Raw genomic sequence first — 72,089 nt, forward strand, 5'->3', positions numbered from 1 at the left:
AAACTGCTTAGCACCTATGTGTTGCACCAGATTTGTATCCACCAGTACTTCTTAATACCTATATGTCTAGACCACCAACTTGGTATACATTGCCTCTTTCTAGCAATCCCATCTCAAGTTTGATGGTTTGTGCATTGATTAGGTTCATATCTAGGGTTGGCAAGGAGGGTGTCTATGTTACTCTAGTTAGTGTAAATCTTGATGTGCCTGCTACTGCAAACATTAGTATGGCTTCTTCCAAAAGTAAGGCACTTCCCATCATATATTTTCAATAAAGAACTTAGTGCAAAAGCAAAGATGAGGCTTTTGGGTGGAGTCTCCACATTAGAGAACAATTTGCTAACCAAAAGGGTTAACACATGGGTAAATATAATGGTCGGTGTTAGAATATTCCATTGGTGGACATGCTTTGTTTTCAAAATCAAGTGTAAAAGAGTTTATCACCTTGAAAGAAGAGGTCCACTATCAATGGTAGTGAAGATGTGGATGGTTACATTGTGAAAGGAAAGCGGCTTTGATGACATTTTTGCTTAATGAGTAGAAGGGCCATGCGGGTCCAAAAGATTCGGTGCATGAGACTAAAGTTAGAAGCATGGTGAGTTAGAAGCAAGTGAGCCACATCTGGCATACATATAAATCAAGAATACCCTTGATCTAGAGCCATCAAGGTGGCTTTAAGTCCATGCAAGTCACCTGTCTACTAGTGTTGATATCACCCAAAGGGGTTAGATGACCTTCACATCTCCAAAAACTTCATATAATTCAACGTGAAAGTAACAACAACCGGATGCTCATCCAGCAACCTCCCATTCTGAATTTCAACAAACTAAATACGTGTTGCATGAGCCTACTAGATGCAGATAAGAAATGGATGTTCAGGAATGAGGGTTATCTTGTATTTGAAATAGCAAACCTATGCAGAAGCAAAACCCCCCTCCCCCCCTCCCCCCCCCCCCCCCCCCAAAAAAAAAAAAGGCTTAAGCTCTATTTCAGCATTGGGCTTGTAAAAAGGAAAAAAATTAAAGATTCAAATGGAGCACTAGAAATGGAGTATTTGACAATTGATATATAAAGTTTATCAGCTTACAACAGTAATGAAAAATTGGAATGCTGCTGAAAAAAATTAGAGTGCCCAAGGCTCTCCCTGCAAAATAACCTGCCCTTATCATAAGCAACAAAAGAATCTTGTGTGTATCCGCATTGCTTTCAATTGGCTGTGCTCATAAACATAGGATAGGTTGTCTAGAAAAAAGAATCAGAATCCAACATGGATATAAAAATGTTTAAGGATTACAGCCCAATCAAACCAGATTGCTTCCAAAACCCCTCCTCTTTCAGAACTATTCTTGTGCCTCAAAAGACCTTGGCCTTGTTCTTACAACAACGAATTCCAACAGGCAGTTGTTCGTAGCAAACCGTCACATCTGGTATTCAGGTAAAAACTGTTTATTACCTTACCGACGTCTCTTCTTTACTTCACCATAAAGTATTACCCCAAATACAGTTAGTGTGTAGCCGAGCATGCCCGTAACAGAGACCGGATTGCGGAACAGAAGGATAGAGACTACAACAGCCACAGCTCCCTTTGCATTTCCCAGGACCTAGCCACAGCCAATCAGTGATACAATTTTTAAAGCCCATGCACAAACAACAGATTATTAAAAAATAGGAAAGCATCAGCCCTCAAGCATGAAAGGAGCACACTGCATAACAAATAAATAATGCGACTGTTGTGTAGCACCCTTAGTTTGGTCGATATAAAAATATTGCAGACAGTAAAAATGATGTTTCACATACATAGCAATACTCAAGGGTGCAAGAAGCTAGTGGACAACTCAAAATATGCAGGTCATGGTCAGGCCATGCACCTATTTGATGTTTTTCATACTGCCACTCCCATGCCTTAGGACCACTTCCAACTTAGCCTTTGGACAAGGTAGCTACATGACAGCATGCTCAATGCATGAGCAGACATAACCTCTAGGGACGTAAAAATGCAGTCAGACAAAGCTGGAAATGCAATTTATAACAGCTAAGGTGTTATGTACCTCGTCACTAATCTATTGTCAAATCCCCAAGGATCTCCTCGTAGAGCAATCCTGAAACACGACTCGAAACCTGCAAAACAAAGCCAAACAACGTGAAGGGGGTGCAGGCTTGACTCACCACCCAACCATTACAGCCATGGGCAAAACCCACAAGTCTTGGCTGTCCCCACCGAGCCAAGAGCTGAGCTAACTAACAAGACGCAGTGACCAATCTCCATCCCGTGACGTTCCATACCGCCACGGAGCTACCCTCGCGGGCCTCGAGACTACTGCCGGCCTCGGTTGCATGAAGCAGGTGCATGTCTGCACTAGATCCAGGCTCCTGACCACAGAGCTCTAGCAAAGACTCGCGAGACTCTGACCAACTGATTGACCTTGACCACCCTTTTATAGGCTCTTGGCCGGTCACCGAGCGTCCACACTTGGGTGCCCGCCCATCAGGGCGTCCCCACTTGGGCGCCCGCCCGTCAATCCATCCCTAGCCCAGCTCACTAATCAGCCTGCCTAGCTCCAAGCTACCCCAAGCCTTGAAGCTAGTCTCGTGTTTGTGCTGCACATGGTAGATACACTCTGTGCACATGACATCTATGGATTAGGGACCTGATCCAAGACATCTATGGATTAGGGACCTAATCCAATGGGGTTAGGGAGCCCCAAGATCTGGGGATTAGTAGGCAGATACTTGGCTAGGGTTCCTAGATTGATAAAACAAGCTTAATGGCCATTTATAGCAAGTTGGTATTTATGGTGTAGTTATCACTAAAGAAGTGAGAGCTTGGGTTATTATAAGACAGTTGTGCGGATGCAACACTAAAGGTTTATCTTGGACCAAGAGAGTAGACATGCTCGTGCCATGCACATGGCTAGTACTATTTGTTTTAGGGTTACAAGTTCACAAGCCTAAGGGGAATGGAAGATGTCCATGGCTGTGGTGAAGAGAGAGAGAGAGAGAGAGAGAGAGCGCTTAAGAGTGAGAAACAATATTGCAGAGTACAATGATTAGATATTGACTGACATGAAGTTCACAAGGTACAAGGCTTTTATAGACAAAATGCCTTATCTTTCTCAATACTTGATTCATTGGGGCGGTGACACTTGGCTGTACCTAGTGACATCATTGCTTACACACACACAAACACTTAAGTGGCTATAAGAGGTGCACCGTTCACACATACTAACTCACTTACATAAGTGAGTGTTCACACACAAACACAAGCAAGTACACAAACAAGGTGCAAGTACATGATGTGTAAACACACAGAGACTCTGAAATACCCAAACCCACCCCCTTCGGACAAGGTGCACGTACATGATGTGTAAACACACAGAGACTCTGAAATACCCAAACCCACCCCCTTCGGAGCGATGGTGGAGTGACTTGAGAAAACCTTCAATAGCCACAGTGACTTGGGCTCAACACTGTACTCTAATGCTCCATCTAAGACATGTTCCCTACTACAGACTCACTGGCTAGTAAGCGTGGTTCAAGGCTAGTGAGCTTGGCACAAAAGGCTCAAGGCTCAAGGCTCAATAAGCATGGCTCAGAGAATTAATGAGCATGGACACGCAAGGTCTAGGGAACAAGTGCCAAAAGAGCCTGACCACACTCATAAGCTTTACTTACATTAGTCTCTCAGAAAGTCAACCCCCCCCCCCTCTCCTCCCCCGAGCGACCCCGCATGGACCTAAACAGGGGATAAATTGAAGTACCGAAGCCTTATAACACAAGGCGGTACAAACACATATAAGACTAACATAGATGTCGAACACTTAACACAAAAAAACATAAATATACAAAAAATGATAAATCTCCCTAGTTGGGAGATGTTCCCCGCACAATTGTTGCACACTCCTGCTCTTTAATGATGTTGTCAGTGAAGCCCTTGGCAAGAATGCCCCGGAAAATAATGTCGATGTAGTGCATGGTAACATTCACTTAAGGTGTTTAGTCCATGACTCTCAAAATGTGTCGTATGAGCTCTACACCAATGGCAAGAATAGCAAGTTTCTTAGAGATACATTACTGTGGCTATATTGTGTCTAAGAATGGTAGCCGGATGTGTCACATGCATGTGTTAATGGCCTAACATGTGGACATGGACCTTACTTGCAACCGCCTGAGAGGCAAGATTAGGATCAAGATATGGTCCAATTTGGGTTCTTTCTCCAATCCAATAGACGCATAGAGATGCCCACGATGTGCACCAATGGATGGGACACAAATTGGGCACATTGTGAACATGTTTAATGAAATTTTGGATACTATTTATGGGCTTGAAAAATAATGGCCAACCTGCCATCAAGTCCCTATATAAAGGGAGGTCGAAGGTCGTTTAAAGGCATCCATTAGCAAAGTCGACAAAACCAAAGGCAAGGCAACAAAGGCACAATGTGGATCATCAAGAAGGTAAGATGTAGAGCACCAAGACAGTTCCCCTCCCCCCTTCAAGTGTGTTAGAGCATGCACAAGTGTGGACAACCAAGAACCTTTTGTATGCATAGTAGATAGGAATGTGTGATGCCATGTGCACACCTTAATCTCGTGCAATTGCTCAGGGCTTTGAGCAACATCGATGGCTGGTCTCCCATCTCCCAATTGTTGCTCCTCCCAAAAACCCGTCCGGAGGAGAGATCTATGAGAAGGTGCCACCACACCCTATATATGGCTTATCAACTTCCCATACTCTTGCCTATGGGATAATCCACCACAACTTCCAGTCATGCGACAACCCGAGAGTAGCCGCGCGAATTGCTACCTCCAATAGTTTTATCAGAGGTGTTATGTTTTGAACATGATCTTGATGAGTGCATTCTCTGATGTTACTCATGATGAGAGTGTTGAGATACTTGATAGTTATATGATTCTCGGATAGGGAGTCCGATGGACAAACAAAGAGGATGAATTAGGTTTTAGAGGATATTCTTTGTGCATCGGTCTTCAAGCAACCATTTAATTAAGAGAGGTACATCCCATTGGTTGAGTTTGCCTAAGATACTTGGTAACGATAGGACTTCGAGGTATTTAGATTTATGCAGTTAGAGATTTATTGATGGATATTGATGAAGGAGATGCTAGTCACTGCAGGATTGTATCAGCAATGCTCAGATAGAGCGTAGTTTTACGTTGGTAGAAAGTGTTCACCGAGGAAGGTTTCCAAGGGAATGCCTGTGTATTTGAGAGTACCCAAAACTTTTGAGGCGTTGAAGCCGGACGGATCCCCTAGGTACGAGGAAAAGCAATTACCCAATCTTGGTGTGGATAGGTAATATGATTAGCTATGATAATTGTCTCCATGGTTTCAAATTATCCAATTCCATGGGAGTTGAAAGTTGAGAGGTTGTTCAGTTTTTTAAGACCTTGATTTGGTTTCGATTTTGTCTTCTATTCCACGGAGATAGTCCTGTAGGATTGGTAGCTTATGACTAAGTTGGTTCCTATATAGGTAACTAACTATGTGGAAAGATTAAACGTGTGAACCTAATTTTGGAGTTAGTTGAATGATGTGGTAGGACATTCTTGGTTCATTTTTGAGAGTGGAATGTCTTAGGTGGGGAAGTATCTTACGTACATGGTGCTAACCACATGGTTAGTGGGACCTAATATGGGGTTAGGAGACCCTGAGGATTAATGCAGCAGGTTGTGATTACTTGGATTAAGATTGATTGTGTTATCCCATAAGTTATAGCTATTTATGAGTCCACGGCTATTTATAGGTTAACAAGGCTATATACGTGGGGTGAACCTATTGTGTGGACTACTGTTGGGTCATGGGGGAAGAGCTCTACAAGAGGCAAACACACAGAGACACACACACACAAGCACACAGAGAAAAACATGAGATGAGCTCGATAGTTGCTGGAAAAGATGTACTTTGATAATATTGATATGTTAAGTACAAAGTTCTAAACAGACCTAGGCTAAAAAGCCAACACACTTTTAAGTGTGTTCACATGGGGAAAAACCCACGTCCAACCATGGGAAAAAAGTGCCCATGTGTAAACCAATTCACACCTGAACTTCCCAAAGGACAATTGCTACAAATCCCCTTGACGTGAATGATGTGAACGGGATGTAGCAGACTACCCTTATAGAGGCTCTAAGTTTAAAGCTTTGCGAAAAGCTTCAAACTTCTCTTTAGAAAGAGTCTTTGTAAATCCATCTGCCACATTGGCTTGTGCAATGTGTAGGCACATAAGTCAAGTCAAACTCTCTAGCATGGAGCCTCTCCCTAACATAATGGTAATGTACCTCGATATGCTTTGTGTGGGCATGAAATATGGGATTTCGAGCAACGGCCAAAGCACTCTGACTGTGAGTGTACACAATGGTCATACTAAGATCGGCTAATAGACGGCATAGCCAAACACATTCCATGGTGGTTGTTAAGGCTACCCTGTACTCAGCTTCACAGCTCGAAGTGGCCACTGTAGACTGAGCCATGAAATGCATGAACCACCAAGAAGAAAATAGTTTCCACTGGTAGACACTCACGTGTCATAGCATCATAGAATCACCCTCAACCATATGCTCCATGTAAAGCTTCTTCCGTAGATAAGCTACACGAGCTTCATAGTGGATCTGATACAACGAGGCAAGTATATCCCATGCACCCTTAGCAAAAGTACATGAAGAGATATGAGGAATGACTTGCTGTCTAGATGAGAGAGCGATCAATGCATGAGCCTGTGCATCTTTAGCATCCTATCTAAGTTGTTCCTGTGTAGAAGGGACACGTGGAGGCGGTGCACTCCCACTAGAACCAGAATACAAAGAATTTATGGATATATGTATCCGGTGCTGAGTTAAGACCTGCTGGTCATACATCTGCAACAACTAACATGTATATCCCATGCACCCTTAGCAAAAGTACATGAACAGATATGAGGAATGACTTGTTGTCTAGATGAGAGAGCGATCAACGCATGAGCCTGTGCATCTTTAGCATCCCATCTAAGTTGTTCCTGTGTAGAAGGGACAAGTGGAGGTGGTGCACTCCCACTAGAACCAGAATCACTAGTCCCAACAATGGACCCCCCTGACATGCTAGTTGCAGGTGCACGATCAGCAGGTCTTAACTCAGTACCGGATACATATATCCACAAATTCTTTACAACCAATACATGCTTCATCATGTATGCCCACATGGGATAGTTGGTACCATCCAACTTATCCTCAACTGACAACTTGCCAAACAAGTCACTCGTGTTTCCAAACATTTTCCAATAATATGTATACACTGACTGAACACGAATCTGACTCAAACAAATACTGTAACTGAATCAAACTGTCTCAAATGTCTCTCAATATATAGACATATAACAAACTGTCTGAACCAAATAACTTGCAGCCAAATGAACCAAAGTACTGCAAAAATTGGGCAAAATGTTCCTAAAAGTAAAAAATGCACAAATGTCGGCCAAAAAATCTGAGAAATTCTGACAATTGTCCCCAAATTCATACATAAACCTGTAAACACCTGTAAATCCTGTAAAATGCCCAGACAAAATCTTTGAAATTTGTACCCAGTAAAACCTGTACGGGATCAATTTTGCATAAAATGTAAAATTCCCCTAATTTCGGAGTTTGCAGGAGGTAGCAGGAGTGCTAATAGCATCAATGTGCACTGTACAGCTGCAAATCTGTAAACCTAATGTGCACAATGTACACAGGAGACAAGCAGGAGCAGTCCGGGAGCACATGAAGGCGGTACGGCAGCAGCTGGTGAAGTACGGAAGCAAGTACACAACGTAGGCAAGCAGTGTACACACCACGCAGACTGTGTACAGCAGAGCTGTACGGCGCCATACAGCTGTAAGGAATGGTACTGACGGGCCTATACGGACTGTTGAGAAGCGTGCGTGCAGAGTTGGCGAGGAGCACAAGGCTCTGATAACCAATGTTGGGTCGCGGGGGAAGAGCTTTGCAAGAGGCAAACACACAGAGACACATGTCACACACACAAGCACAAACACAGAGAAACGTGAGGTGAGCTCGATAGTTCGATAGTTGCTGGAAAAGATATACTTTGATAATAATGAAATGTCAAGTACAAAGTAGGAAAAAGACCTAGGCCAAAAAGCCTAAAAGTGTGTTCACATAAAAAACCACGTGGAGCCATGGGAAAAAATGCACATGTGTAGACCAATTCACACCTAAACTTCCCGAAAGTCAATGGCTAACAACTACCGTATTGTTTTGTGTCCTACCGAACTTCCCGAAAGTCAATGGCTAACAACTAACCGTGTTCGGATGATGGGAGGCATTTGCCTAGACCTAGGATGCGGTCCATGGATCTTAGCCAAAGGGGCTGGGGTGGTCTCCAGACACGGACCTACGGTTGGGAGGTGAGCTAGGATGCAGCCCTTCTATTTGATACTAATCTTGTTGCTTGTGTTTAGCCCTTCTATTTGATACTAATCTTGTTGCTTTGTTTAGGGAGATCTTGGGGGATCTTACATAATTTTGGATCTATTTTTATTTATATTAGGCTTTATTGGTTAATATGTAGTTGTAGGTACATACATCATTAAAACTTGTGCGGACATCTTATAGAAAACCCAAAGAAAAGTATAATGATGGGCGCCCATTTCTAAATTCAAGAGAAGACACCATACCTCCTTTGGGCACCACGGCAGCCCTGCCACTTGGCTGGAGGCTGAATCACACCTGGCAGCACCTTCCCAAAGAGTGGTAGGCTGCCATGCATGGTCCATCAGCCACCCCCACGATTATGAAGCAATTGTCTTTGTTAGGAGTTCAACCCACACTTACCGTTTTGCTGTAGCACACTTCCATGATACTGCATTAAGGCTTTCCGACTACCATATGGCAATTTCCTTGTTGTACGGCCATCTTAGAAGCCGCCCCACCTGCTGTACTTTCTGGACCAGCTGCACCCCAAGGCTGAACAACCTGCAGAGGCTGTTCAATGGGCTAAGGCCTTGTACCAGCTGCTTCATGAGAGCTTAAAATTGATGTACCATTGGTTCATAAAGCTGCCCATGGACTGTATATGGTAAAGTACCTCTGTGTTTCTGCCCGAGAGGAGGAGGCTCTGTTTCAATACATTTGAAAGCTGGTCATTGAGGTGGAAGTTGCTCATATCCTTGACCCGTGAAGGCCTTGGAGGAGGGGGAGGGGATGAGGAATGTTCGGCCCATCTTCGCTCCCAGTGTAGTGTTGTTAGTGTTGGTATTGTGATCATTCTGCACGGTGCTTAATTGTGTATTGAATTAATAGTAAATTGCTCCAAGATCTGCGCCATTACACTGTTGAGTAGCCACAGACAGCCCCGGCCTAGTGCCCAAGGTTCGACCATGTGAAAATCCCCTCAGGGGGAGAAAAAAAGGGGGGGAGACGTTAGCTCACACTGGAAGATAAGCCACTTAACATCTTCTTTTTTGGTTTTTTTTTTTTTTGGGGGGGGGGGGGGGGGGGGGTGTATATCCCTATTAGCCCCTCATTTCCCATCATTCTCCTCTTCAGCCCACACCCCACAAGCAGCAGCACTTTGATCCCTCGTGAGAAGTGCATATTCAGCCCTAAACCTGCCGCAAAGTAGGACCTCCTCCTCCTGGAGTTGAAAAAAAGAGTCACCGGCTGCTCCATTCCCGGCCCAAATTGCACAGAGCATACTGAGATGACATTTTCGAATTCTAGTGCGGCTGTCCTATGTGAATAAGTTTGTGAATGTTTGAAGCTGATTGCTGTCTAAAACAGATCAGAGCAACAAATGAGTATCAAAAGATCTAAAACAGATCAGAGCAACAAATGAGTATCAAAAGATAATCACTTCTGCTAAGCTACATGACACTTTTTACTAGAAGGAGCCCTAAAGAGATTTGGTGAGTATATCATGTCAGCTAAATAAAGTAGATCACTCGATGCGAGCAGGTTAATAGCCCATTCCAAAAGGGTAGAAGGACCCACCTTGCAATGAACTATTATGTCAGGTTACCTGCCACCAACAAAAGAAATACATGTAGTGACCACTTGACTTATAAAACATGAACATTTTTATCCCTACAAGGATCCAATGCTCAGCTTCACAAGTTGCATGGCTGTTTATTCATGACGTGCCAAGAAATTTGCAGATGAACATGGGGAGCCTCAAGAATTCGAGGAGATTATATATACCTAGATGAATCCAGGAACATGCCCAAATTCACCTTATAAGAAAATGCAATTTATAACCTCATGGTAGTCATCCACAAGACAATAAACCATCAACTCCATCATCTCCATCATGCATAGTATGGACTAGATACTACGACATCCCCTATGCATGATGGACTACATCCCCACTAACGTCATCAGTGCCCAATAGCGGGTGTAGAAGTTGGTATCAATATATGCTCCCACACACACACACCCCCCACGCACACACACAACATACATTCATACAAAGGTCTGTGTACTGAGTTTCTGTCAAAGCTCCGGAGATACAGGGCAGACTCAGCCATAATGAAGCCTAGCACCAAGGATCATAACAAATAGAAAGAATTCAAGGAGATTATATGTACTCCTTGCTACTAAAAAACAGGCATGCTTTTCTCAAGAGAACACCAACACAGCTTGTTCATGGGCACTATGACCCATACAACATCACTCCAAGAGCATGTGCCTAACTATGTTTCTTGTTGTACTCATTTCTTAAAAGAGATACTGCAAGTGATCACACCTGTGGATGAGGATGGACATATCATATACTTGCCCAGGCAAATTATGGGTTTTAGAAATCAAGTGCTTTGACACAATAGAAAGGACCTGCCTCGTTATGCAAACTCTTAGTGCACGGTACAGCGGTACCCCAACTTGCTGTAGGGCTGACTTCTTCAGTACCTTGGGCTCCTTTACTCAGGTTTTAAGAACAGACCTTTATTTTCAAGTGGGGATGGTTTGTAATGAAGGGGAAGCAAAAAGGTGGCTTTAAATGGAAAAAAAAGGGCTAGGGTAAATTGTCAATGTCAAATCCGTTTGGATACTTTTTAATTAGAAGGCTTTCCACAAAAGAATCCACAACCATTGTATCTGCATCATATTTGACAATCCCAGAATATAATTCTCACATCTCGCTCTTATCGGCTGTGTACTCTCCCTCTATCACTCTCCACCTCTTTGTCTTTGTCCCTTCTCTATTTTTACATATTTGGCGCATGCCCATTACATGAGGCCATTATTGAGCACCATTGATGCCATGTGTCACATGCCCATAACATGACTTATATCATGTTTACTTCATGTGGCCAGTGCAGAGTAAAAAGTGGCTCGATTACTAAGGTAATTTTTTCTGCATTCACTACATGATGACAACTGCATCCATTAGCCCTAAAGATATAAAGCCAAGCATTTCTTCAATCATCCCTTACACAAAAGACAGCTGAGAAGCTTCCTAATTAACAATCATCAATAGAAGTAATTTGCTCCAGATTCACGGCTCAACAATACAAAGCCTGGTTGTAACTAACCTGCAGTGTCAAGGCACTCGTGTGCTTGGTTACCAAAAAGTTGGTCAAGTTCACAAAGTAAGCAGTAGCTGAGTTAATGAGAAGATACAGTACTATTCGTGAATCTTGCCTAGCCAAAGCAATTGTGATGCCCAAAACGTTGGGTTCCATGATGAGCGTTGCTGGAAGCAACACCATGACTGCAATCGGTGCCATGTAGAGAAGTAGATTCATAGAATTCAATTTTTCCCTGTTTTGGCACAGAACCAATGATTTAGATCTTGATGTGAGAACTGCATATTGCATGCACAATTTTCTGTTTCATGGCAGAGAAATAGACCAATCCACTTATAAAGCAAGGCATGAATGGTTACCCTTCAGAAGACAACAGTATTCCTTGCAAAACTGATTTCAGAGCTCGGGCAGCAGTGGCAGCAAGACACATGATAAAGCCATACAGATGAAAGCTGGGCTCTCCCTGTTCCAACAAGGAAATACACGATAAAATTTGTGAAGAGTGCAAAGAAAATGTGTGTGTGCGTGTGTGCGTGTGTGTGTGTGTGTGTGAATATATTTGTATATTCAGTAAATATTGCCTTTTAGGATATACCTTTGATGATTTAGAAAGAAGTGGCTATAGTCTAGATTCATAACATCCAAATCTGATTGGACAAAGTAAAAAATTGCACATCTATATAACAATCTAAACTTGTTTATAATTTTTGGATTCCAAATGCGTCCCCACCCCACCCCACCCCACCCAAAGAGCCAAAGTTTGGTTCTTCTTCTTCTTCTTCTTCTTTTTTTTTTTTTGGGGGGGGGGGGGGGGGGGGGGGGGGGCAGGGGGCAAGGGGGGGCAAGGGCTGTTTTTGAAGATAGAGAGAGAGAAAGAAAGAAAGTTATATTAAGGACTATAGAAGACCCCAAGGGCCTATGAGACCAAAACTAATACAATGGTACCATGGATATACTGAGCCATGGAAAACTGAAAGAAAAAGTAAAATGAAAACATCTGACAGTACATGTGATCAACAGATGATCCTATGTAGAGTGAGATATGCTGTGATTAACTAATGACGATACCTGCCTTGGCCAGAACCGATCTACTGGTGGAGTGAATGTCAGGCCTGTGATGGGAGCGTGTCATGTCGGCGGAGAACCTAACGAATCTGTCTTTGTGTGGTAGAGGGACCTGATGCTCTGGGTCCGGGACGCCTGGCTCGCAGAATGGATTGAGCTCTTTCGCTAAGAACTCCTTTGGGGCGTGGAGCTGGAGTGTGGGTACGGGTGGTGGGCTCTGATGTCGTAGTAGAGGAACTATTCTGGGCAGTAGATTCCAATGTGGATGTGTACCACAAAGAAATCTGTTATGGCTCTCTGTTAGGTGTCCTATCAGAACCGGGGCTCTCTCTCAACATGCTACCTCAACACTACATCTTGTGTCGTCTAAGCTCCATCAAGTACATGCTCAAGCACCTCTTATCCTCAAACTATATCACCCGTATGAGTGGTCCGAATCCCTCTCGGAACAGGCAATGGAATCTCCCTCGTATCTCATAGTAAGCCAAGCAACTGAACGTATAATGGGCCTCATCCTCTACTACTCCTGCGGTGCATACTATGCATGTCCTCTCCTCATGTGGGATATCCTCAACTCTGCCAGTCTCTACTCTGAGGCGGTGGGAGGATACCCTGAGCTGGCCGATCATGATACGCATAGCATGTGACATGTGTATCTGTATGTATCCCGGAATCTCAAAGAATCCATCCTCGGAGAGTCTCAAGAAGTGATCTCTGTAGAACTCATACTTCTTACCAATCTCTGATGGAGACACTCATGTCTGGTGTATGTGTAGCCTGAGTAGATCTAACCAGATGATCCAGTTGATCTCCTGTTGTGACAGATCAAGGGAGGGGGAATCTAGGCTATATTGAAACGGGGGAAGATGGTCCATCTGTATGCCATGTGCATGAAACCACTCAACTACCTCAAAGTACCATGCGTGTGTCAATGATGGTGGTGGCCGTGTCGCCGAGGAGGAGGGCAATCTAGCTCGTCTCAATCACTCCCTCTCCCTCTCGCAGTATAATTGCATAGAGGACTCTAGTGCTAGTCGTGGAAGACGATCTTTGTCAAACATGTATACATGCTGAACGTAAGTGACAGTCTGAAAAAGGGCATTTGTACCCAGTGGGGCCACCCCAAACTCTACATGTAGAATGTCATGTGGTAGAGATGGCTTACTCATGATCATGCGTGACAACATCACCACCTGTAACCTCTCTATGCTCCTCCAGTGATCCTTCCCTAGGCCTGGCCCCCAAAAGGTTGCACCACGCATAGCCGCTGGTCGTACTAGAGTATCAAAGAGCCAGCACTTAGTCTTGGAAATGTGCCTGGAAACACTCTCTCTCCATATGGGCTAGGGAGGCATGCCCCCTCGCATGTCGGTCAGTGGCAGCTGTGGTCATGCAGAACAAAGGGCTTGTAAAAATGACTCCTAGATACACATACTTCTGCACAATCTCCACTAGGGCATCCCTGTATATGAGAGAGAGAGAGAGAGAGAGAGAGAGAGAGATTAAGCGTCTACTAACGACCCAATGGGCCTATGAGACCAAAGTGATACAATAATGTCCATGGCATATCTCATCATGGAATGGAAAATAAAACAGAAAGAAAACATAAACATAGCTATCTCACTGGGGTGATACAAAACTGTCCATGGAAACTCATCATGGAATACTAAGAACATAGAAACATGAGAGAGAGAGAGAGAGAGAGAGAGAGAGAGAGAAAGAAAGAAAGATTTTATTAACTGGTGGACTTGTGGACCTGCTTGCCTGCGCACGTGTCAGGTACCTTCTCCGGAGTTTGCACGTTTGCTGCAGATCACTGGTGAGCTTCTGCAAGAATATGTGAAGGCAAATAGCGTGCAAATGGCTGCAGTAGATAATGGTGGTGTGGCTGATGTATGCATGGAGACTCCTTTGTTGCTACAACAGCTAGCAGATTTTCATGATCGTGCTGCTATCTTCTTCTTTACTGGGCATATTCCGTTGTTGCCTAATCTTAGAGCATGGTTGGGCCGCTTGGTGTCGCCTGAGGCACTTGAGGAGATTTACGATGGTCCAAGAGGCTTTTATGAAATACTTTTTCGCACTTCGGAAGCCCGTAGGGCAGTCTTGGAGCAGGTGCCACTCTTTTTGGATGGGCAGTTGGTTCATGTGGTTCCGTGGAAGCCTATGGCAAAGTACCAAGATATGTTGCGCCAGGCTTGCCCAGTTTGGGTTGAAGTGAAGCAATTCCCACAATGTTTTGGCGTGTTTTACCAGGTCTCATGCGAGGTATCGGTGATGTCTTGGTGGTGCCTCGAATGACATCTAGAAACCGATGTTGTGGGATACTGGGAGACCTAAGCCGACACATTTGCGTGTCAATATGGCTGGGCTGCAACCTTTAATGTATGAATTGAGGTGGGATACATTTGCTAGCCACTGTTTCAAATGTGGTGAGATAGGCCACTTTGTCTCCGAATGTCCTAAGAAAGAACAAGTTGTTGCTACCAAGGATATCGGTTATGGGCAGTTGCCCGTGGAAGATGAGCATGATGCTCCTTTACATGATGCCCAACACATGGATGTACATGTGGATGTTCAAAATGAGGTTGAGCAGCCATGGGTGGAAGTATGTGGTAAAAAGACACGATTTGTTGCCCCGCGGGGGGATTTCTCAGATGCTGTTTGGCAAGGGCTTTGTGTACTCATCAGGGGCCCTTACATACATATGCTCGTCGCCCTTTGGGTTCAGGTGCCTAGCAATAGACCAGGATTGAGAGGCCGGGAGGCCAACTTTCTCAGGGTACAGGGGCTCTTGGGGTGGATAGAGTAGAACGCTATCCTATTAGAAGTCGCCTAACAAAAGAAGCACAACAACAATTGCCTCTTGTGTTTGGTTCGAAGGGTGAGGTCATCTCGCCATGGGATGGTCATTACCCTTTGGCACGTGCTCGGGAACTCCAAGGGCAGTCTGAGATCACAAATACCATGTCTAAAAATGCAATGCTTCAAAAGGTTCATGATTTGGCAGATTGTCCTGGGCCTAGTACACGGCCTTGTTGATTCCTTTTCTGGGAAGGCTTATGAAAATTGTACAATGGAATGTAAAGGGTATTTCTTCGCACCAAAAGCAGTTCAGGCTTTGGCGTACAACTTTTTGTCATGGTTGGGATGTTTTGTGTGCAGTTGAACATAAGCAGCATAAGTTGGCTGGCAAAGCCTATGTATATAAGGGGTTTCATGTTTTCTACAACGGACCTCCTGCTTTGCAGTCAGGTGTTATGTTTGCTGTTCGTTCACAGTTTCAGCCTTCTCTTGTGATTCAAGATGTTCATGGAAGATTTCTAGTGATACAGATTGTTTGGGATGATACGCCTTTATGGTTGTTAGGGGTGTATGCTCCAAATAATGCTCGTGCACGCCGTTTGCTGTGGAATGACTTGTGTGCTCTTTCAATCTCTCATCCTGGCTTTGTGATGGGAGACTTTAATATGTGTGTCTCCAGGGAGCAAGCCACGTCGCCTCATTCTGTAATGGATGGCCCGGAGAGAATGGCGTGGGAAGCTTTTGCAGCAAGGTTGCTAAAACAAGACATGTGGTCTTGGTTGCATCCAGATGAAAGAGGTTACACTTATGCCTCACAACAGTTTCGGGGCACTTATGCTAGATTGGATAGGATGTATATTTTACATCAAGATCTCTTTTTGCTAGAGGTTCTTACTCTGATGGTTGATCAGCAACAGGTTTTCTCGAATCATTGGCCGCTTGTGTTTGAAATGGTCTATCATCCTGTGGATGCATATAAAGGCTTGTTGGGACGCTTGCCTTTGTGCTTAAATCACACTTTTTTGGAGCATGAAGTTTTTTATGTTTATATGCGTCAGTTGATACGACATTTCTCCACAAGAGTGTCCATGGCTGATTATCATGCTTGGCCAGTGTTCCTTACCAGCACTTGGAAATTAGCGCGGCATTATGGTCTTGCTAGTGCCTCTATACAAAAACAGCATGTGGCTCTTCTTGAGTCGCTTTTAAAGGGCTTGTAGGCGTTCATGTTTACTGACTCTATGGATGTTGAAGTTGTGGATGCCATAGAATGGCTGAAAAAGGAGCTATCTAGGGTGCAAGAAGCACAATATGTTCGCTTTGAACTACTTGCACGTCTTGATGCTTTGCGGGATGCTAACTGTCAATCTCATCGCTTCTATGATAAGCTGCATCAAAAACATATGCGTGAGAATATTGTTAGGTTGATGGATGCCCAAGGCAACCTTGTTACTCAACCTTCTTCTAAGGTTATTCAGCATTGCATCAGGTTTTATGAAGATTTGCTTGCCCCTCGAGAGGATGTCTCACTGGCTGTCCTGGCTGCAAGGGAGTCATTGTTTGCTGAAGTACGATGTCATGGCCCTGTGAAAATGGAACAGTACAAGTGTGGGCATGGTGGTTGCAGAGTCAGAATATTCTATGATTCACATGGGGGGTGCCCGGACAGAGTTTAAGATGTGTGGACATCCCTAGGTGTGAAGGGGGGAACTAGAAACATTAAGCTTTAATGTTTATTAAAGTTTGCCCCTAGGCCTTAGTGGCCCTAGGAACTTATTAAAGTTTGGGGCCCTAGGGATTAATTTGGGGGAGGAGTGTTTCTCTCTCCTCTCTCTCTCTCTTCTTTTTTTGGGGAGTCGTGTAGCAAAAGTGGAGGAGTTTCTCTAGCGCATGAAGAGAAGCGTGGAAAAGCACAGGAGAAGGAAGGCGGCTGCTGTTTTTCTGTGTACTGCTGCTGTTTTTCTTCTGCATGAACAGTTGCACTTCCCACGTGTGCAGTCCGTACAGTGCAAGTACAGGTGGCTGCTGATTTCTGCTGCAAACGTTGTGTTCCCTCTGCTGGATACTCTGCGCACAGGTCCAGTACAGGCTGTACCAGCAAGTACACAGCCCGTACCTTACTGTACGACTGCCGTACAGTGTACAGACATTCAGGTACAGCAAGTACAACTGCTGTAGGCGGCGTTAACAGGTGCTGGACAGGTCTGTGTACTCAGATTCAGGCAGGTACAAGAGTGGACAGCCGACTGTTTGTGCAAGTACAACTCCTGGCACGTATCCCGAGGTGGTACAGACGGGTACAGTGCTGATTTTCAGATCTGTATTTTCAAGGACAGAATAAGAGTGAACATCAGGAGGAGGATACAGGCAAGTACAAGCACACGTGTGAAGCAGGGTTGTGGATACAAGTGCCTGCAAGTACAGATTGGTGCTGTTGCTTCCTCCAGTGTTGTTTCACGAGCTGAACTTGGTAAGCTCTGTTTCTGTTCATCTATCTCTCTTTCTACTGCTTGATGTCTGTTGCAGATATGTGTTATCTGGCCCCTTGTGAGAGGAGGGGTATGGCAGATTGACAAGGGTTGAGACAGAGTTTGGACAGCACATGTATGTTTGAGCTGAGAAGATGTATCATGCACTTGAGTTATGCCAGATGTATGCCCATGGCTGGCCTGCTTAGTGAACTTGGCTGATCAGAGGGAGGCACAGTGTGTTGTTTGAAGACACAGATCTGTGTGCATGGATCCTCTGTGCTGAGAAGGATTTGTGGGCCGTCAGATTGGACTTACAGGTGTAAACTCTTGGCTGATCTTTGTGTTGTACTCAGCCATTCATTTTATTATAATTGAATAAAGAAATACCGCCAGGGGCGCCAAGCTTTGGGGCCAACAGGTGTCGCTGTGTATTCAGATTTGGGCACTCTAGCTCCAATCTGCTTTGTTTTATCATCTAGACTACAAGTGGACGGGTGATTGCTTCTACCGCACTCTGGTTTTCTATCAGAGACCGGTTTCAAGGTTCCGTCCCCGGGACCAATCATCAACTTTCTGAAGGGGGTGAGCTCGTGGTTGCTTTGAAGAAAGCCATCGCTGAAAATTCAACAATCATGTCTGATACAGAGGAAGAGTACTTCTATCATGAAGAAGAAGAGCAAGAGACTTCTCCTGAAAGAGATGTATCTGAGGATATTTTTGCAGGAGAACAGGCTGCAGATGTTGAGCCTTATGAGGATGTAACACAACCAGAAGATGTACATGGTAAAGAGGATGATGATGCTCGGTTCAAAGATCGCTTGGCTAGTGTTATGGATACTTTTATGCAGCTCACACAGAGCGAGAGATTTGCTGAATTTTTGAGATCTCGCACAGAGCCCCGCACAGAGCCCCAGAAAAAGAAGAAGAAGGTTCGTTTGAAGAATCTTCCTCAGGGTCATAGTGGTGCCATCCCACAGGAACCATCTTTTGGCCAGTTTCCGAATATGCAGCATGCTTATGGAGCAAACTCTCAGAGTTCCTTCTATGGACAGCCACCTATTCCTCAGCAGAACATGCATCCAGGTTATTTTGGTGGTGGCTCGGTGTTTCAAACCATGACTGGGGGTTATCCTCAGGGAGGCATGGGTATGTATGGGCCTTTTGGAGCCAATTTTCAGCCTGGCCTGCAAGGGAATATGTATGGTGGTATACAGTCCGGTATGGCTGGAAATATGTTTGCAGGCATGCAACCTGGGATGCAAGGCAATATGTTTGGTGGCATGCAGCCAGGTATGCATAATGGAATGTTTGGAAACATGGCTAGAATGTATGGTATGCCTGGCATGAGAATGGGAAATGTTGACCCAATGATGGGAATGAATGTTGGGGGCAGCAATCTTGCGAAACCACTTCCATATGATAATCTAACGCCTATGGGAAAGGCGAAGGATTACAAGGAAGGGGGAGCTGCAGTGAAGTTCGACACTTCAGTGGGGCCAAGGATAAACTTAAAGCACTTACCTTTTTACAGCAGTTTGATGCTGCTTTTTCTGGTGGGAATTACACAGAGTCCTCTAAGGTGAGGAAAGCTGCCACTTTTCTCAAGGGCAATGCTTTGCAGTGGTGGTCTACTCTTCTTTTGCAGGGCATAGCACCCACCACATGGGTCCAATTCAAACAGGTTTTCTCTTCCGTATGGCTCACATCTACATTTGAGGTGGATGTTATGACCGCATGGCACAAGCTGGATGCTTCAAAGTGTGATAGTTTGGAGGATTATAATAAGAAGTTTTGGGAAGCTCTTCTCCCAGTAACTTCTTATCGTGCCGTGCCATTATCTGAGCAGGTTGAGAAATATTGTTGTGGGCTGCCCAAGGAGGTACGAGATTATTGTATAAAGACAAGAGTAACGAACATGTCACAGATGATTGAAAATGCTATGACAGCTAATGCGTTACTCACAGGTGGTTCATCTGGATTTAAAGGCAGTAAGAAATTGAGCAAGAAAGCTGAAAAATTTGGGCATGCTTCTCGTGATTGTAAAGGGTCTTCAGAGACAAAGTATAAGAAGTTGCCAATGCCCAAAAGGACTTCTGAGGAAAGACAGGCTTTGAGAGATGCTCAAAAGTGTTTTTACTGTACTGAAGAGGGGCATATGTCATTCAATTGTCCCAAAAGAACGTCCAAAAAGGACCCTGACAATAAAGGAGAGCCCAAGCCAAAGAAACCAAAGCCTTCTGCAAGCTTAGTTCCTGATCTTGTGGGGGAGCAGCTAGGTGGTGAAGCTACAGAGTTGTGCAGGGCATGGGGCAAAGTGAGAGATCAGAATGCTTTGATCTTCTTTGACACAGGTGCTAGAGCCAACTTCATTTCACCAGATTTGGCTGGCCGATTGGGGATTCGCGCAGAGGAGATGGGGCCGTTACATGAGGCTAATATGGCTTGTCCAAGGTATGCAGAACCCGTTACTCCTATCATTGGGAAGCTTCAGCTTCATTTGCAGGGTTATGTGGACAGCGAAGAGTTCTTCATCATGCCTTTGGATGGCTGTGATGTTTTGTTGGGGATGCCATGGTGCCACAGGGTACATGCGGTGGTGGATACTTACAATAGGAAAATTACTCTGACTCATAGAGGGAAAGAGCATGTATTGGATGTAAAACTCAAAGAGGAATCTGTTCCTATTGTATCCGCTTCGGCGATTTCTTCAGTAATAAAAAAGCATCTTTCCGCGTACTTGATTTATGTAAAGGATGCACAAGATGATGAGTCTAAGTCTAATTTGTCAATGTTAGATAAAGACAGGGCTGATTTCTTAAGTGGGTTTCAAGACTGTTTTTCCGAGTCATTGCCAGGAGAATTACCTCCTGAGAGGCCAGAAGATCATGCCATAGATCTGATTCCTGGTAGTACTCCACCGAATAGACTGCCGTACCGTGTTAGTGCAGCCCAACAGGAAGAGATTATGAGTCAGGTGCAGGAGCTATTGAATAAAGGGTTGATTCAGCCTAGCTCATCACCCTTTTGCTCACCTGTGCTCTTAGTGCAGAAGAAGGATGGTTCTTGGCGCATGTGTATAGATTACAGGGCGCTGAATAAGAATACCATCAAGAATCGATTCCCCATACCGAGGATCGATGACATCTTGGACCGCTTACAGGGCTCCACAGTTTTTAGTCGTATTGACTTGAAAAGCGGGTATCATCAGATACGCATTAGACCCGAGGATGTGCATAAGACAGCATTCCGAACCACGTTTGGATTGTATGAGTTCTTGGTTATGCCCTTTGGTTTGACAAATGCGCCTGCCACATTTAACAGAATGATGGACAGGATTTTCAGGCCTCATAGAGAGTTTATGGGCACATTCTTTGATGATATGATTGTGCATTCACAAACTGAGGAAGAGCATAGAAGGCATTTGGCCATTGTGTTTGCAGAACTCAGAAACCATAGGTTGGTGGTTAATGGCAAGAAGAGTGAGTTTTTCTTGCAGGAGATACATTTCTTGGGGCATATTGTGTCTGGTCATGGAGTCCGTATGGATCCAGCCAAGGTGGAAGCAATACTTAATTGGCCAGCTTTGAGGACCGTGCATGATGTACGCAGCTTTCTAGGATTGTGTTCCTATTACAGGCGTTACATACGGCACTTTGCTGAAATTGCTTCGCCTCTTCATGCTTTGACGAAGAAAGCAACTCCGTTTCGATGGGCTGATCGGGAAATTACAGCATTCAAAAAGCTCAAAGAAAAGCTTACTTCGGACCCAGTATTGGTGTTACCGGACCTCCGAAAGGCTTTTGTTGTCCAGTGTGATGCATGTGGAAGTAGCATTGGTGCAGTTCTCATGCAAGAGGGACATATGATAGCCTATGAGAGTAGAGTTTTGCAAGATGCTGAGAAGCATTTACAGGTGTATGAGAAAGAGATGTTGGCTGTAATTCACGCTCTTTCTACTTGGAAACACTACTTGCTTGGGGCTGATTTCACTGTACAGACAGATCATCAGACCTTGCGATATTTCCTCACGCAGACTAAGCTTTCAGAGAAGCATATGCGTTGGGCAAACTTTTTGTCAATGTTTCACTTCCAGATTGTGCATGTGGAAGGCAAAAAGAATGTAGTGGCAGATGCTTTGTCACGCAAGCCACAGGTCTCTGCAGTTTCACTTGCTTATCATCATGAGCTTGATGAAATGAAAGAGCAGTATGCCCATGATGAGGACTTTGAAAGGTTGTATGATCAGATGTATGAGGGTCAGCGGCATGAGCATTACACTCTCAGAGATGGGTTTTTATTGATGCATGGCAGACTGTGTGTTACCAGGCCATTGCGACTCAAGGTTATGATTGAAAGTCATGCTCCACCGTATGCAGGTCATAGAGGTATTGACGCCACGGTCAAAGCAATGGAGACTTTCTTTTATTGGCCAACCTTGAGAAGAGATGTTGATGCCTTTGTGAGGCAATGCATCGTACGTCAGAAGGTAAAGTTTGACCGTCAGAAGACACCAGGGTTATTACAGCCTTTACCTATTCCAGATAGACCTTGGGAGAGCATTGCCATGGATTTTGTATTTGATCTTCCACGGACACAAACGGGAAATGATGGCATCTGGACTATCATATGCAGGTTCAGTAAGCAGGCTCATTTCATTCCCGTGAGGAAGACAATTAAAGTGGATCATATGGTGAAGTTGTTCATGGCGAACATCTTCAAGTATCATGGCTTGCCTACGTCTATCATTAGTGACCGTGATCCACGGATGACGAGTTTGTTTTGGAGAGGGTTGTTTGACAACATGGGTACAACTCTCAAGTTTTCATCGTCATTTCATTCACAGACAGATGGTCAGTCAGAAGAGGCTAACTCTACAGTGTTGGATCTTCTCAAGTGTTATGTGTCAGAGCACAAGCAACAATGGGAAAAGTATCTTCCTTTGGTGGAGTTTGCATATAACAACACTGTACATAGCTCGACAGGCAAGGCGCCTTTTGAGATTGTAGAAGGAGGGAAGAAGGTACCACCCATTTTGCATACAAAGGATAAGATCTTTGAGGCTGATCAGTATGTGGAGAGCTTGGATGAAGCTTATCGGAGAGTTAAGTTGGCCCTCCAGAAAACTCAGCAGAAGCAAAAGAAAGCCGCAGACCGTCACAGACGTGATTTACAGTTTGCATTGGGTGATTGGGTTCTTTTGCGCTTTGAAAAGGCAAGACTCAAGAAGATGAAGGGTAAAGAGCGCTTATTCCCTAAGTTGAGCATGCGATATTATGGGCCTTTTCAGGTTTTGGAAAAGATTGGTGAGGTAACCTATCGATTGAAGTTACCAGATCACTGGAGGATTCACAATGCTTTTCACGTGAGTCTTCTTAGACCTTTCCGTGGGGATATGCCTGAGGATGTATCAGATGAGGCTCAGCCGGAAGTTGAGGAACTTGATGAGGTTCTGATTCCAGAGCAGATACTGGCACATAAAGAAAGGAAGGTACGAGGTAAAGTTTCCCGTCGCTATCTTGTGAAGTTCAAGAACTATTCACCGATGGATGCGAAGTGGATGGAGGAAGGTGACTTAACAGATTCACCTCAGGTTTTGCAGCTTTATCTCGATGCCTTTGAGTTAGAGCCGACTCTTATTGTGGCTCATTCAGGTTCAGCAGAGCATGGGTCTGGAGCATTACCTGATGCTCAAGAGGGGGGTAGCACCTCCACTCCCTTGATACAGACAGGCTCAGATGACATCTAGAGGTCGCTTGGTGCAGATCTTATCTTACCCGAAGGTACTGAGGCTGACAGTACATCTGTTTATGGGACTTCTATGATATATGTGTACTAGTCACATGGAGATTTTTGTGGATATGTATGGTTCACAGTGGTATACAACTTGGACTATTACTATGCCATTGGTTTGCAGTGAATGATGATACATGTGTATGGCTTAGAGAGATTGGGACGCTGATCTTGCCATATTGTATATTTCACTCTGGATATTTTGATGCATCACCAGAATGCAATCGAGGACGCTTGCCATTTTTCAAGAGGGGGGTATGTCATGGCCCTGTGAAAATGGAACAGTACAAGTGTGGGCATGGTGGTTGCAGAGTCAGAATATTTTATGATTCACATGGGGGGTGCCCGGACAGAGTTTAAGATGTGTGGACATCCCTAGGTGTGAAGGGGGGAACTAGAAACATTAAGCTTTAATGTTTATTAAAGTTTGCCCCTAGGCCTTAGTGGCCCTAGGAACTTATTAAAGTTTGGGGCCCTAGGGATTAATTTGGGGGAGGAGTGTTTCTCTCTCCTCTCTCTCTCTCTTCTTTTTTTGGGGAGTCGTGTAGCAAAAGTGGAGGAGTTTCTCTAGCGCATGAAGAGAAGCGTGGAAAAGCACAGGAGAAGGAAGGCGGCTGCTGTTTTTCTGTGTACTGCTGCTGTTTTTCTTCTGCACGAACAGTTGCACTTCCCACGTGTGCAGTCCGTACAGTGCAAGTACAGGTGGCTGCTGATTTCTGCTGCAAACGTTGTGTTCCCTCTGCTGGATACTCTGCGCACAGGTCCAGTACAGGCTGTACCAGCAAGTACACAGCCCGTACCTTACTGTACAACTGCCGTACAGTGTACGGACATTTAGGTACAACAAGTACAACTGCTGTAGGCGGCGTTAACAGGTGCTGGACAGGTCTGTGTACTCAGATTCAGGCAGGTACAAGAGTGGACAGCCGACTGTTTGTGCAAGTACAACTCCTGGCACGTATCCCGAGGTGGTACAGACGGGTACAGTGCTGATTTTCAGATCTGTATTTTCAAGGACAGCATAAGAGTGAACATCAGGAGGAGGATACAGGCAAGTACAAGCACACGTGTGAAGCAGGGTTGTGGATACAAGTGCCTGCAAGTACAGATTGGTGCTGTTGCTTCCTCCAGTGTTGTTTCACGAGCTGAACTTGGTAAGCTCTATTTCTGTTCATCTATCTCTCTTTCTACTGCTTGATGTCTGTTGCAGATATGTGTTATCTGGCCCCTTGTGAGAGGAGGGGTATGGCAGATTGACAAGGGTTGAGACAGAGTTTGGACAGCACATGTATGTTTGAGCTGAGAAGATGTATCATGCACTTGAGTTATGCCAGATGCCCATGGCTGGCCTGCTTAGTGAACTTGGCTGATCAGAGGGAGGCACAGTGTGTTATTTGAAGACACAGATCTGTGTGCATGGATCCTCTGTGCTGAGAAGGATTTGTGGGCCGTCAGATTGGACTTACAGGTGTAAACTCTTGGCTGATCTTTGTGTTGTACTCAGCCATTCATTTTATTATAATTGAATAAAGAAATACCGCAAGGGGCGCCAAGCTTTGGGGCCAACAGGTGTCGCTGTGTATTCAGATTTGGGCACTCTAGCTCCAATCTGCTTTGTTTTATCATCTAGACTACAAGTGGACGGGTGATTGCTTCTACCGCACTCTGGTTTTCTATCAGAGGCCGGTTTCATACGATATCAAGTTGACCCTGATGTGGCGGTTCAACTTGATGCTCCTGTTACTCAAGGGGAAGTGGAAGTTGTTATCTCCAAACTTCCCATGGGAAAGAGCCCTGGTTGGGATGGTTTGACAAATGAGTTTTTTCGAAAATATGCTGATCAGCTTGCAGAGCCTTTGACGCTTATTTGTCAAAGGGTTTGGGATGAGGGATATATGCCTGCCGATTGGAAGTTGGGCATACTTCGTTTGTTGCCCAAAGTCCCTTCGCCTACTTCTTTGGCTCGATGGCGCCCGATCTCACTTATGGATATTATGTATAAAATCTTTACAAAGATTTTTGCCAATCGCTTGCAGAAGGTGCTTCCTACTCTTGTTCATCCATATCAATATGGATTTGTGCATGGCAGGAATATTTTGCATAATATTCTTAATGTTCAAATTGGAGTGGATTATGCCAAGGCAAAGAAGCAAGAGTTGTGATGGTGCAGCTGGATCTTGAAAAAGGTTTTGATCATGTCAGCTGGTCTTTCCTTTCTCAGTTAATGACAGCCATGGGCTTTGGTCCCAAAATGGCTAATTTGGTGCATTTACTTGGCTCTGGCTCTATCACGCGGATTATGCTCAATGGAGGACTTTCGGATGGTAGTTCTCTCACCTGTTCTCTCCGGCAGGGCTGTCCTCTTAGCCCTCTTTTCTTTGCCATTGCCACTCATCCTATGTTATCTCACCTAGATGCTATGGCATCGCATGGTGAAGTCGTTGGTTTGCATCTCCCTCATGGCAAGCAATTGGTTGCTCAAGCCCTTGCCGATGACACTTTTATGTTTCTCATGCCCATGGTGCTAGGCAAACCACAAATGGGGTACCAATGCATGAGAAAAAGACGGGCTACATTCTCAGCTATGGCCGTATGCTTGCATGGGATGAGCATGCAGAACTTATTGAAGCGATCCACAATGGTAAAACACTGAGTGTTACGAGATCCAATGGATGCTGGCAGAGGTCCTACAAAGTCCATAGAAATGTCGATGAAAGGTCTATCGGGGATAGGCAAAGGTTAAAGTAACCCAGCCTTTTTCGTATATGGAACCTTAACTTTTTGACAAATCTTATAGGCTCGAATATGTTAATAAACATCACGTCTTATTTTTGGCCAATAAAAGGACCGTTCCAATTTCTCGAGGGTGCTGTTGATACCTCTATGTCCTCCAACTAAGGAGTCATGAGCATCATGAAGAATCGCTTTTTTCGAATAACACAGAGACGGTTCTTGTAGAACAACCAACCGTTCTGCACTGAGTAATGGCCAAGCTCAGAGGTGAGGGCCAAACTGTATTGAGTAGCAATGTCAGGGGAATCGACATATTGACCTTTCATGCTATCTAAGTTCTTCCCAATGATTTCAAGAATGGTGGACTCCTGCATGGTCTGGATGCTGGCCTTTCAACTAAGAGCATCTGCAAAACTGAGTTATGCTTACCAGGGATGTACTCGATCATTCCTCCAAATTGTTAGAAGATCTGACTCCATCTGGCTTGCCGATCACTCCACTGGGCACTTGGCATGGTTTAAAGCCACTTAAGTGCTTTGTGGTATATTTTGATTGTGAAAACCTATCCATAAAGGAATGGCTTCCAATGTTTGAGTGATGTGATCACACCTAAAAGCTCTTTGTCATAAACCGAATAATTCTTTTTGGTGGCATCCAACTTTCTATTGTAGTAGGCCACATTACTAGCTACAGTAATGTGGCCTACTACAATAATTCTTTCTGTTTATTGTCCTGCTGAAGAACTGCACCTATGGCTACATTACTGGCATCAGTAATGACCTCGAAAGGTTCATCCCAAGATGCTAACTGCAGAACATGCGCTTCTGAGGCTGCTTTCTGGAGTGCACGGAATGCATCAAGCACCTTGCATGTGACTATGACTTTTTGTCTACGAGTTTTTATCCCCTTGAGCAAGTCGGTGAGAGGTGCTGCAAGGTTGGAAAACTGGTGAACATGAGTGCTGTAGGCTTGGCAAAGACCTACGAAAGAACGGATCTCTTGGGCGGTCTGAGGGATGTCCCAATCCAAGATCTCTTGAACCTTGGAGGGGTCCAATCGAATCCCAACAGCCCACGTATTGAGCCTCTGTTACACCGAAGATAGACTTTTTGGCATTTATGTAGAGCCCATTATCTCGCAAAAGTTGCAAGACTTTCTCCACATCTTTCTCATGCTACTCCGCAATGGCTAAGAATATAAGTACGTCATCAAGAAATATGAAAACACGCTTACCAATGAGGACTGTAAAAATCCTAGACATTATTTTATTGAAGGTTATGGGTGCATGGGTAAGCCCAAAGGACATGACTACAAACTCGTAGTGACCACGCTTTGTCCGGAAAGCTGTTTTTGGAATGTCAGCTTCAAAAATGTGGACCTAATGGTAACCACTCTTGAGGTCGATCTTAGTGAAAAACTTTGCACCGTCTAAACGCTCCAAAATGTACTCAATCCTTGGCATAGGAAACTTATTCTTAATAGTGAGTTTGTTTAATGTCCAGTAGTCTACACAAAGGCATGTAGACTTGTCCTTCTTTTGGACAAATAGAATGGATGTAGCAAATGGTGAGGAAGATGGCCGAACGAATCCAGCTCAGAGGAGCTCAAATAACTGCTTTTCTGGCTCGCCCTCTAAATTCTTGGAAAGACGATAGTGGAACTTGCTAGGAGGTTCTGATCCAAGAACCAAATCGATATGATGGTCCTCAGGACAGGATGGGGGGAGACTGGACGGGAGATCCTTCCTAAGCATAATGTCCTGATATCTAGACAAGAGGTCTGCTAACTGTGGGACTGGAGATAAAGATGAGATAGCAGCTACTGATGAGATAGAGGCTGTTTGAGCACGAACGTAAAGCAATGCTCTTTCTGCTCCCTTGCGGATAGCTCGTTGGGCCTAGAGATGAGAAATCAACGGGATGCCAAGAATGCTTCTATCCCCACGAATCATGACGGGCTCAAGAAAACCTTTACAGATAGTAAAAGTGTCCTGCTCCCAATCGGGAATAGACTCACACTGACGAAACCACTGGATTCCTAAGATCATGTCACACCCCAAAAGAGGCAAGACAATGAAATCTCATTGGAGTGAGGCCTTTTAAACTACAACGGCAAACTATTGTGCCTTTTGAGATATGTGGGTGCGGAGACCAAGTGTGAACTCGTCCACATCCAAATGATATGGCACTAATGTATAGCTCATTTTGGTAGCCAACTAGGGAGAGATGGCGTCCCATGTCAAATAGAACTACAAAGTCACAAACTAGCGGCTCTTGGCAGAGCCATAAGCTCGGATGAGGCTTTTCTGTGCAGCATCGCTCTCACCCTCCTACTTAGCATCAAATACCACGGATAGCATAGGATGCATAGAAGGTAAAAGCTAGCAAAAGAAGATGTGGCAACTATGGAAGAAGGTGTTTTGGAGGCTTGCTCCATTTGCCATTCCTGGCAATCCTTCTTACCATGCCCAATGGTATGACAGAAAAAACATATGTTCTCAGACTGTTGCTTCCTTTGCTCCTCTAGAGAAAGATAGCCTCTAGTGATGCCTGCTTTAGCCTTTTTCTCGGGGGTTTTCTTAGACTTGGATTCCTTATCCTTCTTACCTCCTGAACTAGAGCTAGAACTGTTGTCCTTCTTAGCATCTTTAGAAGATGCATTACCTTTTCCCAGTTGCGAAGCAGATTGCTGCTGCTGGGGTTTGGTACTAGACTGTGGTTGCTTAGGCTTGCCTCCATTCATCTTCATTTCTTCATTTTGAGCCAAAGTCAAAACCTAGTCATATGTGCTGGATTCAAAGTTACGAACTGTGAACTGGATGTTAGGATCTAATCCACGAATGAATTGATCCATCTTAGCCTGCTTAGATAACCCTAACTGTTGTGCTAAAGTTATAACCTTACCGGAAAACTGAAGCACGGGTGACCCGTTTTGTCTAAGTCCATAGAACTCATCTGCCAGGTTGGTCAAATACTGGGGAGGGAGAAATCTAGTCTTAAGGTCATGGACAAAGGTATCCCAGTGAAAAGCAATGACACCTATGGTTGGATCTGTATGAAGACTAGACCAATGCTGCCACCAACCAAGTGATTGCCTCATCCATAAGGTGAGGAGCCGCTACGTGGACTCTATCTTGAGAATCTGTGATCCTAGCTAAAGGAAAATGAGCATTAAATTGATGAATAAAATGATTAACAGCTAAATGATCACAGTTACCATCATACTTACTAAAGTTCGGTTGAGTTTAGATGATGGTAGTCGATGTCGCGGGATTCTAGTTGGTGGGCAGCATCCACTATCCTTGCACCTGTAGATGGCTTAGGGACTGCTATGAAAAAGGTCTCTAAGAGGCATACATGAAAGGGAGATAATTGATACGTCGCCTCAAGTCCGTAACCTTGCTTTTGGCTACCATCTGCATTTTCAATGAAAGAGGTGATGAATGTCAATGATTGATGAGTGGCCTCTCTAGACATTATCAAATTGTCTTGAAGCTGCTTCACCTCGAGAAGAAAGAGCCCATGCATTGCTTACCAAGTTAATAAATTGTGATAAGGCTCAAAACCTTCTCCAAATAAGCAATGACATCTACATGTGATCTCAACATAGGCAAGGCATTTTAGAAAGCAATGCTCCTCCATCTCAATCTCGCCCATCACACAAGTGTCACATGTTGCGAGCACTTCGTTACTATGAATCTCCAAAAGCCATGTCTCACATCTCAAACTGTGTTAGCAGACCCTAATCTGACCATCACAATCTTGTAGGATGTGACATGTGCCTTTTTAAATACCTTGGTCTTTGAATGAAACCATCAAGTCCTTGCAAAATTTGATCTTTACTGAAAAATGAGATGGCTCAATCAATGTGCAAAATACAAAAAGATGAAGGATGTTCCATGCGGATAATCCCGTACAGATCCTATTGCTGCAATCCCTTTTTTTTTGGAGGGGGGGGTGCATGGGTGCGGAGATCAAGGTTGTGGTGTAAAGATGGTAATTTATCTATTTGGATGTCTTTGGACATGAGCCCCATCTACTAGTTCTCTAATACCACCCTGCCCCACTCCTTGCCAACTGTATAAATGAAGCAAGTGCAATCCTACGTAGACGGTCACCTGGAAGGGACCAAGATAAGTGAGTCTAGAAAATTGCATCAACAGTTCAACTTCATAAGGTGAAGCGTCAAACTCTTGAAGGATGATATCATGTAGCACTAAACTTGCTTCATATGAGCCTAAAGAACATCATAATCTGCAGACTGCAAGCATTCAATCCTTGCACAATACTTTTGGGCAAAGGTCAGGTCCCAAAAAGGTGGCCCAACCATGGAGTCAAACATTAAGCACTTTGTTAGTGGATCATGAAAATAGGCTTGGAAACATTCTCTCTCTCTAATCGTGCAAGAGAACCATATGCCTTGCTAGGGCGAACTTTAGCCGTCTTTCTCATGACAAAACACAAAGCAAAAAAAAAAAAAACCAAGTATGTGTAGGAGTCCACCTCTATTTGTTCCCTCTTATATGTAAATTCATGTTTAGTCAATCTCACCCTAAGAGTAAAGGAAATCAACACCTTTGCATTGCTTAGGTTTACCTCCAAATCCTTTCACTAACAAAACAACACTAGTGCACCCAATTTCTTTTGAAGCCCTTCCACCAAATAGGAAATCTACACAAGCATGCAGCGCAATAACAACACAAGCCAATTCCAAAAGAGAACATTGTTGGGTATTTTGGAGTTAGTCTGGAGTCTAGTCAAGTGTCCTTTGTGGTGTGAACACACTCTTATTTAGGGTCAAAATATAAGGCCTTGGTGCCTATAAATGTTGGATTGTGTTCAGCTCCAGCATTTATCCCATTTATTGCACCATTTATGTAGCATATTTATCTGATGTATTTTACTTAGTCATGGGTATTTTTTCCCACATTTTTAGGCAATTTTCCATTTTGTTCACAAAAAAGAATTGGCCATCAATTCTCCACACCTCGCACGCCACATCAAAATGGTGTGGTTGAACGCAAAAACAAGACTGTTCAGGAGATGACCCATACCATGCTTTCTTCTTCTGATCTTCCTTCCTCTTTCTGGGAAGAAGCTGTGACCACTGCTGTCTACATCATTGACCATTCTCCCCCAATGGGGCTTTGCTAATATGAGACCGGAGGAGGCTTTTACACGACAGAAACCTTCAGTTTCACATCTCAAGGTTTTTGGCTATGATGCCTATGCTTGTATCCTTGATTCTGTCAAGTCCAAATTTGATCCCAAATCTAAGTGCAAATTCCTTGGTTATAGCCCTCAATCCAAAGCTTATGGATTATGGGGTCTAGAGACGAAGTCCTTAATGATTTCCTACGATGTTCACTTTGTTGAACCCTCGTCCAATGATTCCCGACTTCACCCTGAGCTTACCATAGAGATTCCTCATCCTCCTGCTTCTTCATCTTCTTCCCCGGCACCCCCACTCCCCTAGGCTTCTCCACCCCCAGTTTCTTCACCCCAAGTTTTTCCGCCCTCAACTTCTCCTACTCCTCCTACGTTTGTGCGACGGAGGATTGCCCCTAGGCCTCCCTGATGGCTAGAAGCCATTGTTCGTGACTCATCTCTCAGATATTGATCTTCATCAGCTTGTTGACTCCTCAGCAGCACCTTTTACACGGCCACAGAGATTACAGCAACTTCGTCATTCCTATAACCTCACCTTAATAAATAAAGTAGTGCAGTCATATGAGTCTACTATTGAGATGTCAAGCTCAACATGAGCTGACACTCACGAGGCGCCTCCATGACCATTCGACATTTATATCACTGGCGGGTTTGGTAGCTTGCACCGACATATCTTCGCCAGAGATTCTACAGCTAGACTATACCGACTAGTCCACTATACTGCACCCAAACTATCACAACCACTGACCTTACTTTGCATACATACACCCAATGGTAACTTTGAGACCTCTTTGCAACACACAAGAGTGTCTGCACAACCAATCGCCCTTCCTATAGTTCCAAAAACAGAGTTTTGCAGAGAATCAAAACTTACCCGCAGTGCTTGTGAACGATTGTGAACTGAAAAACAAAGGTCCAGACGCGCCCGAAACATGTTTTTGGCCGAAAAAACTTTGTCCAATAGGACGTCATAGTTGCCCTGTAGCTTTCCTCCCGCGAAGAAAGCTCCTCAATCGGAGTTCGTTTGTCGGTGCCTCCCAAAGAGCTCTCGACAAGGGTGTAGTAGCCAACACAAAGGGGGAAGAGTAGATAAAGCTCTTACCTCGTACCGCTTCCTGTGCTTCTTTTGCTTGCTGCTCAGCCCTTAGCATGAACCAGACTCTGATACCATGAAAAGATGCAGGGGAGAAGAGAGCTTGAGCTCTTGCAAGCACACACTCTCACACAAACCCTAGAAGAGAGCACACAAGGTGGGAGACTGAAAATTCTTCTTCTTCACACAACAAAAAAGATCTACAAGGACGATAACGTGACTAACACACATAATAGAGTATATACAAGCGGTCCATAATGTGAACATGCTAAGAGGAGTGGGTAGATGTACCGCTGCAGAGAATATAGCAGTTTGTGCAAGTCAAGCAAGAGTGCTGTTGCTGGTAAATTTGTGTTGCAAAAAAGATGTCAAATGATGGAATAAACCAGATTGTTGTAGAGAAGCTTAACAAGAACAACTTCCATGCTTGGAAGGTGAACATGAGGAGGCACCAGAGATTAAACCAACTGCTGCATATACAGGATGCCAAGTCACCTAAGGAGGCTTGAGACACCTTGGTGAAACTGTATGAAACAAACACCAAGGCATGAAAAATTCAATTGAAGAATGAGCTTCATACTGTGGAGAAGAAGAATATGTCCGTGAATGATTATGCTTTGAAGATCAAGGGCATTGTGGAATCCCTTGCATCAATTGGTATTTCTGTGGATGATGATGATAAGGTGGAAGTGTATCTGCGTGGTCTCGGGTCACAATACAAGGCGTTTAAGACGTCTATTCAAACTCGGGAGAACATTCCCAACTTCACAGATTTGGTGTCAATGTTGATCATTAAAGAGAAGAACTTGGATGAAGATCAACAGTCTTCACAAAACAAAAACAGTTCATAGCAGCAGGCCTTCTACACAAGTTCAGGTAGAGGACGAGGTAGAGGTCGTGGACGTGGCCAAGGTGATGGCCGAACAGGTAATCAGAATTATGGTCAGCAGCAACAACTGTCCCAAGATTCACAACAACAACATATAGGTGGAAGAGGCCAGTTTAGAGACAGGGGAGTCAACGAGGTCGTGGTAATTGGCAAAGACAGCATAATGATACACGAGACTGTTTTTACTGTGGTAATCCTAGGCATGTGCAGGCAGATTGCTATAAGAAGCAGAGTGACATGCAAAATGGAAAAGTGTAGCAAAACAACTATGCATCCTCTAGCAAAAATAATGAGGATAATGAGAGGTTGTTTGTTATGTAACATGTGGTTAATATTATGTCTCGAAATGTAGCAGCATGTAAGGATACCAGCCCAAGTGTGAAGGGGACAAAAGATTTTAAAGAAAGGGACAAAAGGATTTTTAAGTTTTATAAGGTTTTTGAAACCTTTGATAACTTAAAAATATTATTTTATTGGAAGCATGCATTCTTGGTATCTGCTTTTGCTTTTGCCGTTTTTGAAAAGCGAATCGCCTCTTTATAAAGGTGAAGGGTGGAGCATGGCGTATGGTATTCCTGGAGCGATCGCGCTGGCACGTGGAATATACAAGCGCATCACCTTGGATGCAGGTCACCGTGTGGAGTGGGTGCTCCTGCGCATATGTGTGGTACAGATGGGCTGCGTATGGTTGTGCAACCAAGCGGGCTGTTGCCAATCGAGCAGCGAGGCGGGCTTCAGGTGGAAGGCTGCACGTGTGAAAGACCAGGCGGCTGCGCCTATGGGCTGCAGCCAAGCTGAAGGAGGCGCCGAGGGACTAACAGCCAAGGGGTCTCTCTCTCTCTCTCTCTCTCTCTCTCTCTCTCTCTCTCTCTTCGCGAGCAGGTGGGGTTGCAGGAAATACACAACCGAGAGACCTTTTTCTCTCTCTCTTTCATCGTGGATTGCTGGCCTTGTTTACGAGATTGGGATACAGAGGATCAAGTTAAGAGATGCACAGGATGATATTCTTGGAAGAGATGTGATGTTGCTCTTCGTCTTGGACTTATGTGTATTTGCAGGATGGCTTGACACGTCCTCTAACTTTCTCTCTCTAGGTTTTGGCAACCGTGCTTTGATGGTATATCTGTCATGGAAACAAACATTGGTTTTCAAGAAGAAACAGGACTTTGGTATCGAGGAAACAATCCTATGGTTTATGGATACAGGTCTATGGTTTATCAGATACAGGTCTTTGGTTTCATGTGGAAAACATGTCTTTGGAATTCATGTGGACAGGTTCTAGTTTTCTCGAGGTTACATGCAAGCTATGACTATAGGAAGGACATGTGGTTTGGTGCAGCCCTATTGCTGTTTGGGAAAGGGTTTGTGGGATCCATGGTAGAAATGGAGAAGACCTTTTCAAGCTTTGAGGGATCCTATTGGTAGAGGATTCTACAAGTTGTACTTTGTACTCAAATTTTGATCAAGTAAAGAAATACCGCAAGGGGCACCACTGCGTTTTGGGGCCAATCGGTGTCCTTGTACTATTTGCCGGAGCACTCTAGCTCCCCCTGTTTGTTTCCTTTTCCAGGTGCCCATGGGTGATGAAGTGTTTTGTGTGCGAGTGTTTGTTTCACCGCCCGTCAGATTTCTAAAGGCCAGTTTCATGATTCCATCGCCGGGATATCGTCGACTTTCTCAAGGAGGCAAGGCCGTGGTTGTCACATCAAAAGCTTCAACATGTGGAAAGTGGAAAGGAAGTGCAGGAGGCAGTGCAGGATTGTGTATGTTACGACCCTGTGTTTTTCTCTGGACAAGATGCAGGTGTGCACGGGGACATGGTGGACAGTGTGAATGGCATCAGGTGGGAGTCAAAAAGGGAGCCCATATGTGGACAACCCCATGTGTGAAAGGGGGGCAAAGGAATTTTAGCTTAAAAGGTTTAAAAACCTTTGTAATCATTTATAAAGCTTTTCATTAAAGAAACGTGGCCCATATGCTAATTTGGGGGCCACGTGTGCTTTTTGGGAAAGAAGAGGGGCTGGCAAGCAAGGAGGCGCCTATCCCTACAGCAGGCGCATGTGCTTTTGGGGTGGCTGCGTAGAAGTTGGCTGCGTGGAAGAGAGGAGAAAACAGGCTGGTTGGCTGCGTGGAGGACAGCGGTACCGTGCAGTAGCTGTGAAAAGGCTTGTACAGATGGGTACGGGTGCTGCAGGTTCAGGCGCCTATTGTGCAGATGCAGATCTGTACGAACAGGTACATGCAGGCGGATAGGGACAATTCTGTCCAGCAGGTACAGGCGGGTCTGAGGCTTGAGCAGCTGAATCGCTTTGGCTTGTTGGAAAGGGCAACAGGCAGGCTGTGCTTCAGAAGTTGAAGGCGCAGCTGAATATCTCCACCGGCATGCTTTTGGGAGAGTAACGGGCTGGCTGCTGTGCTGTGTTATAGAACAGAGACACAGGCCTTCCTTCTCTCTCTCTCTCTAGCTCTTGGAAGATGCGTTTCTTTCCCTCCCTTGCCTGCTATGAAACGCCCAAAAGCACTAGTGCTTTTTGGAGGGGGCGTGTTTTTGCAGAAGACAAGGGCTGGTTTTTCTTGACACAAAGGTGGACAGAGGTTGGTTTTCCATGAACATAGACATCATGTCGATGGCGTTCAACTGATGGAACTTTCAGCTTCTCTTTGCTTTTGGTTCGGGACTGTTTTGGGACAGTCTATGGGCTGTTTTTGTTTGGCTGCAAATTCAGCAAGGTACTTGGGTTTTTGGCTGCAAGTACAGGTCTTTTGGTTATGTTTTTGGCATGGGAGTGATGCAAGCTCGCATGGCTGCGTGCTCATGGAGCAGATTGTTTTCTTCCTGCTAGAAAGGAACAGTGAGACCTACAGTTATGCACATCTCTATGTTGCCAGATGTTTCACGAGGGAACAGGCAACTAGATGTATGGAATCAGGACAGAAGTTTCAAAGGGAAACAAGCCTAAGGGTTTCATGTGGAAACAGGTCGTAGGTTTTCTCGAGGAAACATGTTATGTGGGTTTCTCCAGGAGATAGGTCACATGCAGGCAGAAGGTACAGGAATGGACACATGCTTGGTACAGCCTTGCTACTGATTAGACAGGGGACAGGGAATCCATGACAGAGATGGATAGTACCCTTGGAAGGTAGAGAGGGTTTGTACAGGTGTGTCAACTGTATTGTATGCTGTGCTGTGATGCGAGTTCTCTTTTGAGAGACAGTTTGGGAGTCTGTGTTGTGATGCAGAAGCACTGGATGTGTCAGGGTGTGATGCTGTTCATAGTGTGAGAGGCTATGGATGGTTGTGGCAGCCTTGATCATGGGAGAAAGCTTCTGTATGCAGACTCAATGTGAGAGAGTCTTTCGATGTGAACAATGGCTGGATTTATCTCTGGATGCCGTGTGGACAGGAAGCCAGATGCAGGTTCTTTGCAGGCTTCAGGAGTTCTATTGGGACGGCTGAATTACCAGCTTTATATTGTAATCAAAGCTCTTATAATCAATTAAAGAAATACCGCAAGGGGCGCCACTGCGATTTGGGGCCAATCGGTGTCCGTGTACTATTTGCAGGAGCACTCTAGCTCCCCCTGTTTGTTTTCCTTTTCTAGGTCCTCAATGGTGTTGAAGTGTTTTATGTGCGAATGATTGTTCCACCGCCCTTTTCTTTCTGAAGGCCGGTTTACAAGGTTCCGTTGCCGGGACACATCGTCGACTTTCTCAAGGAGGCGAGTCCGTGGTTGCTTTGGTTGGGACAATCGCCAACTTTCCTAAGGGGGCGAGCTCGTGGTTGTCTCATGAGAGTCACATCAAAAGCTTCAACATGAGGAAAGTGAAAAGGAAGTGCAGGACAGAGTGCAGGATTGTGTCTTTGCCTATATGAGGTGAAGAGCAAGAGCAGAAGATGAAGTTCAGGAGAAAAGACACCAAGGACAAGAAGTAGTCGGCCAGGAACAAGAAGCAGTTGAAGTGTTATGGTGCAGGAGATGCGTTGAAGGCTATGGCTTTCGACAGTTTGTCACCGGTGGTATCTTCATAGAGGCTTCATGGGTTCGGAAGACAGTTTCTTTCTATGTTTAGCAGTGGTGATCTACTATGCTTCATCGAGGACTTGTGCTTATCACTTGGGTGGAGTGCAAGCAGGTTTTGGGTGCCTGAGGATGTATCAGACGACGCTCAGATGGAAGTGGAGGAACTTGACGAGGTTCTTATTCCTGAGCATATACTGGCACACAAGGAAAGAAAGGTACAGGGTAAGGTTTCCCGTCGCTATCCTGTGAAGTTCAAGAGCTGTTCACTGATGGATACGAAGTGGATGGAGGAGGTTCACTGATGGATGCGAAGTGGATGGAGGAGGGTGACTTAGCAGATTCACCTCAGGAGTTGCAGCTTTATCTTGATGCCTATGAGTTGGAGTCGACTCTTGTTACGGCTCATTCAGGTTCAGCAGAGCATAGGTCTGGAGCATTGCCTGATGCTCAAGAGGGGGGTAGCACCTCCGCTCCCTTGTTGTTACAGACAGGCTCAGTTGTTATCTAGGAGTCGCTTGGTGACATCTTTGTATTCACCCGAAGGTACTGAGGCTGACAGTACATCTGCTTATGGGACTTCTATGATATTGTGTACTAGTCACAGGAGATGGTGGTTGAGTAAGGTTCACAGTCGCGCGCACCTGGAGCTCTAACTGCAACTATGGATAACTCTATGGAGGACATAAGTCTTGCGAGCAGTCCTAGAGTTGGTTTGGTTCATGGAAATATGGATCGAACTCTATTTGTGCATGTATGCATACACTTTTTGAGGTAGAGGTATTTTTGTATTCTGGTGCCATTGGATCCTGGTACCATTGAGAATGCATTGGGAAATACTCTGCATTGTGTCGTGTGCTGCATATATGTTGGTATGATACATCAAGTGCTTTATTATGTTCATGGATGCACCACTGGGTGTAACTCCTGCGGGATGGCCATGAAACATATGTGGGAAAGTACTTAGTGGATGTAGTGTTTGGATGCATTGAATGCTTTCATATGTTCATGTTGTACCTTCAGTCATGGGTCCTGCGGGATGTCCATGGGCGTAAGGCTTGCGAGCAGCCCTTAGACTGTTACTTTGGAGTAGGTAGAGCATTTTGAGGAGCATATTGTTTGCTAATGCATGTATGTGTCATGCATATGTGTGTCATATGTAGAATGATGCATGGTTTTGTTTTTGGCTAACACAGTTAACGTGTTTCCATTTGATTTTAGACTTTTGCTGTAGGTTCTGAAGGAACAAGCAAGAGGACAGTGTGGCTTATTGTGCAGGATGATTGTTCTATCATCCAGATGCATTGGAAGGCCATTGTTTTTGCCATATGGGGTGTCTTTGCTCATGAGATGCTTTACTGTGCCATTGAGTGCAATCGAGGACGCTTGCCATTTTTCAAGAGGGGGGTATGTTACGACCCTGTGTTTTTCTCTGGACAAGATGCAGGTGTGCACGGGGACATGGTGGACAGTGTGAATGGCATCAGGTGGGAGTCAAAAAGGGAGCCCATATGTGGACAACCCCATGTGTGAAAGGGGGGCAAAGGAATTTTAGCTTAAAAGGTTTAAAAACCTTTGTAATCATTTATAAAGCTTTTCATTAAAGAAACGTGGCCCATATGCTAATTTGGGGGCCACGTGTGCTTTTTGGGAAAGAAGAGGGGCTGGCAAGCAAGGAGGCGCCTATCCCTACAGCAGGCGCATGTGCTTTTGGGGTGGCTGCGTAGAAGTTGGCTGCGTGGAAGAGAGGAGAAAACAGGCTGGTTGGCTGCGTGGAGGACAGCGGTACCGTGCAGTAGCTGTGAAAAGGCTTGTACAGATGGGTACGGGTGCTGCAGGTTCAGGCGCCTATTGTGCAGATGCAGATCTGTACGAACAGGTACATGCAGGCGGATAGGGACAATTCTGTCCAGCAGGTACAGGCGGGTCTGAGGCTTGAGCAGCTGAATCGCTTTGGCTTGTTGGAAAGGGCAACAGGCAGGCTGTGCTTCAGAAGTTGAAGGCGCAGCTGAATATCTCCACCGGCATGCTTTTGGGAGAGTAACGGGCTGGCTGCTGTGCTGTGTTATAGAACAAAGACACAGGCCTTCCCTCTCTCTCTCTCTCTAGCTCTTGGAAGATGCGTTTCTTTCCCTCCCTTGCCTGCTATGAAACGCCCAAAAGCACTAGTGCTTTTTGGAGGGGGCGTGTTTTTGCAGAAGACAAGGGCTGGTTTTTCTTGACACAAAGGTGGACAGAGGTTGGTTTTCCATGAACATAGACATCATGTCGATGGCGTTCAACTGATGGAACTTTCAGCTTCTCTTTGCTTTTGGTTCGGGACTGTTTTGGGACAGTCTATGGGCTGTTTTTGTTTGGCTGCAAATTCAGCAAGGTACTTGGGTTTTTGGCTGCAAGTACAGGTCTTTTGGTTATGTTTTTGGCATGGGAGTGATGCAAGCTCGCATGGCTGCGTGCTCATGGAGCAGATTGTTTTCTTCCTGCTAGAAAGGAACAGTGAGACCTACAGTTATGCACATCTCTATGTTGCCAGATGTTTCATGAGGGAACAGGCAACTAGATGTATGGAATCAGGACAGAAGTTTCAAAGGGAAACAGGCCTAAGGGTTTCATGTGGAAACAGGTCGTAGGTTTTCTCGAGGAAACATGTTATGTGGGTTTCTCCAGGAGATAGGTCACATGCAGGCAGAAGGTACAGGAATGGACACATGCTTGGTACAGCCTTGCTACTGATTAGACAGGGGACAGGGAATCCATGACAGAGATGGATAGTACCCTTGGAAGGTAGAGAGGGTTTGTACAGGTGTGTCAACTGTATTGTATGCTGTGCTGTGATGCGAGTTCTCTTTTGAGAGACAGTTTGGGAGTCTGTGTTGTGATGCAGAAGCACTGGATGTGTCAGGGTGTGATGCTGTTCATAGTGTGAGAGGCTATGGATGGTTGTGGCAGCCTTGATCATGGGAGAAAGCTTCTGTATGCAGACTCAATGTGAGAGAGTCTTTCGATGTGAACAATGGCTGGATTTATCTCTGGATGCCGTGTGGACAGGAAGCCAGATGCAGGTTCTTTGCAGGCTTCAGGAGTTCTACTGGGACGGCTGAATTACCAGCTTTATATTGTAATCAAAGCTCTTATAATCAATTAAAGAAATACCGCAAGGGGCGCCACTGCGATTTGGGGCCAATCGGTGTCCGTGTACTATTTGCAGGAGCACTCTAGCTCCCCCTGTTTGTTTTCCTTTTCTAGGTCCTCAATGGTGTTGAAGTGTTTTATGTGCGAATGATTGTTCCACCGCCCTTTTCTTTCTGAAGGCCGGTTTACAGTGTATCTTTGCCCATATGAGGTGAAGAGGAAAAGCTAAAGATAAAGCTTAGGAGAAAAGACAAGAAGGACAGGAAGTAGTTGGCCAGGAACAAGAAGCAGTTGAAGTGTTATGGTGCAAAAGATGGGTTGAAGGCTATGGCTTTCGACAGTTTGACACCGGTGGTATCTTCACGGAAGCTTCATGGGTTCAGAAAGCAGCTTCTTTCTATGTTTAGCAATGGTGATCTACTATGCTTCATTGGGACTTGTGCTTACCACTTGGGTGGAGTGCAAGCAGGTTTTGGGTGCCTGTGGATGTATCAGATGAGACTCAGACGAAAGCGGAGGAACTTGATGAGGTTCTTGTTCCCGAGCAGATACTGGCACATAAGGAAAGAAAGGTACAAGGTAAAGTTTCCCGTCGCTATCTTGTGAAGTTTAAAGAACTATTCACCGATGGATGCGAAGTGGATGGAGGAGGGTGACTTAGTAGATTCACCTAAGGTATTGCAACTTTATCTTGATGCCTTTGAGTTGGAGCCGACTCTTGCGACGGCTCATTCAGGTTCCGCAGAGCTAGGGTCTGGAGCATTGCCTGATGCTCAAGAGGGGGGTAGCACCTCCACTCCCTTGTTATAGACAGGGTCAATTGTCATCTAGGAGTCGCTTGGTGACATCTTTGTATTCACCCGAAGGTACTAAGGCTGACAGTACATCTGCTTATGGGACTTCTATGATATTGTGTACTAGTCACATGAGATGATGCTATTTCTGGAGTTGGTTTCCTTTGGAATAGCATGGTTTGGTTTAGCTTAAAGTCTACAGCAACCTGAGCTAACACTTCGAGACTCTATGAAGGGCATAAGTCTTGCGAGCAGTCCTAGAGTTGGTTTGGTTCATATATGGATTGAACTCTATTTGTTCATGTATTTATACACTTTCCGAAGTATTATTTTATTCTGGTGCCATTGGATCCTGATACCCTTGGGAATACATGGGTAATACTTTGGATGTGTCAGGATGAGATGCATGTATATTGGTATGATACATCAAGTACTTTATTATGTGCACGGATGCATCACTGAGTGTGGCTCCTGCGGGATGGCCATGTGCGGAGTGGGTAAAGCATCAAGAGGGACATATGTGGGAAGTACTTAGTGGATGTATAGTTTAGATGCATTGAGTGCTTTCATATGCTCATGTTGTACCTCCAGTCGTGGATATCCATGGGTGTAAGGCTTAAGAGCAACCCTAAGACTGTTATTTTGGAGTGGGTAGAGCATCTTCAGGAGCATATTGTTTGCAAATGCATATATGTGTCATGCATATGTTTGTCATATGTATAATGATGCATGGTTTTGTTTTTGGCTAACACAAGTTACGTGTTTCCACTTGGTTTTAGACTTTTGCTGCAGGTTCTGAAGGAACAAGCAAGAGTTGTTTGTCACTTTGATGTGACAGTGTGGCTATATTGTCCATGATGATTGTTTCATCACCCAGATGCACTGGAGGGGCTTTGCTTTGGTCATATGGGGACTCTTTCTTTATTGGATGCTTACTGTGTTAGTGAGTGCAATCGAGGACGCTTGCTATTTTTCAAGAGGGGAGTATGTTACGACCTTGTGTTTTTCCCTCTGGACAACAAGCAGGTGAGCACGGGCACGGGCACGGGCACGGGATGGTCAGTGTGAACAGGCATCAGTTGGATGTGAAGGAAACTCATGTATGTGGCCAACCCAAGTGTCAAGGGGACAAAAGGTTTTAAAGAAAGGGACAAAAGGATTTTTAAGTTTTATAAGGTTTTTAAAACCTTTGATGACTTAAAAATATTATTTTATTGGAAGCATGTGTTCTTGGTATCTGCTTTTGCTTTTGGCGTTTTTAAAAGCGAATCGCCTCTTTATAAAGGTGAAGGGTGACACATGGCGTATGGTATTCCTGGAGCGATCGCGCTGGCACGTGGAATATACAGGCGCATCACCTTGGATGCAGGTCGCCGTGTGGAGTGGGTGCTTCTGCGCATGTGGGGTACAGATGGGCTGCGTATGGTTGTGGCAGCCAGGCGGCTGCGCAACAGGCAGCCAGCCGGGCTGTTGCCAGTCGAGCAGCCAAGCGGGCTTCAGGTGGGAGGCTGCACGTGTGGAAGACCAGGCGGCTGCGCCTATGGGCTGCAGCCAGCAACGAGAGCCAGGCGGGAGACTCTCTACTGGCAGCCAGGCGAGTGCCAGGCGGGCTGCATGTGTGGAAGCAGCCAATAGAGACATATCCAGGCCACTGTTGGGCTAAACAGCACGACTCTCTCTCTCTCTTGGAAGGAGGCGAGCTAAAGGAGGTGCGAGGGGCTAACAACCAAGGGGTTTCTCTCTCTCTCTCTCTCTCTCTCTCTCTCTTCGCGAGCAGGTGGGTTTGCAGGAAATACACAACCGAGAGACCTTTTTCTCTCTCTCTTTCATCGTGGATTGCTGGCCTTATTTACGAGATTGGGATACAAAGGATCAAGTTAAGATGCACAAGATGATGTTCTTGGAAGAGATGTGATGTTGCTCTTTGTCTTGGACTTATGTGTATTTGCGGGATGGCTCGACACGTCCTCTAACTTTCTCTCTCTAGGTTTTGGCAACTGTGCTTTAATGGTATATCTGTCATGGAAACAGGACATTGGTTTTCAAGAAGAAACAGGACTTTGGTATCGAGGAAACAGGCCTATGGTTTATGGATACAGGTTTATGGTTTATCAGATACAAGTCTTTGGTTTCATATGGAAAACATGTCTTTGGAATTCATGTGGACAGGTTCTAAATTTCTTGAGGTTACATGCAAGCTGTGACTATAGGAAGGACATATGGTTTGATACAGCCCTACTGCTGTTTGGGAAAGGGTTTGTGGGATCCATGGTAGAGATGGAGAAGACCTTTTCAAGCAGGGAGGTGTCGTACAGGTGTGCCTTCTCTATGGAGTGCTTTGCTGTAATAGCGAGAGTTCTTATTTGAAAGTCCTGGGTGAAAGCTTTGAGGGATCCTATTGGTAGAGGATTCTACGAGTTGTACTTTGTACTCAAATTTTGATCAAGTAAAGAAATCCCGCAAGGGGCGCCACCGCGTTTTGGGGCCAATCGGTGTCCTTGTACTATTTGCAGGAGCACTCTAGCTCCCCCTGTTTGTTTCCTTTTCCAGGTCCCCATGGGTGATGAAGTGTTTTGTGTGCGAGTGTTTGTTTCACTGCCCAGCCGTCAGATTTCTGAAGGCTGGTTTCAGGACGAGGAGAAGAAATAAGAGACTCAAAATAAGCATCAAACCTCTCTGGTAGCTTGGAGAGAAGCCAAATAGCCATATCCTCTATAGAGATATCCTTGCCACAAACAGTAAGCTCATCCCAGAGATCTTTCATCTTCGAGATGAAAGCAGATAAAGATGATGAAAAGGCAGAAACTGATAAGTTCATAAGCTGCTTTTCCAACGCCAAAATCCGACCCGGAGACTTAATCTCATAGAGATCTGCAAATGCCTTCCAAACTTCCTGTGCAACATCTGTTGCACGCACATGAGAGAGAACAGAATCTTGACAGTTCAACATCAAAGAGGAGAAAACACGATGATCATTCACCTGCTAAATATCAATCTGTGACTGAGTCACACCACCGGAAGCAAGAGTGAGAGGGGTAGCATTGGCATGTGTAACAAGCCAATCCTAGAGATCTACGCCACGCAAGGCTGATTTCACCTTCACCTTCAACAAAGTATAGTTGGAACCATCCAACTTTGCAGACTCAGAGAACATATGAAGTGTAGTCGGGACAGCCATCACAAAAGCTTGGGCTCAATCTCAAAAATATGCACAATCTGGGAAGGAGTGTCCACCACAGATACCAAGGTTGCCACCAAAGCCCGAACCACCACAATACCCCCTCTGCAAAAGGGAATGTCCACTGGAGAGGAAAACACAGCCAAAGAGGGGCTACTGTCCTGAAAAAACAGGCCGCCTAGTTCCAAACTCCAAGTAGAAGAAAACGCTGATGAGAAACTACCTCCAGGCTGTAAGCGATGAAGCCAAAGTGAAGGGAAAGCAATTAGCAGTAGCTGTCCAGAAAACGCAGCATCTAGAGGGGCTGCAAATGTGAGAAAAACGCAGAGGTGAAGGGGCTGCAGATAGGGCTGAATCTGGGGCAGCAAAGGGAATCGTTGAACCGGGAGTGATGATACCATGAAAGAGTGCACAGAGCGGAAGCAAATAAGCACTAGAGTGTGCTGAGGAGAGAGAGAGAGAGAGAGAGAGAGAGAGAGAGAGAGATATGGAGCAACTATGCTGAATATACTGAAGTGATACAATCCCAAGCAAAAGACAGAAAGAGTCTCATAAGTGAGGGAGCAAAGGAAAGACTAGGCAAGATGGAAAAGTGACAGGCCAGCCCACCTATTTATAGGTAAGAAGGGCTGGCCGACTGGACATGCTAGTACTGGCCGATTGGACATGATATAGCTGGCCGACTAGGAAAATACATCCAGGCTAGGAAAAATCCCATAAAAATATATAAAAAAGGGGTGGCCAACTGACAATCAAGGGCCATGAAAAAGGGACCAAAAGGACACCAAACATGGGCAGAAACTGGGGATGAATGTGCTAACACAATGGCCAGCACACACAACCTACTGGCAATGAAAGAAGTGCAGAGGCCAATATCTGCCATTGAACAACGAGCCTATGAGCAAACATGGCATACATTTTCTAGTGGCAATGAAAGCATACATACAACACTGACAACCAAAAATTTTAAGATTCTTTTAAAAAAAGGCATAATAGCAATGGTGATCACTCAAGTCAATGCAGCATAAACCGCAAACATGGCAGTAGATGCAAAGTTAAGGGCAAGCACGGCATACATACATACTCCCACGGGCAACAGGAAGAAATACTATACAGCAATAACTACCCGTCAAGAAAAAGCAGAATGAAAACATTACATACCCCACTGGCTATGACGACACCGGTGACCACGGGCACCAGGGTAGCATAAGTCAGCCAAGCTTCTCGCTTCAAGGTCATCAAATAAGCAAAAACTGCAGTGAAGAAGGGAGTTGTTGCCCCTACGGCCTGGGTGAAGGAGACAGGCAGAAACCTCAATGAAATGTTGCCGCTCACCACAGATGCACAGAAGATGACACTGAGGGCAGAAATCTTGCAAAACTGGACGCGGGAGCGGATGGCCTGCATCGGCACCAGCTTCATCCAGGCTATGGCGATGTAGCTCAGCAGGGCGCATGCCGTCATGTGGCACATTGTGAGGAAGATGGGGTACCTGAAGCCATAGTTGGAGAGAAGGTACTTGTTGAGCAGCAGAACCCCTATGTTGGAAAAGTACCATGCCCCTATTAAGCCCCCTGTGAATACTTTGCCTGAGTTCTTACTGCTGCTTCCGATCGGTTGTGGTAGAACGAGTGGCAGCAGGTGATTGCCACTGTTGTTGTTCCCGCTGATGATCCCCCCTACTCCTTTCTTCTCCTTCCCCTGTGACAGAGCTCCTGTCATTAGCATGGCTATGGCTATGGTGATGGAAATTTAGGGTTTGATGTGACTATGAAGATGGCGATTAAGGGTTTTCTGGTGCTAAGGTGATGAGAATTTGGGGTTCGCTGTAGCTAAAATGATAGCGATTTACGGTTTTCTGTCGCTATGACTATGACTGTGGAGAGCTAAGTTAGCATAACGCAGCAGGAACTACAGACTGAGCAATGGCGATGGCGATGGCGGTCTGCTGGCTTGCTCTAACGTACCACTGTCCGAGATTCCATGTCTTCACACGGTACTCCGGACGACTCGCACAAAGGGTCCATTGACATCCTCTTGAGTCTTTGGCAAGCTCATGCTCGGGGAAATGGTGACTCCCCATTCGTCTTGTAGTGCCTAACCCTTTTGACCAGTGACTAGGTGTGCTAGGTGTGCATGGGCTTTGGTGTCCGGACACAACACATCACAATGATGACTACCTTCACCTTAGACGTGGTTCAAACAAGGACGACGGAAACGTGTGTGCATTTGAGGTTGTGGCGTGCGATTCACTAAACGTCCACACTTATGGCCTCGAGGGGTCGACCAAGCGAAGGACATCTCCTCCATCTCACTATTGGACAACAAAAAGTTGCAATTAGTGGGGTTTTGAACCCAAGACCCACCACAAACTGATGGCCTTCCGTCTCACTAGCGGACAACTTGGTGATGCTCCAGGACCCACCACAAACTTTTAAGAACTCTAACCACTTGGGCTATGGCCATTTAATGATGGAAAAGGGTGTAAGTCTCCTATTGAGGCTTCCATTGATGTGTGTGAACTACCATGGAGTTCGTCCACTCTCAGCACCCACCTTTCACCATCCCCATCAAAATCCACCCTTAGAAGGAAACCCTTTGCCAAGGCTCTTCCACCCCTACAAGACAAGAAAGGGCGTTCAAGGACTACCTTGACCCTCGTAAAGGAAGCCCTCTGCCAAGGCTCTCTCACTCCTACGAACATAAATAGAACAAGAATGCATGGATAGACTTGCCAGAAGTGACCAAGGATGCATGGATATACTTGCCACCCAGTAGTGAGCAAAAGAACAAGCAAGAGGAAAGGCCAACAAAGGATTTTCCTCGAGGAAGAGCCATTCATCATCATTGTTGTGAGAGAGTAGAGAGCACCTCCAATCTATGAAGCTTGGGCACTCTTTGTTCATTCTACCCCCCTCCCCCCCCCCCTTCCTTCGACTAGCATTCACACTTCAACTTACAAGTGGTGAAGTGTAATCTATGTCGCATAGTCATTCTCTCCTTCCAACAACTTGTCCTCAGGCAAAAGAACAAGCAAGAGGAAAGGCTAGCCAAAGGCTTTTCCTCAAGGAAGAGCCAGTCATCATTGTTATGAGAGAGTGAGAGAGATAGAGAGAACCTCCAATCTATGAAGCCTGGGCACTCTTTGTAGCAAGCCTTCATTCTACCCCTACCCCCCCCCCCCTCGTGCGGTCCTTCGACTAATATTCACACTTCAACTTACAAGTGGTGAAGTGTAATCTATACCACTTAGTCATTCTCTCCTTCCAACAACTTGTCCTAGAGCATCTCGTTCATTAGGGTCATAAAATTATCTCACCCTTTTTAGAATTAGTCGTCCCCACAAATGCAAAGGTAGTGCCTATAACTTAAAAAATGATTCAATGAGCACTAACTCCACAATCTAGGGCTCTTGCTATAAAAAGGGAGTGCTTGACACTAGCAAAAGAGTTAGTCATAACATAAGGTAGCTCAGATTATTATGAGCCATGGGTGAGTATTATAAGTCATGGAGTCCTTAGTGATTTGAAGGAGCTAGTTAAGACTATTGGACCCTTGGAAGTCTATGTTGTCATAAGCACAGTGTGGTCACGTGCGGTATGGGAAGGTCACTCCAAAGTAATGGTTGGGATGTTGGTGAGCTATCTTATTAGAGAGTGAGCGTACGAATTTCACCCCTTTGTTGTCTGAATTCCTGCAATGCATGTTGGCAAAGAAGTTAGGTAGCATGAAAGGGTCAATCATGTTGTAACTTGGGTGATCGAAAAGAGGAGTGGTTGTTCATGATTAATATATTTTCATTTTTTGTTACACGCCCCTAGGCTTAGTAGATGAGGCTGACAAGTAGCCCATTATTTGGAACAACCTTATCAAAGATGATATTTGCTGACTCTTGGGTGCAACTGGATATACGCAGTTGGCCAGTGGTGGTGGCTAGGCACAACAACAGTAATACTTGCATAGAAGAACTTTAAAAGTCTTCCAAATGATTAGAGAGAGGCTACCTAGCATCTCAAAGGGAGTCACCGACATTTCGGCACAAATTGATGCAGTTATACCTAACCACTTGATCATTGTGGTACATTATTCGATGAGAAATCACCATTTGTGGTTGGGGATTTTCTATAGGATAGGTCCCTTCACGTGATTGGATTTCCCGAAACCAAAGATGGTGTACATGTGAACACACTTGGCTCTGTGATTCATCGATCATGCTTAATGGTGCCTATGGCCACATGGTGGATGCCCTATCAGAGATATCTACATTGTTGTGAGTGGGAATGAACTAATCTGACTAAACCCATGAGGAGCATACCTTTCTTTAGCTATTGTATGTGTAACACCATGTTGCTCATCATTCATGGACAAACCTAGAGAGTTCCCACTCTTAGACCTGACTAGGAGGTGTATGACATGACACCCCCATTCTAGAGGAGATTCTGACAGACTAGCACTCATACAGGAGGAGCTAGGTATCCTACTTCTTTTATGGTTGTTTCTACGTATTGGGTTAGTAGGTTGCCCCCACCAACAACGAAATCAATTTTTGTTGTGGAGACCTCTTATCTTCGATGCTCAGCTCCATCCACGATAGAGTGTCATTGCTTATGGGAGTGCAAAGGAGCACAGAGGATCTAAGTATATGCAGCCCACAACTCTTGGTAGGCCAGATTAAGGGGTGATACTATCTATATTACTTTGCAGTGATATTTTGGCCCACATAGGATCTAAGTATCTACAGCCCACAACTCTTGGTAGGTCAGATTAAGGGGTGATACTATCTATATTACTTTGCGGTGCTATTCCATCGTTCATACTATTTTGGCCACATGGGCCTACATATAGGGATCTTCTAGAGTTGTGAAGGCAAAATGCATCTTTTTAGGAAAGAGTAGAACCATGATAATTTCCTCTCCCCCTCTCCTACAGGGCTTTTATGGCAACTTAGTGCCCCCCGATTGGTTGAGATCTCCCTTTGTATGCTTTTATTTTACTTAATAAAAGTTTGGGAAAAAACATTTTTGAATCCTTGATAATTATGCAAACAACCTCATTTAGTGCCACTGTCTCATAACACACTAAAAGGCCATCTCTAAGCTTTCACACCTAGCCCTTGCTTCACATTGCTAGCTATTTCCACAACTATACAACTCACTTGGATACTAAGGACTAGTTAGAGACCAAGGCTCTTATAATCTAGTCAAAAGTGGGAATAGAATCAATCCTATAGCAGTAAGTTGGAGATCATATCCTATTTCCTCCTCGTAGGAGCGAGTGGGGCCAATCATAGTCACCTAGGCATCTAGTCAAAAGTGGGAATAGAATCAATCCTATAGCAGTAAGTTGGAGATCATATCCTATTTCCTCGTAGGAGCGAGTGGGGCCAATCATAGTCACCTAGGCTACTACCCCCAAACATGGTATCCTTAGGGTGATGGGGCCATACTATCATGAAGAGGCAAATAATTCTCATCCAAACTTGTTGTGCTTTGGGGTAGTCCCAAAAGGCAGTAGTGCACCACTACAACTATGTGGGATGGCTATAACACCACACTATGCTAGTCGTCCTCCGATGGGCCACCAACCAAGTGCTGATGGGCTAAGGAGTGTGATCTTCCTTGGCTGATAGCTATCCCACACTCATAAAATCTATGAGGAAGTGCAGAGAGATGTCTAGTGAGTTGTCATTGAGGAAGCTATTGCCGCATGCTTCAGTACCATTGATCTCATGAATCAATATCCTCTAATCCATCCTCATTGTGTAGTGAAAAAGGGGGTGGTCAGGCTCTCCAGACTCAAAGGGTCGTGCCACTCCCACCCACCTTGGTCCACATAGGACACATGGACACATAGGTCGGCTCTCCCAAAGTCACTAAGTTATATCATAGGCAACCCTAGCCAGAGGAGGTTCAATATGAAATTGGTGATCATGGAAACCAATAATCCTCACCCATTGTAGAGAAGACTTGCAGTTGAAGTGGGGGAGAGGGATCCAACCTAGAAGACCTATTTATAAAATGAATGTAGGCCCCCCCATCTAAAGCAAGGATTGCTAAGAGGATATTATGGTGAGTGAAGATGCCTAACCACTCCAAGGGGGAAGGATCATGTGAAGGATCAGTCGGGGGTGGGGTGGGGTTGGCTAAGTCGATGGTGAGGATGATCTACACTCGGCCCCGTATCTCAACGACGTGCATCTATTTTTGGCCATGTATCCTAGTGAGGATGATCTATTTTTGGCCCCATATCTCAACACAGGATGATCTGCTCTCGCAATCGTACCCTAGCGAGGCACGTCTATCCTATGTCTTTGGGGGGCATTGTGAAGCTGACCCATTGAACGGGTCATGTACTGAGGGACCCCCATGCAATGTGAGAGCAAGTGTCCACTAGGCATCTAAAGAGGAGGTTCCATATTAGTGGGTTGGTGGAGCCTCTCCTCATTAAAGGCTAGAGACAATTGGGTGAGGGTTCGTGGCTTGAGGTGTTTCGAGTCTTTGATCAAATTGGCAGCAAATCAACTCCTCAAAAGAGGAGCCGAAGCCACATGTATAGACCTTTGTGAAGATCCATCTTACACTGGTGAGGATCTAGGGTCCACTAAGAGACGAGGAGTGGGCCAAAATTCAAGCACTTAGGAAATCCTTCCATCACTCTTGGATAAAGGCCTCGAACAACCATAGCTTGCCTAGAAGAGGTCTACTATGAATAGCTTGATTAATGATGTGTAATCCTCCATTGCATCGAGGATGGATAATATCCCTTAACATTACCTTGGAACTTTTTAGGCGATCGTCATAGTCCCTGCCCACCAAAGGAAATTTCAGATCAGCCTCTAGCCTCTAGCCTCTGGGCCAAAATTCAAGCACTTAGGAAATCCTTCCATCACTCTTGGCTAAAGGCCTTGAACAACCATAGCTTGCCTAGAAGAGCTCTACTCTGAATAGCTTGATTAATGATGTGTAATCCTCCATTGCATCGAGGATGGATAATATCCCTTAACATTACCTTGGAACTTTTTAGGCGATTGTCATAGTCCCTGCCCACCAAAGGAAATTTCGGATCATCCTCTAGCCTCTATACTTGTCCTAGGGATGCCTGGGAAAACACCAAGCAAAAAGTAATGTCCCACATGGTGGCCATGAGCACCACCACCACGACCATGCAAAAGGGGAGAGTTGGCCGATACTCTAGTAAAGGGGAATGCTCATAAGAAAAGGGGCAAGCTTCCACTCATAAGAAGAGGGGCAAGCTACTGCTCTAGGGAGATATCGATCCCCACCTTACATCCTGAATGTCTGACCAAGGTGCTATTGGATATCCATGCCAAGTTGCGGTGGATGAGGATCCAACCCAAAAACCACACAACTTGTGCTAGTTGGTGTGTGCACCTGTTGAGGCCCAAATAGAAGTCCTCCATTGCCTGCACAAAACTCTAAACATTCTCCCTAAAAGAGGTAGGCAATTGTATCTGCAAACTCTTAGTCTAAGATCCTCCTAAGATGTGATGGGGATATGAAAATGTTGAGAAATATGGTACAATGGAGCACAAGTCTTGGTAGGGACTAAGAGTCAAGAACCTAGCATGCTGCCACAAATCCCACATGAGCAAGCAAAGCCAAGATTTACTCACCTCATATAAAAGGGGGGTCATTTCAAGTAATGAGCAGTGAAGCACATCTCAAGTTTCTTTATATGACGAGACAAAGAGCTAGGATGACAAGGTCGAAGCTACAAGAAGAAGTATGAAGGTAACCACCCAAGGTCTTCATTAAGCAAAGTAGAGGAGACCACAAGCACCTCACTTCTCTAAGCAAACAACCCGATAAACTCACTACCCAAGCCTGTGTTTTATCCCAAATGTTGTAAAGGTCACCAAATGAGTAGACCTAACTTATGATGTTTCAACCACACCTCACACCTTAAGTAGCCATGTTGGCACTGAGGGGGGGTGATTACATGTAATACCTCACATCCAACCACCTTTTAGTAGCCTAAGAATATGGCACCAAGGGGAGGTGTTGAGAAATATGGTGCCATGGAGCACAAGTCTTGGTAGGGAGTGAGTCAAGCACCTAGCATGCTGCCACATGGCAAGCAAGAACAAATCCCACATGAGCAAGCAAAGACAAGTTGTGCTCACCTCATATAAAAGGGGGGTCATTTCAAGCAATGAGCAATGAATCACCTCATATAAAAGGGGGGTCATTTCAAGCAATGAGCAATGAATCACATCTCAAGTTTCTTTATGAGTACAAGTCTCCATCTTATAACCTAATTAACTTGCATTCATTTTAAATTAGCACACACATGCACTCATGAGATGAGTTTGCTTCGTTTCTACCTACCTTAGATTAGCCATGTTAATCATGTTAAATTAGTTTAGTACTATCATTAGAGTAAGATTAGTGTTATCATTAGAGTAAGATTAGTGTTTGATTAGGCACTCATTTTGTTAGTAGGAGAGCTCAATATGTGTTTTTAATAGAAGACCCTATAACCCTATCCCCCAAAGTAGAGGTGAAAATTTACTCTACACCTCTAACACTAAACAGGAAGAGGAAGGGGATGAGAGGCAGCCATCTTGTTAGTAGGAGAGCTCAATTTGTGTTTTAACATAAGACCTTATAACCCTATCCCCCAAAGTAGAGGTAAAAAACTGCTCTACACCTCTAACAACAAAGAGGAAGGGGAAGGGGGTGATAGGACACCCCTGACAAACTGATATGGCGATTGAAACTTTGTCCCCTCATGTGACCCCTTAAATAAGGACCTAGATGTGGGCGGCATAATTAAGTGTAAAACTTCGTGAATCCACCATCATGTTGGGAATCCGATCCATAACATGCCCTTAAGGAAAGCGAAATCCACTTTGCTTCTCAAAATCTAGAAGTAGCATTTCTATATCCCTCTTGTCGGAGGCAAAGGCCGAGACAGTCACCTCCCAAAAAGTGAAGATGTTATCCAAGATGCTCCTATGCACCATGGATCAGATATGGGAGATGAGGTTGAAAGCAGTAGCTAATGGCTTTGGCCAATTAGATTTTGTAGGCACTGCCACCAAGGAAGGGTGATGTACCTCCAAACAATCAATCACACCACCCTCCTAGGACTCAAGTGAATGAGCCCCTCCGATAGCCCTTCTGACATTTGGCCAATGATCATGATCTCATTGAAGGCAAACCAACCTCCACACGAGGTACCAATGATAAGGAAGAGGAAAATCAGTAGGCTATCTACTCCATGCCGTTGGGGACTTACCATCTACTCCATGCGATTGGGGATTGTCCATGGACCTAAATAATAGCGATTCAATGCGGAATCGATTGGGCTTCAAGGAGTGTCTTAGTGGCAAAAAAAATCCCAATCCTACACTTTTACACTCCATGAGCACTACCTCCATATTAAAATGCATTAAACCAGTAGGAAGCATTTGAATGCCGCAATGAAAAAGCCTCAACATCGACACAATCCAATGTCATTCCCTGCACATCAACATCCACTTCACCACCCCCAAGGTTATTTATCTTCAAGTTCCACATCTACATCTACCTTTATAAATAACTAGCTACCAGTAAGGCATTAGCAAAGAAAAGCCACAACCTACCCTTAAATGGGTCCTTAAAGCTTCTCCACTAGTTCTCACTTGCCAGTACAATGTCAAGAAACCCGAGAGACACTGCAACAAAAATCAATCCAAACCACAGTGTCACGTAGGCTGTAATGCCTGTGACCGACGGCAGACCGGATGGCCATGTCCGGGGTTCAGTGGGAGAGGACGCCCGTGCGGAGTCATGGGCGGCCAGGCTAGTGTGGACGGCAGGTCACACACTATATAGCCTGGGGGATGAGGGCCAATCCTCATTCTTCCTCTATGGCTGGGTGGTGAGCCAGAGGCCGTCCCCTCTTGTGGTAATGCCCGTAGCGGCGTTACGGGAATGTAACACTGGTATCAGAGCGTGGTTCGAGGGAATCGTGAGAGTCCGCGCGTGAACGGGGGACCGGAGCCCACTCGATGGTTTTCATCCACAATCTTCTCACCCTTATCCGGAATGGAGGGTGTGGAGGGAGGCAGCCATGGAAGAATGGAGGGGAAGAACTCTATCTCTCTCTCTCTCCCCGTCACACACAAGGAGCAGCATCGCAGGTAAGCAAAATTCTTGTTTTTTTGTTTTCTGCGTTGAATCGCTTCGAAAAAAAAAACACTCTGCGTTGAAGGTTTCAATCCTTTGAAACCTGTGTGGAGGTGGGGGGGGCGCAGACCAACCCCCCGAAAAAAAAAACAAAAAACGAAATGCTCTCCGTTGAATAGCTGCGAAAAGGTTAAGCTGTGTGTGGGAGGTGGAGCGGCCAAAGACAGTGGTGAAGGTGGAAGTTGGGAGCAAGGACGAGTGGAAGCGGCGAAGCTGTTCATGGCCAAGGGAAATACTCTTGCGTTGAGTGGGAGCAGCCCCACAGCCCCACGCTGGTACTCGCGATTTGAAGCTGCTGCTGATTGCCGGCGCAGACCAGCCCCACAATGACCACTGGGGGAGGCGTGAACAAACGTCAAGTTGCGTTGAAGCGTCGTCAAGTTGCGTTGAAAGTCTGCTTGATATCGACCTCCGCGACCAGCAAAGCCAGGCGGCCTTAGAAACGCAAAGCTGCTGGCAACGTTTGTTTCGCTTTGAAGCCGTCAAATGGGGGGGCGACCCACGGCGGCGCCCAAGCGGGCAGGCCAGCGGGCGGCCAGGGCGGCGGCAGCCAACCCCACCCACGGCGGCGCCCAAACAGGCCAAGCCAGCCAGTGGGCGGCCAGCCCAGCGGGCGGCGCCCGCCCAGAGGGCGGCCAGGCCAGCCAGCAGCCCAGCCACCCCAGCGCTGCAGGCGAAGAGAAAAAAAAAAGGGGTTTTAAAAAAATTATTATTTTTAAATATACTTTCATTATTTATTTTTATGAATAATGAAAATAGCGGGCGGCCAACCCTTAGGCGCGCTCCCCATGGGCGGGCAAAAGCGGCAATGGTCGGCCCGGCCCATTATTATTTTTTTTAAAAAAAAAATAAAAATAAATTGTTCATTTTTAATTTATTAAAAATGACGCGTATGGCCGTTGTGCCTAGTGAACACGTCTATGACCGTCGCCCGCGAGAATATGCGCAATGCCTACATCCTCCAATGTTTGGTACCAGTTGTGGACGCATTGGTAGAGTCCAACCCAGTCGTGCCGTAGTGCACCCTGGCCATTTGTGGCATAACGCACTTGCTCGTGCGGTGCACGTACGTCTAAGGGTGCCGTAGCGTGCCCATGTCTGCTGAACCATTGACAGTCTTGCACACACACGTCATGTCATGGCGTGCACATGTTGGTGTCACGTCGTGAGTGCACTCCTACCCACATTGTGCCGTAGTGCACTAGAATTTTTTTAAGGTGGCAAGAGGGAAATCGATGGTAATGTTCTCGCGTAGTTCGAGAAGTATTCGTTGACAATACATAAATATATGATATAAATTCTCTCTGTTAGTGGTTTAACCATGTGGTTTACCACAAAGTAAATATGAGAGCAGATCAAACACATTGTTCTTGTTGAAAGTCCACAAGACGATTTTCAATGTGCTTAGACCCAATGAAAAATGTCTACTTGGATGTGGTCCATTGTGACGAACAAATGTAGTCCGTAGAGACACTTGCAAGCGCAGTCTTGCCATGGTCATGATATCTACAATTGGTCAATGGCATTTAAGATAGCTGGGATTGAGGTCGCGTTTGTCGATTACCTGCTAGTAGCCTTGATCACATGACCCCATTAGCAACGTACTCTCTAGACATGACTAGTGTTCGACTCTGGGAGCGTAGCCTCGCCAGATTTCAATTTCCACTTTTGCGAGCGTTGTCTTGCTAGAGTTAAAGTTTTGTTCGGACAAATTTGTGTTTGTTTTGTAGTGACAAACAAATCTGAAGGGGTATAGTCTTGAGATGTAATGCTCAATGCCCTTATAGAAGTTCATCGAAGAGAACTGTTATTAAACTTATTAGCATGGTTTTCTCTTCTTTTTATTGCCATGCGTCGACATCCCACTGCTCGAGAGTTTGTGGTGAGCTTTCGAGGGAGGAAAGAGCCTTTTTATATGTCACATCAATTGGTTTGGTAGTAATTTGATGGTATGGGACATCAAATTCTCACGGAATCGATTATAGTCTTGGTGGAATGGGACGCCAAGGCTTGTGCATGTAACTTGACTCTTTGGCAGGTCTGTATGTACACTTGTCCGTAGTGATAAAGTGTGCAAGATAAAATTTGAACTTTGACAATTACAAATATAGTCATGAGTTGGGATAAAACCCAGATTACAGAGTTCGGAGAAGCTCTAGGTAGCAAGACCATGATGGTGTGCTAGTGCTAACAGAGTGATTTAGTTCCGGAGTGATCTAAATCTAGAGGTTAGCAGTAAGACTAGTTTGGTTGGACAGTTTCATGCATGGGGGACGCCCTATAGCATTTTGCAAGTGTAGTCTTGCCTATGTTCAACATAAGTGTGCGATTGTGAGCACATGTTAGTTGCTACCATATGAATTTGGGAAATATATTACTTTCCTACATAAGCAATTGTAATATTGCATGACCGGCTATTTTGCTTACAAAGTTCATGTGCGTGTAAACCCTATAAGTCGTATGACCACTGGGAAATGAGTGGAGCATTTCTAGGATTTAATAAGGTTTTACATGGCAATAGTGAGTAGTATCTCACTCCAGATGAGCCTGGTTGTTGTTAGTATCGGATCCGACATATGAAGTGTACATAAACTTGGGCTGAGTTAGGATAGAAGGCTAAGCCGGAGAGCTTAGTGGTAAATCCTACTGTATCTGGTGAGTTTTGACTTAACCGGAGTGTTAAGAAGTAAACTCAAAGTCTGGGACTGAACCGGAGTGTTCGGAGGCAGACATATCTTTTGTTAAATCGGAGAATTTAGCAAAAGATGAGCTTGGGGTGAACCATGGTACCCAGGAAAAAAGCTCTTCACACTAAAATAGTGCACAATAATTTTAGGGTGATAAAAATCCATCTCGTAGGAATGTTTTACAACTTTCCATAAATGATAGATGAAGACCATGTACTTTACGGACTTAAAGTACATAGGTGGTGACTTCGGCGCCACATTTTTTGTAGGAAGTCACCAGTGGTGTGGTTAGGTCAGCCGAGACTCCACAAGACCTATGCACTAGTTTTTAAGTTGACCTCTATGATAAGGACGTCCAAAAATTCGTGTTGTAATACCAGAAATTGTACTGCAATGTGCAATGGAGGGGTCAATTTGTGTAGTCACTTCTTAGCAGCAAGTGACTTCAGCATCTTGTTATAGATGGTTGTATATGGTACTCCCACTCGGGGGAGGTACGCCATTGGGTACGGAGTTACTCACAGACTAGTATGGAGCTACTAGTGTGATGATAGTGGGTACGTAGTTACTCACTACTAATACATAGCTGCTAATAAAATTAAGATCCTCGAGTGAAAGATACTCTAGATCAACATTTTAAATTACTGAACCACAATCCATGAGTACCGAGGTACTCATAAATATGTTGACGTTGCTCAAATCGAGGGACCGATTTGTTCGATGGTATGAATAAGCAAGAGAGTGGAGTAACTTAAAAGTTACACGTCACTAGTCCTAGTGAGTTGTCGAGGTCATCCGTAGTTTGATGATCCCCTCTACCTATCAGACAACATTCAATTTTGCAAGCCCTGGCATTTAATCCGTAGTGATTATGAATTGGGTGTGAGATATGGTTATGAAGTTCTTGCAAGAGTATTCGTTTATTTGCTTGTCATTGGTTATAGCTTGGTAGAGATTGCCACCTGTGATGGGTAGGTAGCTTTGCCGCTATAATGAGGAGGCAGCAAATAATATTCTCATAGTTATACTTCATACCAACACCAAACAGGGATAGGATGAAATTCCTAAATTCATCATCACGAAGTACTGTGATGTTTGCATTTATATTGAATGTATGATGTAATGAGACATTGAGCGTGTGTAATTACCATCAATTATCTAGCAACCTATGGCTTGGCAGCAAGCTCAGTGATTATCTGTGGATTGATAATATGGTTATTAGTAGTTTGAAATTTCTTGATGGATGGTACAACCCACCCAAATGATTCATAAGTGTGTAACCGCTTATGAAGGGTAATAATATGCAACAATGAACCACTTTGTTACAAGTGTGAAACCACTGATCTGTTGCAAAGCAGTTTATCAATAGTACCACCATATGTGCGAAGACACTATACCACATCTTCGTTGCAAGATGTTTAAAAGTTTCTTGGAAGGACTCAAGAATAAAAATATATTAAACATGGTCTAGATTTGTTCTTGGACCCATGACACTAGCGCGTAGTCCGCTTGAGAGTACAGTTTTTGAGGACAAAAAACCTTTCTTGAGGGAAAGGAGGATATCCTCAAATATCACATAAACTCGAATAGTTGTGTGAGTCCAGACAATACTTGAAGGGATATGTCTGGTAATAGCAACAAAGAGTTGTAAGTGAATGGATGTAACTCCAGACACCCGTAGTGGTGCCAGAATCTTTATCAAACATCTCCGCATACTATATGGCCCCCGCATATATAGTATGGCATAAGAGATAGGAAGTTTGATTGTTATATTTGAAAGGAAATTTTCAAAAGTTACATTTACTCTGAGTTAGAGTGGAGTTTAACCATCCGTAGATTGATGGTAGTTAGAAACTCAACAAGATTCTAGAGCATATGCTTGTGCAAAGATGTTACTCTAAGAGAGAAAGTATCTCTCAGCTTTGGAACTAATCCTTGTGATGCATGATTAGATTGGCTCTAGTTTATTTCTCCTATGGTGGCCGTAGAGCTTTCCAACGAGAAGTTTTAACAAGTTGGTGATGCAACATGGTAGCATAGTCTAAGAACTTGCGCTACTAGAGTGCTCTCCAGTACATTAGCTTCTGTGCTAATGACATGATGCAAAATAAGGCATGAAATTTGCCTTAAGGTTTTGGTTGAAATAACAAATCATGGCTTGTGTGAGCATGATCCTGTCTTTACAGAGGTCTGGCGTGCTGTACGCGTACGCACTTTGTCATAGCCTCGCCCACCTTCCTCGCCGGCACGTAATGCTAGTCCGAAGAGACTGGCCGTAGGTGCGGCGGGTAGCGAGGATTAGTCCGGAGAGGCTAGCCGAGCCTTCGGGGTATAGTTTTGATAGTCCAAGTGCGGGTCACCCTGGGACTCAGAAGACCTATGCACTAGTAAAAAGACAGTTTTATTGGCCTAGTTTGTTTAAGAACGTCCAGACTTATGTGCTGAAATGCAGTAAGTGCCAGGTCAATAAACATGAACGTCTTAAACTTGGAGGACTACTCCATCCGCTGGAGATTCCTCAAGGGAAATGGGAAAGCATTTCCATGGATTTCATTACCGGTTTACCCAAGACGAGTCGAGGGAATGACTCGGTGTGGGTGGTAGTGGACAGGTGAACTAAACTGGCAAAGTTTATTACCACGAGAAAACTGTTAAAACGCCAGAGTTGGCAAAACTCTTTATTGAACATCTCTACAAGCTATATGGCCTGCCCGCAGATATAGTGTTGGATAGAGATAGAAAGTTCAACAGTCATTTTTGGAGAGAAATCTTCAAAAAGTTGGATACTACTCTGAGTATGAGTACGGTAGATCATCCGGAGTCTGATGGTCAAACAGAAAGGGTTAACCAAATACTCAAGGATATGTTGCGTTCTGATGTCAGTAAGAAGCAATCTAATTGGGAAGAGTACTTGCCCTTATTGGAATATGCCTATAACAGCTCCAAACACTCAGCGACTGGATTTACACCATTCATGTTAATGTATGGATTCCAGCCGAGATCTCCAATGGCTGTAGGCCTAGAAAAGGAGAAGATTCAATCTGTCAAGGACTTCCTTGAAGATATGAATGATATGCTCAAAGCTGTACGCGAGAGCATTCGTAGCGCACAAATCGCGCTAAAACATTTGCCTATAAAGGACGCAGACAAGTGACCTTTGCAGAAGGTGACTTTGTATTTTTAAAGGTTCCTGCGTAGTCAGCAACCACGCAAACGGGAAAGTGTGATAAACTTTCTCCTAGATATTGCGGTCCTTTCAAGGTCCTTAAGAAGATTGGGGACGTAGCCTACAAACTTGAGTTACCGGAGAGTTCTCAAGTTCATCCTGTCTTCCATGTCAGTAAACTGAAGAAATCAGTTCACGGGTTAGGGAACGTAGTTTCTCTAGATATTTTGGTAGAATTGATCACTCCACCAAAGATACCACATGAACCGGAAAGGATTCTTGGGTATCGAGACAGAAAACCCGACATAAAGTGTACTAGAAGGTACTTGTTAAATGGACAGATAGGGATGAGGAGATAGCTACCTGGGAACGCCGTAGTGCAATTTCCAAAAGGTTTCCCCAGTTTGTTTTCGAGGACGAAAACTCTTCTTAAGGGGGGGGTAATGTCACGTAGGCTGTAATGCCTGTGACTGACCGATGGCAGACCGGATGGCCATGTCCGGGGTTCAGTGGGAGAGGACGCCCGTGCGGAGTCATGGGCGGCCAGGCTAGTGTGGACGGCAGGTCACACACTATATAGCCTGGGGGATGAGGGCCAATCCTCATTCTTCCTCTATGGCTGGGTGGTGAGCCAGAGGCCGTCCCCTCTTGTGGTAATGCCCGTAGCGGCGTTACGGGAATGTAACACACAGGTTACCTCTCGATGGATTCCAACTTGTCTTATTTAAGCTCAAGGCTACTATGAGGGTAACATGTGGACTTGGGTGAAAAAAGGAAGCAAACAATCATAACCTCATCAAGAAAAGCAACATCTAATAGGTTGACCCTCAATCTTGTCCACTCATAGTGCGAAAATCAATAAAGGGAAGAAGCAAATCAAAATCAAACCTTTCTCACTAGTCTCTAAAAAGATTTGGATTCCTAGGGCTGTCAAAAAGATGGAATGCACCTTAGGAAGGGGGGAGTTAGACCAAACCTTTAGCTTCAATGAAGCTCACATGTATCTGTAAAGAGCTTTGTGCTCCACTCTAATGGCATTGAAATAGGCTTACAGCTATGATACCATACTTGGAAACCATGTCTAAGCCATACTACCTCTGCAATAACAAAATGCCATGAGGTGATCTTACCACCTCTATGTCCAAGAAATACTGTAGCTCACCAAATCCTTCATCTCAAACTTCTGCTTATAAAGCCTCCTAAAAACATGTATGTCAGCATTACTATCACTGTTGATAATCAAGTCATCCACATAGCTGACTAACAGCATGATCCGTCTATCTACATTAGATATTTGAAATCCAATGGTGACACGATACTCCCTGATCTTGTTTGACCATGCTCTGGGTACCTGCTTCAAGCCATATAAGACTTTGTGTAACTTGCATACAAAATTTGGGTGTGCTTCACTCTCATAACCTGGTGGCTGCATCATGTATACTTCTTCTTGCAAATCACCATGTAAGAAGGCATTCTTTACATCCATGTAAAGACCAACCCTTTGCTGTAGAAATAGCAATGACAGCTCTCACGCTTGTCATTCTTGCAATCGGGCTGAATGTCTCCTCATAGTCAATGCCATGAGTCTATGCATAGCCCTTGGCAGCCAATCTTGCCTTATATTTGCTCACTAAACCATCAGTGTTATGCTTAACCTTGTACGCCCACTGACCTCCAATTGCCTTCTTTTCCTTAGGCAAAGGCACTAATTCCCATGTTGCATTTACTTCCAATGCTGCCATCACCTCATAAATGGCATCTTCCCATTTCTTATTTCCAAGTGCTTGCTCAAAACAAGTGGACTCCAGACTATATATCCATCATATCTCAACCTGTCCTACATACACCTAGATCACTGCCAAGTGTTCTCAAAATAGCCCTAGTTCTCCTTACACCAAGAGTAACCCACCATTGACGAAATTCCAAGATCCTCATCAATGCTCTGCTAAGAGCCATTAGAGTCACCATTCACATATGAGTGACCTGCTAACAGATTAGGCACAAAAGGTTGATCTACCTTTTTCTTTCCTTTGCGTGATACGTGTACCTACATCTGTCTTCAATCAGCTTGACCATGGACTAGCATTGGATCCACTGCTAGAGGACTCTCCAAGTCCACTAAGCACATGTGATGATTGCTGCTCTATATGTGATTCAACATCAACACTTCTTATATTTTCATCTTCTATTGCCTTCACTGTTGGTGCATACCAGCTACTCATCTCGTCAAAGACAACTTACCCGGAGTGGTAAGGTTATAACACCTATAACCTTTCTGTGCCATACCATAACCAATAAAGATGCATTTCTCTACCTTTGGATCCAACTTTGTTCTTACTTCATCAAGAAAACGCACATATGAAACGCACATATGAAATACACCCAAATACTTTCAAGTGAAACATATCCGGTTTATGCCTGTAAACTTCTGTTCAGGTATCATACCATGAACAGCTGTAGTGGGTGTCTTATTCATAATGTACATAGGAGTTGCTACTGGGTCTACCCAAAAATAATGTGGCATATTCTTTTCAGCCAATCAAGGCATGTGACACTTCTGTAATGTGCCTAATTTTTCTTTCTACAACACCATTCTGTTTTGCGGAGTGTATCTGCATGTAAACTGTCTCTTGATTCCCTACTTTCTCAAGAAATTGTTGAACTCATTAGAGAAATACTCTCCCCACCATTTTATCTCATGCATTTTATTTGCATTCCTTTTTCCTTCTCGACCAAGACTTTAAATTCTGAAAGGAAGCAAACACCCCGCTTTTCTCCTTCATGAAGTAAACCCACACTTTCCTAGTGTGGTCATCAATATATGTAACATAATACTTGCAACCTGCAAGCTGCAGTCTCGATCAATCCCCATACATCTGAATGTATAACATCTAATGGCCTTACATTGACATGCGTTTCATGTGAGAAAGCATGTTTGGCCTACTTACCAAGTTGGCATGCTTTACATACTTTATGCATACCATCAACCTTAAACTTTGACAAACCTGCAACAATATTTTGGGCTTGCATAGACTTCAATCATTGTATATTCACATGACCAATGCTCTTGTGCCATATGTTAATATCTGTAATGACACTTGTTCCATACACAAACATGGCTATCTTTACCACATGTATGTTTACATCCAAATTAAACATACTAGCATTTATGTTACCCTCAATCATGCAACACTGATTTTTGAAGGCTTCCACAAAACATCCTTTAGGATTAAACCTCACTTGCAAACCCTGCTTAACCATATGTCCAACGAAAAACCAAATTCTTTGTACTATTTGAAACATGAAGTACATCTACCAAGTACTTCATTTTGTCATCCTGCATAGACAATGTCACTTATAATGGTATGTGCAATATCATCACCTGTTTTTAAATAACCGAGTTTTTCTCTTTGCTATATGTCTCTAAACCGCTCACCATGTGACTGGTCATGTGGTTAGAGGTGCCATAATCCACATATCATATATCTTGAGATCATGACACACCTCCTATTGTTGTGGAACTGAGCATGTGCTATATCACAAACAAATGTTCACTTATGTCACCATCATGTTTATTAGATGATGCATAGTTACCTTACTGTAACTTTTCACTTTTAATGTCATTCTGCTTTTTATAGTAGTCCTTTGCCATGTGCTCTGGTTTGCCACAATAATAGCACTATATGCTATTTATACTATGATTTCTTTGCCAAGAACCTTGGCCTCTTTGGCTCCCCCTTACCTCTAGACTGTCCTCTTCCACCTGTGCATGACTGTTGCTGCTCTGCGAATCATTGGATTGTTAATGTCCAAAATTCTGGTTTCCTTGTCGATCATCACCTTGGCCTCGACCATGACCCCTACCTTTGCCTCTACCTGAATTAGAGTAGAAGGCTTGTTCTGATGTGTTCTTGCTTTTTGTGAAGAAGAGTCCTCACCTAGAGACTTTTCTTCTATGATCAGCATAGACACCAAGTCCCAAAAGTTGAAAACATTCTCTCTGACTATAATGGAGGTCTTGAATGGCTTGTACTCTTTGCCAAGCCCATTTAAATAGACACTCACCAAATCATCATCTTCCATATTGATGAACCTAAGGGATTCAATAATGCCCTTGATCTTTAAAGCATAATCATTAATAGACATGCTTTTCTTTTTCATAATATATAGCTTTTGTTTTAGCTGCAATTTCCTTGCCTTTGTATGGGTTTGGAACATCTACACCAGGTTTTGCCATGCAACTACTGGAGTGTTGGCATCATGTATGTGTCTTATCATTATGTCTGTGACATTAATTGAATGCTAATACATGACTTTCCTTGCACCTTGATTCAATCCTTGATTATCTTTATATCTGTTGGAGTGGCATTCTCTTCATACAACTCTAGAGGCTCCTCATTGTCTCCTTCAATACTCCTAAAATCCTTTACCCATCAAGAAATAGGTCATTATGAACTTCCAACCATGAAAGTTGTTCTTGTCTAGCTTCTCACTAACAATATGATTGAGTTCATAAGACATATTAGCCTGCAACAATCAGAACCTTGTAAACATACAATTTTTATATGCAACCTATAACATAACAATATCTTATATGAGACTGTTACATCGGTACTTCAGCACAACCTGTATGTCACTAGATTTGACCAGAGTACATGTACATACACCCGATATCAACAGTACATGTGCAAACACTATCTACACTCCCAAAATGCACTCCTGCATTGCAATAACCAGATTTCAACTAGAGATAGTTCTCTACCAAAACTTCCTAAAACTATTGCAAATACCTTGTAAGTGACCAAATGGAGACTGAAACGCATCCAAAACATGCATCTGGTCAAAAAAATCAATATAAAGCACTACATACTGCACATGCACCTTTAAGTCTATGAAGACAGCTCCTCAATTAGAGATGTGTAGATCTCACAGCTACGAGGGGGTGTTATACCTAAACAAGAAGGGGAAGAGGTGATGATGCTCTTACCCATGTACCGCTTCCTTGCTTGTGTTGCCCTTTGCTTGCCTCCTTAGCTCTCACATGGACTGGAGCTATGATACCATAAAGAGAATGTGAGGGAGAGGGAGAGATTGAGTTCCTTTTGCAAGAAAACACACACACACACAAGAGAGTGCATACATAAAGGGAAAGTACTCTCCTACAATAACATACAATAGTCGGTCCATAGAGTGAATCTGACTATATGATCTGGTGCTTTAACTATGCCATAACTCTAGTACTCCAAAGTGGCTAGCTGTCACATAGCATGTCATCCACTAGCAGAGCATATCAACCATAATCTCACCAACCATGCTAGTGGTATAAGTGCGGAAGCTATCACCAGGTCATCAATGTCTGCTGTGGAGCACTAGTTGAGCTTGATATCTCAACATCTATATGGCCATCAAGGATCGTGACTTGCGGGTTTACTTTAATAAGAATGGTACATTCATTCTTGATGGAAATGACAAGGGCATTCAGAGGAACAACTTATATAAGCTTTCGACGTTTATAATCCATACCAACTTAAGTAGTAGCAAATTTTGGCATGAGAGATATAGGCATCCTAGTATGTAGAATCTTCCAGAGATGTAGAAAGGTAAGCTAGTTGAGTATTTACCACCAATTTTTAATAGTCTGAATGTATGTGAAGCTTGCATGTGCAGCCCTAGAAACCCTTTCCACAAGAGTCTAGATTTAGGGCGGCCAAGGCTCCTCTTCAGCTTTTACACGTTGATCTCTTTGGAAAGATGAGTACAATTGTACTTAGAGGTTCTTCCTATTTTTTCACATTGATAAATGATTATAGTATGAAAATTTGGGTGTATTTTCTTAAGGAAAAGTCTCAAAATTTTAGTAAGTTTAAGGAATGGCTTGCAATGGTGGTTGAGATATAAACAAGTTAAAGCAGTTTAGAATAGACCAAGGAGGAGAATTTATGTATGATGAATTCTTGGGATTCTGCAAAGAAAGAGGCATAAAGTGGCAACAGCTCACTAGGTAGCTCACACTCTGCACAACAAAATGGTGTTACGGAGTGCAAGATTTGTACTATTCTTAAGATGGAAAGGAGTATGCTTAATGGTAGATATCTACCTAAATCCTTTTGGGATGAGGCAGTTAACACAGATGTGTATATTCTTAACAAGAGTGTAATAAAGGCTGTCAAAGGAATGACTCCATTACATGCCGACTCAGGTAAGAAACCTTCAGCTTATAGACTTGAAAGCTTTTAGGTGTGAATGTTATGTACATGTTCTAGATACTAAGAGGACCAAACTAGATGCCAATAGCCAGAAATGCATCTTCTTGGGTTACAACATGGAGTTGAAGGGATATTAGCTCTATAACCCTTAGGTAAAAAAGATCATAGTGAGCCATGATGTGGTATTCCCCATGAACAGAAAAACCACATCAAATGGACGAGGAGCTTCCTTCTTCTTCATACTGCAATAAGGAAATCACCAAAGCAACACAAACTCCATATACAACACGTGCTTCCTTGCATTATGATGGAGGGTAACCTAAAGAGAATGTGGAAAAGAGGGAGAGATTGAGTTCCTTTCAAGCAAACACACATACACAAGAGATAGCAAGACACAAGAGAAAGATGAACGGCTAAATTTTCTTCTATCTTCTTCTCCTTTCTATAACCACAAACTAAAGATGGTTGACTATAAGTGTGAACTTGATTATATAAGGTGGGGTGCTATAATTATGCCATACTTGACTATATAAGGTGGGGTGTTATAATTATGCCATACTCTAGTAATTTAAATATAGCTGTCATACAATCTATCATCCACTAGCAGCATATCAACCATAATCTCACCAACCATGCCAATGGCATAAGTGCGGAAGCTATCATATCAAGGCGAGTTCATCAATGTCCACCATAGTAGAGTTGAGCTCGATATCTCAACACTCCCCCTCGAGCTCAACTCCACACACTACACTCCAAGTAAGCTCCTAAACTTATGGAGCCTCTATGTGCCCAATGTCTTTATGAAGGTGTTAGCCACCAACTCCTTTGTGTTGACATATACCAAATCTACATCACCTATTGGAACCTTCTCCCTCACAAAGTGATAATACACCTTAATGTGCCCAATGTCTTTATGAAGGTGTTAGCCACCAACTCCTTTGTGTTGACATATACAAAATCTACATCACCTATTGGAACCTTCTCCCTCACAAAGTGATAATACACCTTAATGTGCTTTGTCTTAGCATGTTATTCTGGGTTAATGGCTAGCTGTATGCTACTCATGTTATAATAAATGATAATGGACCTATCCACAAGCTCACCCATATTACCAAGTAGCTTGTGAATCTAAGCTACCTTATAAGCTGCCACCATAGAAGCACCCTTGTCCTTTGCCTCTATACTCAACAAGGCAACTTTCTTTTATTACTCTAACTCATAGGAGTATTCCCAAAAGAAAACATAAAGCTGTTAGAAGTTCTTTTGTCTACTATGACACTACTAGCCTAATTAGCATCTGTGTACCCATGTAGTTGTATCTCTATGCCAATCTCATAGAAAAGTTCGTGATTGAGTGTGGACTTTATATACATGGAGAATTCGTCTAGCTACATCCAAGTGTGGCTTCTTGGGGGCCTACATAAACTAACTCACAAGTCCAATAACATAGCTCAAATTTAGCCTAGTTAATGATCATTTAGATCAAGCTACTCACTATGCACATGTACATAGTGGGGTCCTTCCAAAAACTCACCTATATTTGTAAAAATCTTTGTGTTTTACTCCAATGGCATTGAAATAGGCTTACAGCATGTCACACCATACTTAGACAACATGTCTAAGCTATACTATATCTATATTAACAAAATGCCATGAGGTGATCTCACCACCTCTATGCCCAATAAATACCATAGCTCACAAGTACTTTATTTTGCCATCCTACATAGACAATGACACTTTACCAACATGCAAATGGGGTGCATAATATCATATCTCGGTTTTTCCATTTTTTGTATATCTCTAAACCACTCACCATGAGTGGTCATATGGTTAGAGGTGCCAAAATCCACATACCAAATATCTCCTAATCTTAATATGTCTCCTATCATGAAATTGAGCATGTGCTGCATCACCACCGTATTTACTTAATGATACATAGTTGCCTTAAAACAACTTTCCACTTTTGACATCATTTTACTTTCCATAGTAGTCCTTTGCCATATGTATTGGTTTTGCCATAATAATAGCACTCTATGCTATTTACACTTTGATTTCTTTTCCAACCAATTGTACCTCTTTGACTCCCCCTGCCTTTAGAGTGGCGTCTTCCACTTGTTTGTACATTTGATTCTTGTTATTATTTACTAGCCATGCTTTTTGTTATTATTTGTTACTAGCCATGATTTTTGTTTTCAAATTGACCCTCCACCTTAGCCTCTAGAATTTGATCTCCCTTTTTGCCTCTACATGTATCTCCCTATCTAAGTAGAAGCTCTGCTCATTTGAATTTCTAGAGAAAGAACCTCCCCAAATATTTATCTCCTCATCACATTATACGAGAAGAGTAATCAGGAAAGTTCTCTCAAACTCCAATGGAGGTCTGAAGTTGGCTATATTCCTTGCCAAGACCATTTAAGGTCTTGGTTGTATTCCTTGCCACACCAAGACCATTTAAAGTCTTGGTTGTATTCCTTGCTAAGACCATTTAAGGTCATTGAAACCATATCATCATCATCTATTGGTAATTCGATAGAAGCAAGGACATTTTCAAGCCTTTTAACCTTCACAGATAATCATTTATACTCAGTTTTTCTATGGTCACATTATGCTGCTCCTCCTACTTTCGTTGCATCTTTCGTGCTTAGGTGTTATGATGTATATCTTCACCAATGTGTCCCAAGACTTCTTAGACATTTATGCATCTTGTATACACAATAATAGAATCTATCACACTGATAATAGACAACCAGTATAACACCTTTCTTGCTTTTTTATGCTATGCTTGATATGCCTATACGTGCTGTGGGGTTGGATTTTGTTCAGCAAACTCTCGCTCCTTTTCATCACCTATGATGAACTCTCAATATTCTTTTCCCATAAGGAAATTGGTCATCCTAAACTTACATGCCTAGAAGTTATTCTTATCTAGCTTCTTGTTCACAATCTTTGTAATAGGCTGTCAAACATCTTTACTTATAAGCAACTTACCAAACAGTGCTTGCAAAAAACCTTATACACTTGTAGTAAATCTACAACCTTCAATAGGGCACTGTAAACTTGTTATAATGCCACTGCATATGAACCAGTCACATATACATACATCCACCAGCACCTGTAACACTTTAAATTCTTTACACAGATTGGCTTCCTCAAAGTAATTACTACAGCCACCATCACATGTTCTTCCTAAGAATAAACCCTTTCCCCTTGAGTCTTTGTTCTGCTGACAAATATACAAGCCTCATGTAAGAGTGTTCTTTCCCCTGCTGCAATAGTACTAATCCCACAACATCCTCACCCACACTAGGGTTCACAAAGAATTCCTTGCTCCAATCAGAAGGCATGACTATTGGCAAAGTACTCAAGATCTCCTTCATCTGCATAAAAGCTTCTTCCTCCTTGTCTTACCAACTAAAAGGATCCTTTTGAGTTGCCTTGCTATAGTGGATATAATGCTCCTACAAAACCAAATTTCTACTACAACTTTACACCAAACCAAAAATTGGGCATACATAATCAAATTTGACACTTCATAGAGGAAAAACTTACAGAGCCAAAAAAATAGGTCTAAAACATGCTCGAATCGGGTCAAAATGCACAAAAACTCAGTTAAGATAGTTAACTTCACACAATATGGTCTTCTTCCTTCACCCATGATGATGTCTTAATCTAAGCCAATGACTTTCATATTTGCCTCATAGCTTTCATAGACCAAAGTTGTTGCTCCAAAATTAAAGAGGGAAAGATATGGAAATACCCTTACCCATGTACTGTTTCCTTGCTTACCTTGTTCTTGCATCTTGCTTGCCTCTAGATCTCTCATGAATAAGAGCTCTGATACCATAAAGAGAATGTGGGGGAGAGGGAGAGCTTGAGTTCCTTTTGAGAAAACACACGTAAAGAGTGTGGGGGAGAGGGAGATATTAATTTCCTTTTAAGCAAACACACATACACACGAGATAGCAAGGCATAAGAGAGAGTTAGATGGCTGAATTTTCATCTATCTTCTTCTCTTCTCTGTATACAAGATAAGAGTACATGCTATAAGGGAAAGTACTCTCCTACTATAACATATACAATGGTTGGTCCATAGTGTGAACCCGACTATATGGTCTAGCGCTTTAATTATGCCATACTCTAATAATCCAAATATAGATGCATGTTGTCCACTAGTGGCATATTAACCATAATCTCACCAACCATGCCAGTAGCATAAGTGTAAAAGCTATCGTCCAAGTGGGTTATAAATCTCCACAACACTAGTTAAGCTTGATATTTCACACACAGCCTATTCCATTTCCTATCAAACATGGATTTGAATATGAAGTTTAAAGATGAATAATAAGAGCATGATGTGCCATAACAAGGTAATCCATTCCCTAAGTGGCATGTAGGCAACTTTTGGATGAAGAAGAAACTCTAGCCATTTAGGATGCATAACAACTTTTGGTGCCATAACAAGGTAATCCATTCCCTAAGTGGTATGTAGGCAACTTTTGGATGAAGAAGAAACTTTAGCCATTTAGGATGCACCTCAAGATGTTCGTAGATATAAAAGGTTAGAGGAGAAAATTAGGTCTCAAGAGAATCTTGTGAATTTGCTCTTTTGATAAAGGTACTCAAGATTTAGGAGCCTACCATCTTTATTGAATTACAAGGGAATCCAAAGTGGATGGTAGCCATGCAAGTAAAATATAACTGCATTCTAAAAAACCACACTTGGGACCTTGTAGATCGTCCTCTAATGTGTAAGGTAATTGGTACTAAGTGGGTCTAAAAACCAAAATATAGATCTAATGGTAATTTGGAAAAGTACAATGCATAGTTAGTCCCTAAAGGTTTTACAAAAATTAAAGGTTTTGGCTTTTAGGAAACTTTTACACCTACAATCTTGATAACCACAATCCGCACCATCATTGGGGGATGACTTGTTCTCCAAATGGATGTAAAATCTACTTTCTCAACGGAAACCTCGAGGAGGAGCTATGTGTGGAACTTCCACGTGAGTTTATGGTTCTCGATTTCAAAAGAAAAGTTTGTACGTTAAGGAAGGCACTCTATGGGCTGAAAAATAGGCCCCACAAAAGTAACATAAACAGAAACCTTCACATCAATCTTTCCCATTCTAGACATGAAAGCATCCTTTGTAGGAAAGTGTCTTTTGTAGGAAAGTGTCTTTTGTAGGAAAGT

The 72,089-nt window shown here is 44.0% G+C and overlaps 1 protein-coding gene across 2 annotated transcripts; it reads right to left on the reverse strand.

The window, feature by feature from the left end:
- Positions 1-1,046: 1,046 nt before the first annotated feature.
- Positions 1,047-46,715, reverse strand: LOC147631033 (putative sugar phosphate/phosphate translocator At3g11320). Of its 2 annotated transcripts, XM_086809365.1 has the most exons (5): positions 45,809-46,715; positions 11,870-11,973; positions 11,517-11,745; positions 2,049-2,118; positions 1,463-1,601 (listed from the first exon to the last, which is right to left on the reverse strand). In XM_086809365.1, the coding sequence occupies exons 1-4, from the start codon at positions 46,373-46,375 to the stop codon at positions 2,056-2,058; spliced, it is 963 nt and encodes a 320-aa protein (XP_086665491.1). In that variant the 5' UTR covers positions 46,376-46,715; the 3' UTR covers positions 1,463-1,601; positions 2,049-2,055. The 2 variants fall into 2 exon arrangements, with proteins under 2 accessions (XP_086665490.1, XP_086665491.1); XM_086809364.1 differs by lacking the exon at positions 2,049-2,118 and having other exon boundaries at positions 1,047-1,601.
- Between the last annotated feature and the right edge of the window lie 25,374 nt (positions 46,716-72,089).

Source organism: Cibotium barometz, chromosome 15, assembly GCF_041138505.1.
Source record: "Cibotium barometz isolate CiBa-2024 chromosome 15, ASM4113850v1, whole genome shotgun sequence".
Taxonomy (NCBI): Eukaryota; Viridiplantae; Streptophyta; class Polypodiopsida; order Cyatheales; family Cibotiaceae; genus Cibotium; species Cibotium barometz.

Bases quoted from the DNA above. Each gene is read 5' to 3' on its own strand.
- LOC147631033 (XM_086809364.1), bottom strand. From the start codon at position 46,375: ATGCTAATGACAGGAGCTCTGTCACAGGGGAAGGAGAAGAAAGGAGTA. The intron at 11,974-45,808 runs GTATGTAATGTT...TTGTTGGAACAG, and splicing joins GTGTCGTCATAGCCAGTGGG to GGAGAGCCCAGCTTTCATCT. The intron at 1,602-11,516 runs GTTAGTTACAAC...GGCTGTGGCTAG, and splicing joins CGAGTGCCTTGACACTGCAG to GTCCTGGGAAATGCAAAGGG.